Here is a 72,089-nt window from a genome sequence, read left to right as displayed (position 1 = left end):
TGAAATAAAAAAATAAAGTTAAACAAAAGAAAATAATATAACATAGAAGAAAGAGAAGAATATAAAAAGAGTATTGTTTTTTGATGTAAAAAATAATGTAATGAGTTGGAGTTAATTTGTATCATTTTAGTGTAAAAATGGTGCTCGCTGATACATTTCAGCCTTATTCTCCGCCGCTATAATGTTACTAAAGGTGTTTGTCGATTCCGAATTTGACTCGTATTCTAGGCGGGGAAGACCGCCTGATTCTGTCGCGGAATTGCCACTTTTATTTTCCGCAGATGAAACATAACAGATCACAGAAATTGTAGGAAAGACAAAAGAGAGTCCCATGATGAATAAGGGAAGAAGGGAAACAAAAAGAAAAAGAAAAAGGAGAACGGTTGGAGATGCCGTTGGACCACAGAATTGGGTGCTAAAAGAAACAAAGTACGCTAATATTCGGAAACGTCGTCTTTAAGCTACATAAACACATTCTCCATTAGAGGGTTAACTTTGCACACTTGGTTTTCTGCGACGGTAAGCAAAAAGAAATTTTCGATGGAGAGAAAGAGAGAAGAAGCTAACTGCACTGCGTTGCGGCTTTTCTTATGGAACGAGAAATTGACGAAGAATCAGATATCACAATCAGAAGGTTTATGCGTTTGTCTAATTCGTAGTACATACATTAGGCTTTCTTGGTCTGATGATTCTACTTACGGCAACATAATTGGGGATAGGAGCTCTTGTGCGGTCATCCCCTTTGATCTGTCAAAGCTACTTAACAAAGATGCATCATTAAGTTCCATACTTGTATCTGCTACTCTTCAATTTTTGCCCGACACTATCAAACACTTGGCGGACAATATCTCTAATTACCTTTTCACAAAGTTTCAGTATACTCAAGCTTTTCTACAACCACCTCCACGACCTACATACGTAATTGCGCTTGAAGTCTCTCACGTTCGGTTTGTCAATTCGCCAAATCCCACAGAGTTGCCTTCCCCTGTCCCGTCTTTTTGTCGGTTTAAAAAAGATTGGGACGAGAAAAAGGAGATTTTTGTGAATGTTACTGATTACGTAAAGGATCCTTATCATCGCTATCCTAATGACGTCCTTGAGTATCTTCAAGCGTTAAGGAAATATACGGGTGAAGGTGGGACTTGTCCTACGAAACCACCCATTGCGGCGGATGTGGCAAGAGGTTTTTTTGAAGTGAATCCAACTCTAAGATCTTGGTGTCCAAGTCCAGGTATTACCCTTAAAGATCTAATAGATGACACTTGCCCTGTTTGTTATGAAGAGTTTAAAGACGAGAATGAAGTGATTGCAACATATTGTTCGCACGCCTTTCATATTAGGTGTCTCTTGCCTTGGCTATCTGAAAAAAACACATGCCCAACTTGTCGAGCAGTCTATCCCTTGTATTATTCGCCAGTTTTGGACCGTCAACGACATTAGCACAATCATAACCAACATATTGAAATGGAGGCTAGCGTTTAAAATGTGTACTCTTATCTTATTTTAGTTTTGTTGTATGATTGCTGCAGTTTCTTCATTCTTTTTGGGTAGTATCATATTGTAACGAAGGAATTTTTCATGTGCAATATATTATAAGATGTTGGAGAAGGTGTTGGGAAAATAGCGTCTTTTTTTCAAATTTCTTATATATTTATTGCAGGTTCTTTATTTTTTTGGAGTAAGATTGGCACAGAAAAATGATATATAAGTATTCTTGCTACTCTTTGTTGCCTTTCTCAACGTCGTGAAGTTGAAAACAACAAATTTATGTGAAGACTAGTCTTCGTTATGAGATGCAAGAGACTGTGAAGTGAAAATTTTCATATGTTAAAACAAGTTCTATCCTACGCAGTGCGAGTGCTACTGATTATAGGAATGATTCGTATCGTAAACACATGCCCAACTTGTCGAGCAGTCTATACCTTGCAGTATTCGCCAGTTTTGGTCCATCAACGACATTAGCACAATCATAACTAGCATATTTGAGGCTAACGTTTAAACTGTGTACTCTTTATCTTATTTCAGTTTTGTTGTATGATTGTTGCAGATTCTTTATTTTTTTTGGGTAGTATGGTATCATAATATAACGAACGGATTTTTCATGTTTTAAATAATATGTCGGAGAATGTGTTGGCTAACGTTTAAAAATTGCATATTTTTCAGTTCTCTTGTATATTTATGGCAGATTGTGTTGGCTAACACTCAAAAATCGCATCTTTTGCAATTTTCTTGTATAATTATTGCAGATTATTTTTTGTATCAATGGCAATTTTAATTTGAAAGAAAAGTAATTTTTTCATGTTCTAGAAAGCATTTCAGTTGCTGCAGGCTGTTTTGTTTCTCTCAACTTCTTACCTCGACAGTGGGGACAAGGTTTGCACAACATAATGATATAAACATTCTTATTATTCTTCTTTGCCTTTTCGGAAGGTCTAATAAAGTTGGAAACAACCAATTTATATTATGAAGACTACTCCCACATATGAGATGAAAGAGAATGTGAAATGCAAAACTTCATCTGTCAAAACAAGTTCCTAACTTCATATGCAAGAGAAAGTTCCTCAGCATAAGGTTTGCATTTGCTTTCGGTTATTTTAACTCTGTGCATAGTGTATTTCGCTGATCATATTTTCCAAATTACCTACATTCATTGTTGGAACCTGTAATGGTTGAAGATCAGTAGTATTAGTTTAGTGTTGCGAACAATAAACTGACAATCTCAACCCCCAAGAGTTGGAAGATTAGCTAGGATAAAACATTATCCAAATCCTATACAGCTCATGATCATGTAAAGCTTTTTACTCATTATAAAACAGAAAAAGTGCAGAGTCTTATCCTTTTTCTTGTCAATACAAGTTTTTCCTTGTCTATATCTACAGTAAAGACTAAAGAAGTTACTAATAGTGAGTCGGGTAGTGCGGAATATAGCCAAACAACGGTATAATGGCAATAACAAAGACAATGAAAATTGATAACAACGACAATTAAAGTAGATAAAAAAGACACAAATTTAACGTGGTTCGGTCAAAGTGACCTATGCCCACAAACGGAGAGGAGAAATTTACTATAACAATAAGAGTACAAAAGAGAGTACAAAATTAGAGTAAACACTCTAATTAATCCCAAATACCCTAAGAGAATAACCTCACAAGATCACTACAAAGAAAGGGTTCACACAAGTGATTCACAACACTAACTCTCATACAAAACACTCTTAATAAAGTTAGAAAGGAAGAAACAAGAATTGAAGACAAGTCTTGTTGGTGTGTCTAAAATGAACTAATGGCCTTCACTTTTATAGGCAAATAAGTCTTGGCCTCTTAGGTGTAAAAGAAGAGATACAACTTGTGCAAATGATGTCCAACACACAATGCAATATTTTTGGGTCCCAAAGAATATTGTCAACAAAGTTTACACTTTGCAAAGATGCTTATGCTTATGTGAGATGGACTCCATTAGCCAAAATATTGGCCATAATTATAAATCTCCACCTTGGCCTAATTTTGGCTGATATAGTAAATTTTCTCCACCTTCTCCGCAAAAGCCCCAATGGGCATATGTCAAAATTTAATGCCATCAAAATCAGACAAGTTGTCTGATACCGAAACTGTAGTAAGACCTATAACAATTGATCCCAATAAAGTATACAATGAACCAGATCTGTGTGCTTTCATGATCACAAGAGCACCATGAAAAACTTTCAGAACTCCACCTTCACCTGTGTACTTGCACCCAAGAGATTCTAGAGTGCCCAAAGAGATGAGATTTTTCTTCAAGTCAGGAACATATCTAACATTAGTGAGAATTCTCACCACACCATCGTGCATTTTGATTCAGACTGTACCTTTTCCAAAATCTTTGCAGGCAGCATTGTTGCCCATCAAGACAAATCCACCTCCAATAGATTCATATGTGGTAAATAAATACCGATTATGACACATATGATAAGAACAACCCGAATCTAAAATCCACTCATTGTTAGATTTGAAACTATTATTAGTTGCTAAAAAAATAGTTCCCTCAGTCTCATCACCAACTACACTTGCTTCGGCAGTGTTAGTATTTTTGTGCTCATTTTTCCTTTCCTTATGCTTTTCTTTATTTTTCAGCTTATAGCATTCAGAGATATTGTGACCTTTCTTATGACAATAGTGACACTCTAAATTATTGTATCTGGATATGGAGTCGGATTTGCCCCTAACAAACAAGCCAACTTCCGCTTGAGTTCCACTAGCTTCCCCGGTAATATCACTATCTATCTGTTCTTTTGATTTTAAGATAGATTTAATATCCTTATAAGAGATATTATCCTTTGCATAAAGCATAGTATCTCTTATATGCTTAAAATATGGGGGTAGAGAACAAAGCAGTAACACGGCTTGATCCTTATCTTTAATTTCAGCATCTATATTAATCAAATCCATAAGAATGGAATCGAAAGTGTCAAGATAAGAGAGAATAGAGGTACCTTCACCCATACGAATTGTATAAAGCTTCTGCTTCAGGTAAAGTCTATTTTCCACCGTCCTCTTCATATATAAGGTTTTCAATTTTTTTCACATGCCTTTAGCTGTGTTTTCTACAGAAACTTCACGTAAAACCTCATTTGAGAGATTTACAATGATACCTGCTTTTGCCTTTTTGTCTATGATGGCAAACTCCTCGTCCGTCATCTTATCCGGCTTCTTCTCCTTTCCTTGAAATGGCAAGTCTAAGCCATCCTAAATTAGGATAGCTTTCATCTTTAATTGTCACATTCCGAAGTTTGCACTTCGGTCAAATTTCTCAACATAAGTCTTTGTTAGAGTCATTTTGGCTATTGAAACTAACCCGGTTAGATCTGAGATACCAATTTGTTAGGATCGGGAACCCGGGTAGTGCGGAATATAGCCAAACAACGGTATAATGGAAATAACAAAGACAATGGAAGTTGATAACAACGACAATTAAAGTAGATAAAGAAGACACAAATTTAACGCGGTTCGGTCAAAGTGACCTACGTCCACAAGCGGAGAGGAACAATTTACTATAACAATAAGAGTACAAAAGAGAGTACAAAATTAGAGTAAACACTCTAATTAATCCCAAATACCCTAAGAGAATAACCTTACAAGATCACTCCAAAGAAAGGGTTCACACAAGTGCTTCCCAACACTAACTCTCATACAAAATACTCTTAATAAAGTTAGAAAGGAAGAAACAAGAATTGAAGACAAGTCTTGTTGGTGTGTCTAAAATAAACTAATGGCATTCCCTTTTATAGGCAAAAAAGTCTTGGCCTCTTAGGTGTAAAAGAAGAGATACAACTTGTGCAAATGATGTCCAACACATAATGCAATATTTTTAGGTCCCAAAAAATATTGCCAACAAAGTTTACACTTTGCAAAGATGCTTATGCTTATGTGAGATGGACTCTATTAGCGAAAATATTGGCCATAATTACAGAAGTTACTAATAGTGAGTGAGAATTGATGATTCTACCTTGCAAGGGTGAAAAAGATTTTTGTAGATGAGCCTTTTGAGGTTTGGACAGATGAGTGGGAAAAGAATGATAGTCTTATAAATTCTTAGTACACTGTTGATTTTGCATTAATTCCAAAAGGAAGAACAACCTGCCTAGAATAGTTAAGCTAATAGACTTCTGAATATCGGAGTAACTTATGCTAAAGAGAAAAGATAGAGCCAATCATTAGAAGGTTAACTTATTCAACATTTCATCTAGACTTAAAGATCTAATAGATGACACTTGCCCTGTTTGTTATGAAGAGTTTAAAGACGAGCATGCAGCATATTGTTCCCACGCCTTTCATATTAGGTGTCTCTTGCCTTGGCTATCCAAGAAAAACACATGCCCGACTTGTCGAGCAGTCTATCCCTTGCATTATTAGCCAGTTTTGGACCGTCAACAGCACAATCATAACTAACTTATTGGAGGCTAACGTGTAAAATGTGTACTCTTATCTTATTTCAGTTTTTGTTGTAAGATTGCTGTAGATTCTTTATTCTTTTTGGGTGGTATAATATTGTGACGAATGGATTTTTCATGTTCTAGATAACCTGTCGGAGAATGTATTGGCTAACGTTAAAAATTGCATCTTTTGTCAGTTTTCTTGTACAGTTATGGCAGATTTGTGTTGGCTAAGGCTACAAATTGCATCTTTTGTAATTTTCCTGTATAATTATATATAGCAGATTCTTTATTCTTTTGGTATCAAATGGCAATTTTAATTTGAAAACGAACGAATTTAATTTTTTCAAGTGGTAGAATTCAAATGCTGGCTGATTTTTTACTTCTCAAATTCTTAAGTAGACAGTAGGGACAAGGTTTGGATAACATAGTATTAAGTTACGCGTCTTTGTGTATTTTGATGATTTAACAAACTTCTCAATAAGAACCAGATTGGGAACTTGTTACATATCCTCAAAGTGCTCAAGAACAACAAGTTTTTAAGTCTGGCACAAGTCCCAACAACTTGAGTCAAAGAAACGGGAGACGGAATAAATGTCCATCAGTTCCTCTTATCACAGTACAAGTCAACTCTCTACAGCTGTAAAGTCGCTGCACTAATTTCTGCACACACAACAATGCAACAGTCACTTCATGAGCATGCCTTGTACCAGATAATTACATACATCATCCCAATGACCTTACTTGTAATTACTAACATGAGGGAAGGGAAATGCAAACACTTGCAAAACCCTAAATCATCAATTCTTTCTCAAGTGTGTTGCCGACTTTCAAGTCAATGAAGAACAAAGCAACAACAGAACCAAGGACCAGATCCCAGTACTAAGTCTATCATATGTCCTTAGTATTGTTGTATCTTTGTTAGTGTTATCTATTTGTAACTCCTACCCAACTTACTTAGAAGCATTTCTGTAAGAGATTTTTTGTAAAATCATAAACCATGTGTTTGTGTTTTGACTAGAGTTAGTCAAAGTGTGTACTTTGTAATAGAGTTATTAAAAGTAGGTAAGTGATTAAGAGGTTAATTCCTAGATTACAATAGGTTGTAATCTAAAGTTTGCTCAGTTAGTGAAGTTGAAATCCTACGAGGGTAGGTCGTAATTTTTAATCCCGTGAGCTGGGAATTTTCTACGTAAAACTTTGTTGTGTCTTTTACTTACCGTTGCGTGTGTGTTATGTAAAAACTGATAGACAACCAAGTTCTCTATACAATTTGGTGTACCCTTAGTTTACACCAAATAATTAAAGATAGTATAAGCAATCTTTTTCTTCTTCTTTTGCCTGTAATCGTGGAAGATAATTACTAGTGTTGTCGTGATATATTTGGTACCAAAGTATAAACCATCGGATTACAACTGCTAAGCTGTCTTGTTTCATAGTTACATAGTTTATTTATCTGGTAATTGTATGGGTCAAAAAATATAGGCAAGCCACATCAACACCATTATGACCCCCATCGACCATCACGTGCTATCAGTAAGGCCTCCATGATGAACGACCCCAAGGCGAAGCAACCTTGAAGCGATGAAGGGTGTGGTCGAAGAGTCGGGAAAGATCAAAGTCGTGAAGTTATCGTAATTCAAGGTTAAGGTTGAAGCGTCTTGAACAAAGTTGTAACAGTTTAAAAGGGAATATTCTATGCATATGTACTATTAGGGTTTCTAGGAGTATGTTCCCTATATATAGAAAAAGACACAATGATATGGGACATACGATATTCATTTGTAAAAACACACTTTGACTTTATATAGAAAATCTGGTCCTATTGAAAGCATACAAAAATAATATTTTTACTAAGATTCTTGTCTACCATTTCCATCGGATCCAAGAACAACCTAAGTGTTCAAAGGTATCATTCATCACTTTCAGAAAGAATATCCACTAATCTCACCCCTGGTCGGGTGACTCACAAATTTTATTTACTTAAATGTCATTTATTGTTATCTATTACTATTTAGTGTCATATTCCATTATTTTTTATCATTGAATACTGTTATCGTTACTTATATTCATTTCGATCTAGAGAAAATATACTAGTTAATTTGTCTTGACACGGGTAGCTTTATCGTTTGGATATTATTTTTAACTAAGATTAACTCTTCTTCCTAAAATTAATTTGTCTTGACACCGGTATCTATATTTTTGGTCTAACAGTTTGGCACAGTGTTCAAAGACTTATCAATCATTTATCATTGTCAGAAAAAATATCCACTGATTTCACCCCTGGTCGGGTGACTCACATATTTTATTTACTTAAATGTCATTTATTATTATTTATTACTATTTAATGCTATATTCTATCTTTTTGGATCATTGAATATTGTTATCGTTACTTATATTCATTACCATCTAGAGAAAATATACTAGTTGTTTTGTCTTGACACCGATAGTTTTATCTTTTGGATATTATTTTTAACTAAGATTAACTCGTTTTCATATAAATATAATTGGTTAAACCAAGATCTATATTTTTGGTCAAACAGTTTGGCGTCGTCTGTGGGGATTTCTTAGTTAATTTTTTAGTTTCCTTTAGATCTACTACTAACGTGAGCCACTAACCTCACAAACCCCAAGATCTATTTCTTTCTTTGCACGTACAAAAGCCTACATGGAAGGTAACCAAGGAGAGAGGACTAGATTAACAGCTTATGTCCCTAGCAACCTCATGAACGCTATAAACGAGAGTTGTGAGACACTAAGCGAGGACGTAACGCCCACTGCCTCCCCCAGGCGCGAGAGATTGCTCCCCTCATTGTAGCATAACAAAACCAAATGGAAAAGGGGGCCTCCACGACCACAGGGGAAGGGACACCACCAACCAAGAAAAAGCTCATCGAAGCATGGCTGACCGACACGTTAGTAAGCGTGCTCAACAGGCCCACTCCGTGCACGACTACGGAGGCCGCAAGAACCTACACAGCACAACGGGCAGAAGAATAGGACAACAAACCAGGCCCTCCAACACCTGGTATATCTCACGTTGTTACTAACAATGTAGGTGATAGCGCCCGCGCCGCCATCCTAAAGAGGATGGAAGAAACGGAGAAGGAAAACAAAGCACTCAGTGGTCAAATGAAAGAACACAAGAATGAGTCGATAAGATACAGGGCACACCTAAGCTATTACCAAAGAGGGACGCCGGCGGGTTCGTAGAACAGTCGTACAACGAGGAAGAAGCCCCGCATGCTATACCATAGACCTTTAAAATGCCTCTGTATCTCAAGATATACGACGGAACAACTGAGCCCGAAGATCATGTGACTCATTATGTCACCGCCGTAAGAGGCAACAACCTCACCAAGGAACAAGTGTCGTCTATTCTGCTGAAGAAATTTGGCGAAACTCTGGTAGGAGAGGCATTAACATGGTACTCACAGCTACTGACCCACTCCACAGAGATCTTCGATGAAATGACCGATAAGTTTGTAACAGCACATGCCGGAGCCAGGAAAGCAGAGGCAAGAGTGAACGATATATTCTCCATCAAGCAGTCCTTAGGAGAAGTACTGATGGACATCCTCGCCCGATTCAACAGGGTAAGGATGACCCTACCAAACATGTCCGAGGGAATGGCAGTCGCGACCTTTCAAAATGGGTTGAGCAGAGATAGTTCGAGAGTAACTAGAAAACTACTAAGCTGATTGATGAAATACCCTCCAACCACTTGGGACGAGATCCATAATGCTTACTGTGCCGAAGTTTGAGCAGATGAGGACGACCTCAACGGACCAACTCATCGGCTCATCTCGGTACAAGCTGAGTCCAGGAAGGAATGAAGAGACAACATCAGGAGAGATCACCCAGTTTCACGACCCAACAGGGAACGACACCATCCATACATCAAGGCCCACGCCCCACCTTCTCTCCGCTATGAGGAAGGCCAATCCAGGCCGAGGACGGGGACTCACTGGAACGAGAGATGTATTCCCCTATTATTATCTACTCACAATTTTTGTGTTTCACCTACAGAAATAGTCTATGTCCTGGAGAAACTCGGAACGAAGGTGAAGTGGATGGAAAAGATGAGGTCTGATTCGAGCACTAGAAAATCTGATGCCGTGTGTGAGTTCCACCAAGAGCGCGGACACAAAACAGAAGATTGCATCGTCCTCAGGCAAGAAGTTGTAAACATGTTGCGACAGGGACACCTTAAAGAGCTGCTGAGCGACAAAGGGAGGAACAACTTCGCTAGAGGGCGTGGATACCAAGGCCCACCGAAACTGCCATCACCAGCTCGTACTATCGACATGATCATTAGTGGAAATGATGACACCTCCATCAACAACATTAAATTCACCACCACCCACAAACTCAAATGATCTATCACTCGCGAATGATATGACGAACTTGAAGAAAGTATCATCTTCGACGAGTCGGACGCCGACAATTTGACTTTCCCTCATAATGATGCTCTCGTCATTACTTTGCACATTTTAGATACTAATGTCAAACGTATCATGGTAGACGATGGAAGTGGAGCGTGCATTATCCATCCCCGAGTCCTCGCCCATATGAGACTCAAGGACAGTGCCACGCTGCATCACACTGACCGGTTTTAATAATGCAGTTGAACGGACATCGAGAGAAATTACACTCCCCATCTTGGCCGGCGGCGTAATGATAGAGATGACATTTCACATCATAGACCAAGCCACCGCGTGCAATGCCATAATAAGACGACCATGGATACATCCCAAGAGAGCTATCCCCTCCATCTTATATCAAGTAATCAAATTCCCAATACCTTGGGGGATATTCAGCATACGGGGAGAATAACGCACGTCCCGAGAATGCTACCGCATCACCTTAGATAGCACAACAACCCAATAGAAAAAAATAAGGAAAAAAGGCATAGTAATCAACAGGGTCGAGGTCGACACAAGGAGATACTAGGGACGTCATCATGGATCCGAAAATGGTGGAAGCCGCGGACTCGACTATGGAGGACCTCGACCTCATACAATTAGACCCCAACGAGTACAACTAAAAGGCCCACATCGGCTGTAAACTCCGAGAACCAGGTAAATTCAGTCATTTCTTAATAACTAATGCATATATGTTTGCCTTCAGCCATGTAGATATGTCGGGCATCCCCAAATATATCGCCACACACAAGTCAAATGTCGACCCATTCTCCCCCCCCCCCCAATTAGGTAGGTCAGACGCAAGTTCAATCCAGCCAGCAACGATGCCATCCACGAGAAGGTGGAGAAACTATTAGAAAACGAATCCATCAGGGAGTCAAAGTACCCTAAATGGATCTCCAACATAGTGATGGTAAAAAATAAAAATGGGAAATGGCGGATGTGCATAGATATAATTGACTTGAACAAAGCATGCCCAAAGGATTGGTTCCCATTGCCATATATCGATCAACTCATTGATGCAACGGCCGTACACGAGTTATTGAGTTTTTTGGACGCGTACTCGGGCTACAACCAGTTACTCATGGAAGAAGAAGACCAAGAGAAAACCACATTCATCACCCACGGAGGAACATATTATTATAGGGCCATGCCATTTAGGTTGAAGAGCGCAGGGGCTATGTATCAATGACTGGTCACGAAAATGTTCAAAGATCAGCTTGGAAAGACCATGGAGGTGTATATTAATGACATGCTAGTCAAATCCGTAAAAGTAGAGGACCATATCGACCATTTGAATGAGGCTTTCGACATACTAAGACAATACATAATAAAACTAAACCCAGAGAAATGCGCGTTCGACGTAGCCTCTGGGAAGTTCTTGGGCTTCTTAGTATCACAACGAGGTATCGAGGTCAACCCGAACCAAATCAAAGCTATCGAAGGGATACCATAACTCCAGACTACTAAGAAGCAAGTCCATAGATTGACTGGTCAAATCGCCTCCTTATCGAGATTAATCTCATGGTCGTCTGACAAATGTCACCGATTTTTCGGCATACTCAAAAAGGACAACGGCCTCGAGTGGAAACCTAAGTGCGTACAAGCTCTGCGAGAACTGAAGGCATATCTTTCGTCACCGCCTTTACTCTCAAAGCCCGAGCCCGTGGAGCATCTCCTCATCTACATAGACATCTCCGAACTAGCAGTAAGTGTCGAGAAGCTAAAGGTACGCAATCTCCCATTTATTACATTATCAAAACACTCGTTGACACCTAGATGAGGTACCCGCACCTAGAGAAACTGACCCTGGCACTAGTCATAGCTTCGCGAAAGCTTAGACCCTATTTCCAATGCCACTCATCTCGGTCGTTACCATCTTTCCCTTAAGAGACATCTTACATAAACCCGAGCTATTGGGAAGGCTTCCAAGTGGGCCATTGAGCTAAGCGAGCACAATATCATGTATCAGCCGCGAACGACAATAAAGTCGCAAGTGCTCGCCAACTTCGTCACAGACTTCAATGCAAAAATAATGCATGAAGTCGAGAAGGAAGCTTTCCAGGCTTCTCTCTATACACAAGACCTCTGGTCTTGTACACCGAAGGTGCATCCAACACCTATAGATCCGGACTGGGACTCGTGCTAGAGGTCCTTACCGGCGAAGTAATACGCTAGTCCATAAGATGCCCATATATGACTAATAGCGAGGCCAAGTATGAAGTTGTAATTGCAGGATTGAGGTTAGATCTTAACTATGGATCAAAGCGGTTGAGACTCCGCTATGATTTCCAACTCGTAGTCAACCAAGTCACAAGACATTCCAAATCAAAGAACAAAGGTTGAAAACATATCATACCGAGATAGATAAGCTACTTCCCGAGTTCGATGAATGCCAGCTTGACCAGATCCCACGTGCGCAGAATACTGAAGCAGACAGCTCGCCAAATTGGTCGCGGCCACCAAAAGCATCACGACCGGGATAAAAATGTAGTCCATCTCCTCAACTCATCGCTATACCAAATCAAGGTATGATCTGTAAGCTTAACTTGGGATTGGCGCAATTGTATAATTGCCTATTTGCAGGACGATGCACTCCCAAACGAAAAAAAGGAATCCAAAAAGCTAATAACGCAAGCAACCAAATACAATTTCCTCCACAACGACCTGTACAAGAGGACATACAACGGGCCTCTGGCGAAATGATTAGGCCCAAACCAAACCCGACGCGTCCTTGAAGAAGTCTATGAAGGCCATTGTGGTGCTCACTCCGGCAATCGAGCACTCGTTATGTACCTCATACGGGGAGGGTACTATTGGCCCACAATGAAAAACGATACCTCCGAATTTGTGAAGGAATACGAAGAATGCCAGAAGTACACCCCAATAATTCACCAAGCAGGCGAACACCTCCGCTCAGCCACCTCTCCATAGTCGTTCATCAAATGGGGAATGGACATCGCGGGTCCCCTTCCAGTAGGGCGAGGTAATGTACGATTCCTTTTATTTTAACTGACTATTTCTCTAAATGGGTGGAAGTAGGAGCGTTCTCCCAAATATGCGAGTAGGAGGTAATCACCTTTATATAGAGGACATCACCTTGAGAGAGAGGCCAAGGATACTACTAGACAAGGCACCGTTATTCAGTTCCTTAAGGTCTTACCCTCAACTTCGCAGCAAAGAGGATTGAGGGCAAGGACAACCTCCTCGGTGTCCACCAACAAGACGCAATCCATCGGGAACGAGATAGTTTTTGAACCCCCCTCTAACCTTACCTCGAGCTGAGTACGGCCCTCTTTCATCATTCTCAGGCCGTCCTCATCAACGCCGTAACCTGACTCATCGCCATCCTCAGAAATACTCTTGTCCCTATTGTCGGCAGGAAAATAAGCATCCGCGATTGTTTGAGAGGTCGATGCCTCATGTCGTCGCGAAAGGTCAAGGACATCAGTAGCCACCTCTTTGGCCTACATCCCCTCGGAATGGAGAGACACGCCTACATCGGCTTCTACGGGCCTCAGAACCTTGAGGCTCGGATCAACATCACCACTCACAAAAATCGTTGTTGTCTCACGCAGCAAAAATTCCCCTTCCGCTGCATCAACAACTGAAGTATCTCCGCCTCCTGCGTCCATAGACCTCCTCTGTCGAGGTTGAAGATATCCTTCACCGGGTAAGTGCTCATTGTCTTCATCAATAAGAGCATATAAAGGAGGAGCAGAAGTCTCAATGGCAGGAACAAAAGCGGAGGCAGAAGTGACAACAAACGAAATTGGAACACAGTAGGGAGCAACCGTAGCCGAGGCAGGGGCGGGGACTGAAGGAGTTGTGGACCTCCTCTTTCAAAACGAGGGCGTGGGAACTCTCGACCTTCTCGTAGACTCCCTGACCAAAGCTAAAGAAAAACGAGAAAGGGAGAAGTCAGCAAAGGTAACATATGTAGGAGAAGATATCAGGGTGTTGACGATAGGGAATAGGTTACATGTCGAGGGAAGAGATGGTCTGAACCTCTGAGAGAAACTCGACCAATCATATATCTCTGTTGTATGAGGAAGAATCTGTCTAACCCAATTGGTAATATGGACCACTATCTGTAGAGGTCGAGCAGTAGCTGCGAAAAGTGAAGAGACGATTGACTGACCCTCGGTGAGGAAATAAATGACAAAGATATATAAACAGATACGAGCACTTACGAGTAGGGTTCCAAGCCTCAAGGAAGCCTGCGGCAGCAGACACAACGACCTTTATCTTGACGAAGAAATAATCAAGCCAGAAATGCTGGCTAGCTTTGTCATCCATCCTCACCACTAAACATCCCCCCTCCCCCTGGTGGCGAAGATTCAGAAACGTCCCTCGATAGAAATAAGGGGAGAAGAGATGGATCAGGTAGCGTACCGTTATGTCAATATCAGTCAGTTCAGCGAATTTCATCAACATCATTACCACCTTAAAGCTATAAGGGGAAAGATGCGCCGGGCATACATTGTAATAGAGACACAACTCTTCTATCAATGATAGCAAATGGAAAGAATATCCAATTAAGAACGGATATGCGTAAAGAGCGCAAAATCTGTGACGATGAACTCGTACCTCATCATCACCCGCAAGGACCAGGTCTACTTGACCGGGTAGGCCGAGTCTAGCCTTGGATTTGGTTAACCGATCGACCGTCATTATAGATTTAAACCTCTCCATCACAACTTCCGACGCCTTTAGGAAGTCGAGTTTGGCATCGGGATATCAATGTACGATCTCCTCCACAGTAGGCAAGTTTTCCTCCTCAACGATAGCTCCGCAGTCTTCCCCCTGGTCAGGATAAACAACATCTAGAGGGGTGGGGTAATCCTCCATGTATATCTGATGGGAAATCTGACATTGATGTGGAAAAGGATAGAGAAGCAAAGTAAAATGACAGACGGGTAAAAGGGTTCTACGAAGAAAGAGAAGAAACTGTGCTTATGTAGAAGAATGAGTGTGGAAACGTTTCGAAATGGACGAACCACCGCCTATTTATAAGACTTGGGGGCACTGAAATCGAAACGGTAGGGCATGATTAGCACGAAAATCGAAATAGCAGAATCAATCAAGGGTCACACGTGAATTGACGCAACGCATCAGGAAACAATATCATTATGACGTCATGACATCACTCTTTCTCTTGGACTAGATCTCTGATCCACAGGAATAACAGCATAAGAGGGATCTGTCACAGCTGTGACATCAAAGGCCTTAATAGGCCGCATCACCGGAATCGTCCAATCATAATGGAATTCTTCCTCCACATGGTGCGTCCGCAGAAGTCGAGTGATCATGCTCGGGAAATACAAGCGGCGGGCCCCAGATCAAACTTCATCTGAGTCAAGATGGCATAGATGAGATATACCTTCAACCTAGAGACATTAGTGTTGTTCTAGGAAGGCATGATCCTTACAGTTATCAACCGGAGAATGACCCTGGCGGGACGCTGGAAATTGTTCTTCTTTATGTCTTTGTGGAACTCATTAGCATCCCGCATCCACGTGGCAGAAGAATCAGTGCCACACAGCTGGCGCCTAATATTAGGATATGGGGGCCAACGCAGTAACCTCTGGAACAACTTATGAGAGTGCTCTATGAACCCCATAATATGATTTATCACATGCGATGAAAAGGGGATCATATTGCCTCTCACCTGCACCTCATACACCGCATCCAAACTGGCCTCAGGATACCAGTTGGCATAGAACTCATTTACCATGTTCACGTTCACCGAGTCACCGGGACGGAACAAGCTTTCAAAACCCAGGTATCTGTTGTTGTTGTTGTAAATCCCCGAGTACTTCCTGGCTAGCTTGCGATTATAAATACTAACTTTCGAGTCGGGGCTCACTGCCGGAACAAAGGTCTGGTACCACATCCTAGCAAGAACTGGCACAACCCGAATGCCATACTTGTAGTCCGCTACTACATCTACATCTGGATCAATGCGCTCCTCTTCCTCCTCCACTAGGGAGTGGGGAGGTCCCCGCCTACCTCCTCTATGGCTACTAGAGGCAACCTTGGAGGAACCTATGTTAGCATGTTTGCTAGGACGGCGAGACATTGTACCTGCACAAGACGAACACAATTAGCCACAACACTTAAAATAAAAAAGCAAGACTAAACGGGGTAACCACCCCACACTTTTGTATTTGGCATGTTCACAAGTATAATATATATCGGGGACTCAGACTACCCCATTGAAAGCACGCCACAAGTAATCAACAACCCTCCTAACCACCAACATAATATTACAGCATAACCACGGACTATACTAGTGTAAAATATAAAGTCAAAAATCTACACTAGTAGCTAAGAGAAGAAAAATAAGAAGTTATACTAATTTACTACTAACAAAATTAAGAAGTTACAATACAACACTACACAAGTACTTAACATGAATCAGACACCCCAATTAGCACCTAGAAACACATTAGCATGGGGTGGACAATCGATTAGCACTCGAGGCTAACACGTTAAAGTTTCACAATATATGAACATGACATCCCACCCCACACTTATAATCAAGCATCATATTATCTCATAACAAATATCCTCTAATTAAGCACAACTTCACCTTTTATGTCATGAGGCATTTTATCAAACACATTGTATTCATCAAGTTCAACTCATAATTTCAACTTCAATTGGTCTAGGACCACTACACAACAACACCAATCAAACACCCAACTACAACCAAAACACCACCATATAGTAGCAATAGCACAAGGTGCTCTAATTTCAACACAAAACCCATGAATTTTCTGCCCTAGCACACACCCACCATAGTTCACCATACGGCTTTTCTAATACCATCAAAATACTCTAGATCATCCACAAGCATTATGAAAACAAAAATCCCCACAAAAGCACATACAATTTCGACCAAATTAGAAAGAAAAAATAGTTAAAAGATGAGCAAAAATAAACTACCTAGGGTTAGGTTGAACAAAATTAAAAGTAACTAAATACTACAATTAAATACTAAAAGAACGAGAAGAGATGAGAGGAGTAACTTACCTTGATGAGTGATAAATGTGAGTGGAAGAAATTTGAAGAAGAAAAAAATGGGGGATTTGGGGGTGAGTTAGAGAGGAGAGATTTGAGAGAGAGAATGAGAGATATGGGAGAAAGGGGGAAAATTGGGTGGGTGGGTAGGGTGGGGGTGGGGGGGCTAGAGATCGGAGAAAATATGTTTTTTTCTAGTTTTTTCAATTTTTTTTATAGATGGCCAAAGGTTTTACACTACCGCATCGCTGGGTGCGGAGCGATAGTGGGGATATTCATAGATTACACTTTCTTTTAGAAACAACACTTTGTCCTGGCGCGGCGCACCACGTGATGCCCCACGCGGTGTGCTATGCCATTTTTCTCAGAGTTCCAATTTCTTTCCACTTTTTAACCCACAGTGTGCACACCAACTCTATTATATACTTATTTCGTGTCCAAATCATGCTCCTGCCTAATCAAACAATTATCAAAACCTATAAACTCTAATAATCCTACATTACAATTATCTAACTATTCTACACAAGCAAGAAAAAGGGTCAGAAGTAGTTCTGAGTTATAGTCGTCAGCGTGACTCTATCACTTAGGCTCGTATGATCACGATGCTAGAGGATTGCTTGTCAAATCCTCCAACAAGGTACTATTTTAACATGTGCCCATTCATCTTAAAGATTTTATTCCCTTCCTCATCCTGTATTTCAGGATGACATACAGACCTGTCCATCTTGATTTGAATTTTCCGAGGAACAACCTAAGTCTATTATTGTATAATAAGACTTTTCCCCTTCATGAAACTCCTTTGGCTTAATTAGGCGATCATGCTACCTCTTTGTCTTCTCCTTAAAGATTCACGCATTTTCATATGTGTCCAGTCTAAACTCCTCCAATTCGCTCATTTGCACCAACCTGTGTTCACCTGCAAGACTAAGATCAAGATTAATCATCTTAATTGCCCAATAAGCTTTATGTTCTATCTCAACAGGTAGATGACATGATTTTCCATACACTAATTTGGACGGTGAAGTCCCTATGGTTGCTTTGAACACAGTTCTTTATGCCCATCGAGCTTCATCCAATATTATAGACCAATATTTACGAGAAACACTAACTGTCTTTTCAAGAATTCGTTTAAGTTCACAGTTAGCCACTTCAACTTGCCCACTAGTTTGGGCATGGTATGGGTTCTTGTTTTATATGTGACCCCATACTTAGACAACAATGCAGCAAACTGGTTGTTCACAAAGTGCGACCCATTATCACTAATAATCACTCGAGGTATCCCAAAGCGGGTAAAGATGTTCTTCCGTAAGAACTCACACACCACCTGAGCATCATTGGTCCTAGTAGGAATTTCTTCGACCCATTTAGAGACGTAGTCAACGGCTACTAGGATATACCCATAAGAATGTGACGATGGAAATGGACCCATGAAGTCAATGCCCTAAACGTCAAAAATTTCACATACTATAATGGATTTGTGAGGCATTTTATCCCTCTTGCTAATATTGCCTGCCCTTTGACACTTGTCACATACAACTACATACGCCCATGCATTTTTGTACAGAGTAGGCCAATAGAAACTGGCTTCCATGACCTTTGTTGTAGTGTGATTTCCACCATAGTGTCCTCCAGCTGCTCTATCATGGCAATGAGACAGAATGCTGGCCATCTCTTCTTCAGGCATATATCTTCAAATCACACCATCTGCACACAGTTTAAACAAGAAAGGGTCATTCCAAAAATACCTTTTTACCTCACCTTGAAGCTTCCTTCTTTGATCACCAGAGAGGTCATGAGGAAACCATCCACTAACCAAAAAGTTGGCTACATCAGCATACCAAGGCATCCTTTCGAAAACTACAACAATGGATAAAATCTGCTCATCAGGGAAATTTTCCCTTATTTCAATTGTTTTAACCGGGGGTCTCTCAAGTCGAGATAGATGATCTGCAACTTGATTTTATGTGCCCTTCCTACCTTTGATTTCCAAGTCAAACTCTTGGAGCAATAACACCCACTACATCAGACACAACTTGGACTCCTTCTTACTCAATATGTATTTCAAGGCTGAGTAATCAGTGTGTACAATCACTTTACTCCCCATATGATCTAAGCATGTCAAAAGAAAAACCACAGCAAAGAACTCTTTCTCAGTAGTGGCATAGTTGACTTGAGCATCATTCATCGTCCTACTTGTATAATAGATGGGCCTAAACATCTTATCTTTTCTTTGCCCCAGAACTGTCCCCACAACTACATTAGTAGCACTACATATTATCTCAAATGGTTGGCTCCAATCAGGTGTCACCATAATATGAGAACTCACATGCTTTTCTTTTATCAATTCGAATGCTCTTAAGCACTCCAGAGTGAAAACAAACTTGACATCCTTCGCTAGCAATGCAGTCAACGGCTTGGTAATGCTGGAAAAGTTTTTGATGAACCTCATATAGAACCTAGCATGTCCCAAGAAACTCCTTATTCTCTTCACAGAAGTCAGTGGAGGGAGCCTAGAAATTACATCAACCTAAGCTCTATCAACTTCAATGCCATGTTCAGTCACTTTGTGGCCTAGGACAATTCCCTCTTTCACCATTAAGTGGCACTTCTCCTAATTAAGAACTAAGTGAGTGGCTTCATAACGTTCAAGCACAAGCTCCGAATTCTTCAAGAAATCCTCAAAGTCATCACCAAATAGGGTTAAATCATCCATGAATTCCTCTAGACACTTCCCGTTTGGATCGGAGAATATATACATCATGCACATCTGAAACGTGGCAGGTGCATTACACAACCCAAATGGCATGTAAGCAAAATACCTTGAGGGTAAGTGAATGTGGTCTTCTCAACATCTTCTGGAGCAATGGGTATCTGATTGTAGCCTGAGTACCCATCCAAGAAACAGTAAGATCTATGTCCAGCCACTTTCTCGAGCATCTGAATAATGAAGGGAAGTGGGAAGTGGTCTTTCCTTGTTTTATCATTCAGCCTTCTATAATCAATGCATATTCTCCACCCAGTGACTGTACTTGTTGGGATCAATTCACTATCTTCATTTTTCACCACTGTCATGCCCCTTTTCTTAGGTACAACTTGCACTGAACTAATCCATTGGTTATCAAAGATGGGGAATATCACTCCCGCATCTAACAATTTAATGATCTCCTTGTGCACTACCTCCTCCAAATTTTTGTTTAACTTGCATTGGGGCTGCACCACTGGCTTGATAATTTCTTCCAGCAAAATTTTGTGCATGCAAATAGCTAGATTGATTCCTTGAATATCAGTTATACTCCAACCAATGGTCTTTTTGTACTTTTTTAGCAGCTCCACCGGCTTTTGCTCCTGCGTACCTGTCATGTAAGCACAAATAATCACAGAAAAATTGTTAGTTTCAAGAAAAGCATATTTCAGGTGAGTAGGAAGGACTTTCAATTCCACACTAGGCTTAGAAACCTCCTCTTTTAGTTCCTCCTCATCAACCACTTGATCCTCAGTTTCAAGAGCTTCACCCTCTTTCTTTATTTTAGGATCTTCATCCTTTACTGTGCTAGACTAAATAATATACCTCTCTAGAGTATCCCCCACAAGCTTGTCAAACATGTATTTTTCATCCAATTTCACAACAATATCTAGCTTGAAGCACGAGTAAGAAAATGTCTCATCACTGGGGTATTCCATCATCCTCTTTATCTAGAACACCACTTTCTCATTGCCCACTCTGAGCATAAGATTCCCCTCATAGATATCAAGGATAGTTCTGCATGTACATAAAAATGGTCTCCCTATAATTAGACGTACCTCCTTGTTCACCTCCATATCTACCACAATAAAGTCTACGGGAAACACAAACTTGTCCATCCGAACTAGAATATTCTCAATGATTCCCTCAGAAAAAATGGTGGTCTGGTCATCCAGTTGTAAGGAAATCGGTATTGATTTGATCACTCCAAGCTCCCCTTCTAGTTCTTGAACACGGACAAAGGCATTAGATTTATAGACGCACCAGAATCTCAGATGGCCTTGTCGAATTTCTCACTCCCCAATGAGCATGGTATAGTGAAGCTTCCTGGGTCCCCCACACTTTTGGTGAATTTTATTTTGAAATATGGCACTATAGTGGGCATTCAGCTTGACCACTATTGTCTCCTCCAATTTTCTCTTGCTAGACAAGATTTCCTTCAAGAACTTTGCATAAGCAGGCATTTGAGTAAGTACCTATGTGAAGAGAATGTTCACATAAAGTTGTTGAGAATCTCCAAGAACCGCCCAAAACATTTGTCAAGTCTTTCTCGCTTCATCTTTTGAGGAAATAGTAGAGCTGGCATATGTCTACTTTCTTCAATCTCCTTTTGTACCCCACTATTATGGCATTTCTACTTTTCACTCTTTTTCTGTTCCAGTGTTTCAGTTTCCTTGTTTACTGCCTCTGGTCTAGCTTTCACAACTAGGTCAGCCAATGTATTGCCGCTTCTCAGAGATATGACGAGCGCAAAATACACACTTAAATTGTGCTCGCTAGTTAAAGATAGTATAGTATAATTATCGTATCCACAGGGATTAAATTTAAACAGTATTCTCATAGTTCGTAGTTCGATTGCTATCCAGGAGGATCAACAATGGAGATTTATACAATTAAGAACTGAAACTAAATAAGAACCTAAACTATTGACTAATGACAATCTCAACAAAAGTAAGCAAGGAAGTTATCAATGGGAGAAAATATGGGTTGATAGGATAAGTGCAAGATAATTGTTCGGGATCTAACTCTAGATAATTCACTTCTAATGTTCAAGTGAGTATCTCGAATTCACTTAATTATCAGTACAAATGTTTAGTAGAAACTCTTCTCTCGATTAAGTTTCAATCTCACAATATGAAACAATTTAAGCTCGGTGAAGATATACAAGAATTCGTAATGGATTGGTCTTTAGGAGAACCTCTTTCGATTATCCTCCTAACTAGATTTAATAAAGGATTCAACTAGCCTCTTTCAATTACTTAGAAGAATCTATGAACTCAATCAACAACATAGTGCAAATATATCACAAGTTATGCCTCTTTCGATTACAAGAACAAGTGAACATAGATGCAATAATTAAATCTTCCAAAAATGATTCAAATACATAAACATATAATTATAATTCACAAACAACCATCAATACACCAAATTCATCAAAACCCAAAAGGTTTTACTCCAGAGACATGGAGGAGTTCTTCACAAATAAAACAAAAATTGAGGAAAACATAAATACAATCCAAACCCGGATCTTGAGTGAGGAAGGAAGGATGAAATCCTTGTGCTCTTTCTTCTCCTTCTTCTCCTTAGCTTCCCTAGGTCTAAGGTATGTCAAAAGTCTGTCAAAAATGTTATTTTGGGGTATTTAATCGGCCCCCAAAATAAATCTCGGATGAAACTACCTTTTTTGCAGCAAAATAGGACTTTTACCGGATAGGAAATGCGCGGTCGCGCACCTGGAGAGCTGCTCGCACACTTGGCCGCGCATTTTGCACATTGTTCTGCCCCAAGTGGATGTCCAGGTGCGCAATCGCGCACTTGGTCTCGCACGTGGGTGGTAAGTTGGGAATTGGGGAAAACCTAAAACATGAAAGTTGTATCCCTTTTAATTAAATTTCGAATAATTATTGTGGAACCCAAACGGATTTATGAGCGAAAAGTTATGGGCATTTTACTAGACAATGCACAGTATGCCTGCTCGAGTCTTCGTTTCGTTTTTAAAGTGCATTATTATCCGTTGTTCCCTGAACACGATCCCAACTTAACCCTTGGGCTTTTACTCAGACTTCAAAGCTCCAAAATAGCTGAAATTCATGCTACAACATCTACATAGCTCGGAATCACTCCTACAGGACATAAAACACACAATAAGTGCAAAACAAGCCTAATTAAAGCTCAACATAAGTAAACTGCAGTGAATTAGAGTGCAATAAGCGACTAAAATACGTGATTATAGTCTACCATCAACACCCCACACTTAAACCATTGTTCGTCCTAGCAATCAAACTACACTTCATATAGACATGACTTTTGTAATCAACTCTCCTAACTCATCACACCAAGAATATTAGAAATGATTAAGCACAAGACCATAACATCCTCGTCTCAAAAATTAACACATCAGCACCACGCAGTTTTCACAACCTGCTCAATTACTCTAACACAGAGGTCAATCACATTACCATTCCTTTATGAATCAAGTGTCCTCACACAAGAATAGAGAATAGGTCCACAAACAATAAAGTTTAAGAACAATTAGGAACTCAAGATAAGAAGAATTCGCTCACTCTCAGAATAACATTCATATGCAACAAAAAATGTACCATAAGCTTGCCCATAGTGTACTACTCTACTAATTGAGCTTATTCAGTCAAGGATCTAGTAGGACTTCAATTGGTTGTAATGTAGGTTGCGGGATGGGTATGATACATTTGGATATATTGACTACACCTCCCTAAGCACTTTAATACATATAATTGACCGTTCAAAACCCCACACTTATGTCAAACCATAACTTCACCTTCACATCAATATAAATTAACTCCCTACTTCTTTAAGCACAATTACATCAAGTAACCACTATCAAGAAATATTTTTCACAATCATACACTTATTGTTTTCTCTCTTTTTCAATTCAAGTGGCTCTTTCATTTTCAAAACAGTGCACCTTTCTCCTTAGTTCAATAGTTCCACTCAAAAGCCAAACCAACCACCCCGCACTTCAACTTTTACAAAATTCATACAAGTTCAAGTGTTCACGAGAGGTAAATAGTTCAAATAGTTGGTCAATTCAAATAAATCAATAAGGCTTGTAATGTAGTTGCCAAACAAGCAAGATTATAGGCTCAAAGAGGGTTAACTAAGATACATAATAATTTGGTGGGTAAACACATATATCTGGCTCAACAAAGAAACGCCTATATCACTTTCAAGACTGAACAAAACTACTATTTCACTTTGCAAACACATGGGGCAAATTCTAGACATCAAATTCAATGCACAAAATAACACAAAATCTCACCCACACATGGCACATACTCACTCAGGATCGGACTCTTCAAGACACACTAGTCAAAGCAGTTAAGTAAAGTTAAGATCATAAAATTTAAGGTGCTTATACAAGAGTTAAAAACTGAGCCTAAGCATCATAACTAAAGCACTTACTAATCTCAAGGAATAATACAGCTAAGAGATATTGCTTTCATTTCAAATCGCAGCACAAGAATTTATACTCCTAAAAGGAAAATAAGACTAACTACATCCAATTCAAATAAGACCCTTGGAAAAGAACCGCGACACAAAATAAAACCAAGGGGAAATTTATACACTACTTAACAAAAGAAAATCTTTTTGTCTTTTTCCTTCGACTTTAATCCCTCAAGAAACCTGTCGAATGATATCCATCGTCGGAAAAAATTGAAAATTTTAAATTTTTTATGGTTTTCCATTTATTTTTCTATCAAACTACTACAAACTAACATACAAAACTAAGACTAATATACACACAACATACATACAAATATATTCCCCCATCCCATACTTAAAGTTGTGGTATGTCCTCATGACACACAATTAAAATGTATAAGGTAGAGAAAACTTTCCTAAATCTCTAGTCGGGGTCTGAGTCGAAGTCGGGCTCCATTCTTTGCTCCCGAACTAGTGCACACATCCACGTGGACAGCTTCTTCTCAGCCTTCTTGGGATACACCCCACACTTATCTTTTTCGCTCGCCGTTGTCTTCTCTTTCCCGCCCTTCACTTTTCACACAACACTAGCAGTTAGCTTCCCCCTTTTTACCCCCGCTTCTACATCCATCTCAAAAATCACAGTCTCATCGCCCACTCTAAGCATGAGTTTTCTCTCATATATATCTAATATTGCTCTACCCATTGCTAGTAATGGTCTTCCTAGGATGAGGGGGGCCTCCTTGTTCTCTTCTATATTAATACTATGAAATCCACAGGAAATACAAACTTATCTACCCAAACTAAGACATCTTCAACTATTCCCTTGGGTATTAGAGTCGTTTGGCCTGCAAACTGCAAAGATATTGGTGCAGACCTTATCTCTCCAATCTCCTTCTCCAGTATCCTGTAAATAGATAGAGGCACCAGAATCACATAGAGACTTATCAAAATTAGTAGTGCCTAAAGAGGAAGGTATGGTAAAACTCCCTGGATCTCCACACTTTTGTGGGAGTTTGTTTTATAATATTGCTCTGCAATGCTCTGTGAGCTTGACCACTGAGGTCTCTTCTATTTTCCTCTTCTTTGTCAAAATCTCCTTCAAGAACTTGGCATAAGCTAACATTTGTGAGAGCACTTCTGTGAATGGTAGATTTACATGAACCTGTTTTAGCACATCTAGAAATCTCTCAAACTGCTTGTCCAACTTTTCTCGATTCAGTTTTTGGGGAAAAGGCAACACAGACATATGCTTGCTCTCATCATGTTCCTCCCTTCTTGATTTTTCTTTCTTCTTTTTCTTAGTTTTCATCAAGACTTTATTCTTTTTATCAACACCACCCTTCAACTGCTTCTCACTTTCTTTTTCAAAGTTTACCTCATTTTGGACCAGGGTGGGATCTTTCAATACTTGCCCACTTCTCAGAGTTATAGCCATCACTGTTTCTTTTAGATTTCTCTCAGTATCAGCGGGAAGTGTTCCTGGGGCTCTCTATGACATTAGAGTAGCTAAGTGCCCAACTTGTTTTTCCAGTCTTCGAAAAGATGTACTCAATTCTTTGATAGTTGTATCATGGGCATCAAGCCTCTCATTTGTCTTGATAATGAAGGTCTTCATAAGATCTTCCATGCTAGATTGATTCGACTGTGGAAAGTGATATTGTTGCCTTCGTAGATTTTGAAAACTTGTATCTCCTTGTTCTTGGAATCTAGGGTTGTTTTGTTTCCATGCATTTGCAGTACCCCCAGGTGAATTTCATGAAAAGCCGGGGTGCCTCTGACCCATTGCATTATAGTTTCCTACATCATTTACTTCCTCAGTTGAGGCTTGACACTCATGGGTGGGGTGTCCTCTTCCACATATATCACAAGATGCGTGGTGTACATTTTGCATCGAAGCTACAGTTAGCTTCCGTATTTATTTATCCATAGCATCAAGTTGTACTTGTGCAGATGTAGTAGCATCAAATTGGTGAACACCAGTTAATTTTCTTCTTTCCATACTCTCAGAGGGCCACTGATTAGCATCTTCGAATAATTCATCAAGAATTGTAACTATCTCCTCTGGAGTCTTCTTCATAAAAGGGCCTCTAACTGCATTGCTCAAAGTTCTACGCGAGGCCGGTGTCAATCCATCCCAAAAATCCCGAAGTTGCATCCAGAGTTCAATTCTGCTATGTTAACACCTTCTAACTATTTTCTTAAACCTCCCATATGCTTCAAAAATAGTTTAATTCTCTTTCTGGCATAATTTATGGATTTTTCTTCTAAACTTGCTCGTTTTGGCTGAGGAGAAATATTTATCAAAATATTTTCTGGTCATTTCTTTCCATGTTCTAATTGATCCATTTGGCAAGCTTCGAAGCCACTGCTTCACATCATCTTTAAGTGAAAATGGGAATGCCCTTAAATACACTGCATCTTGTGACACCCCATTATATTGAAAAGTGTTCATAATCTCCTCGAAGTCGATCAAATGCGTGTTTGGATCTTTGCTTATCTTCCCTCTGAAAATGCAGCTGCTTTGAATAGTTTGAAGCAAACATTGCTTCAACTCGAAATTATTGGTTGCAATTGGAGGTGGTATAACACTTGACAATCCTTGATTGTTGACTGGTCTGGCATAGTCACCCAATGCTCTACCAGGCCTTGGAAGCACATTCTCGAACTGGTCTTCAATCAAGGGTCGATTTAGATTGAATCGTCGACCCCTATTGTCTTTGACAGTTTCCTCAGGAACTCTATGGTCTGCAACTGCCTCTACCTCATTGTCATCATTATTAGCCATGTGTTCTTGGGTTGAAGGTTATCCCAAGAACCTTATGGTAAACTCTTTCTCCTTCCTCAGTTGTCGCATGTGTTTTTTCAATTCTGGTTTGCAGGGTATTACTTCCCTACAGGAAGATCGTGGCATACACCACAAACTTAACTTATTTCCTGCACACGGAGAAGAAACCCGTGAAGAACAAAAATAAAAGTAAAATTAAAAAAATAAATCTTAAATTAGCACTACAAACTATTTCCAACACTATTAATTGTCAATCCCCGGCAACGACGCCAAAATTTGACGAGCGCAAAACATATACTTAAATTGTGCTCGCTAGTCAAAGATAGTATAGTATAATTATTGTATCCACATGGATTGGATTTAAACAGTATTCTCATAGTTAGTAGCTCGATTGCTATCCACGAAGATCAATAATGGAGATGGATACAATTAAGAATTGAAACTAAATAAGAATCTAAACTATTGACTAATGACAATCTCAACAAAGCTAAGTAAGGAAGTTATCAACGGAGAAAATATGGGTTGATAGGATAAGTGCAAGATAATTGTTTGGGATCTAACTCTAGATAATTCACTTCTAATGTTCAAGTGAGTCTCTCAAATTCACTTAATTATCAGTACAAATATTTAGTAGAAACTCCTCTCTCGATTAAGTTTCAACCTCACAATATGAACCAATTTAAGCTCGGTGAAGATATGCAAGATTTCGTAATGGATTGGTCTTTAGGAGAACCTATTTCGATTATCCTCCTAGCTAGGTTTAATCAATAATTCAACTAGCCTCTTTCGATTACTTAGAAGAATCTATGAACTCAACCAATAACATAGTGCAAATATATCACAAATTATGCCTCTTTCGATTACAAGAACAAGTGAACATAGATGCAACAACTAAACCTTCCAAAAACGATTCAAATACATAAACATAGAGTTATAATTAATCCAAAAACAACCATCAATAGACCAAATCCATCAAAACCCAAAAGGTTCTACTCCACAGACATGGAGGAGTTCTTCACAAATGAAACAAAAATAGAGAAAAACATAAATACAATCCAAACCCGGATCTTGAGTAAGGAAGGAAGGATGAAATACTTGTGCTCTTGCTTCTCCTTATTCTCCTTAGCTTCCCTAGGTCTAAGGTATGTCAAAAGTCTGTCAAAAATGGCATTTTGGGGTATTTAATCTGCCCCTAAAATAAATCCCGGATGAAACTACCCTTTTCTTAGTGAAATAGGACTTTTCCCGAACAGGACATGCGCGGTCGCGCACCTGGAGACCTGCTCGCTCACTTGGTCGTGCATTTTGCACATTGTTCTGCCCCAAGTGCGCACCCAGGTGCGCGATCGCACACTTGATCGCGCATTTTGCACATTGTTCTGCCCCAAGGGCGCGATCGCGCACTTGGTCGTGCACCTGGGTGGTAAGTTAGAAAATTGGGAAAATGTAAAACATGAAAGTTGTAGACCTTTTAAATAGATTTCCAACGATATATTTTGGATCCCAAACGGATTTATGAGCAAAACGTTATGGGCATTTTGCTGGACACTGCGTAGTATGCCTGCTCGATTCTTCGTTTCTTTCTTAAAATGAATTATCATCTGTTGATCCCCGAACACGATCCTAACTTAAACCTTGGGCTTTTACTCAGACTTCAAAGCTCCAAAATAGTAGGAATTCTTGCCACAACATATTCATAGCTCGGAATCACTCCTACAGGGCATAAAACACACAATAAGTGCAAAACACGCCTAATTAAAGCTCAACATAAATAAAGTACAGTGAATTAGAGTGCAATAAGCGACTAAAATACATAATTATAGCCTACCATCAATATACAACTTTGATTGTTTCCTTTGGGTTCTTTTTAGTGTCAAAGGGTAGAGTCCCAAGAGCCCTCGCAGATAACATATTTGCAATATGTCTCATTTGTCTTTCTAAATTCCAAATGGTTGTGCCCCGAGTCTAAAAAATTTCATCTATTTTGTTGATGAACGCCTTTATGAGATCTTCCATACTAGAGTGATTTGACAGTTGTGGCTGGTCTTGCTGCCCCTGCTCGTTCTGAAAACATGGTGGTCCTTAACCCTGGGGTCTAGGATTATTTTGCGGCCGTGAGTTCAAACTCCCACTAGGTGAACTCCACGAAAAACCTGGATGTCTTTGCCCCAGAGCATTAAAGTTTCCCACTAGGTGATGCTTGACACTCATGTATAGGGTGTCCCATTCCACAAATGTCACATGTTGCTTGCAACTCACTCTGTACCCTGGCTAATGTCAGCTTTCTTACCTCCTTATCCATGATGTCCTGTTGGGGTTGCATGAATGTGTTAGAGTCCACCTAGCGAACCCCAACTGATTTTCTTCTATTATTACTCTTAGTCAACCACTGGTTAGCATCATCAGATAATTCATCAAGGATTAAGACAACCTCTTCCAGAGTTTTCTTCATTCGTGGACCTCCATATGCAGTATTCAGAGTTCGTCGCGAGGAAGGTGTCAGTCCATCCCAAAAATCCTGGAGTCTTATCTATAAATCAATTTCATTGTGCTGAAATTTTCTGACTATCTCCTTGAATCTTTCCCAAGCTTAAAAAATTGTTTATGTCTCCTTCTAGCAGAAATTGTGATTTCCCTTCTGAATCTCCCTATTTTTTCAGCTGAGAAGTACTTGTCAAGAAATGTTTTGGTCATGTCTTCCCATGTCCTAATCGAACCTTTGGTCAGCCACGAAGCCAGTGCTTCGCGTCATCTTTCAATGAAAAGAGGAATGCCCTTAAGTAGACTGCATCCTTTGATACTCCATTGTATTGGAAGGTATTCAGGATTTCTTCAAAGTCCATCAAGTAAGTGTTAGGATCTTCATTCACCTTCCATATAAATATACAGTTGTTTTGTATGGTTTAAAGCAAGCCTTGCTTCAACTCAAAGTCGTTTGCTTCTATGGGTGGAGGTCTGACACTTGACAGGCCTTGATTGTAGACTGGTCTGGCATAGTCACTCAATGATCTTCCATGACTGGGTGATGCATTCTCGAACTGGTCTTCAACCAAGGGTCGGTTCAGATTAAATCTTCGACCCCCACCATATTCGATAGTGTCCTCAGTAGCTCTGAGGGCCAATTCAGTTGCTATCCGTGCAACTTCTTGTTGTGCTGCCTTACTTGTAGCTAAATCTACTCCATCAATCTCTTTGTTTGCCATGTTATCTTGAGTCGAAGTATGACCCAAATTTTTTTGTTAATTCTCTTTCTTTTTTTTAGTTGTCGCAGGTGTTTCTCCAACTCTGGTTCGTAGGATATCACTTCCTTTAAAGAAGATCGAGTCATACATCAGAGAAATCAAACATGTATGCTACACACAAGTGAGAAAACGTGAATACACTAGAGTAAAATATGGTTCTTGAATTAGTACTAAAAACTACTTTAAACTTTATTGATTGCCAATCCCCGGCAACAGCGCCTTTAGGAAGTCGGGTTTGGAATCGGGATATATCGATGTACGATCTACTCCACAGTAGGCAAGTTTTCCTCCTCAACGGCGGCTCCGTAGTCTTCCCCCTGGTCAGAATAAACAACATCTAGAGGGGTGGGGTAATCCTCCATGTGGATATCTGATAGAAAATCTGACATTGTTGTGGAAAAGGATAGAAAAGCAAAGTAAAATGACAGACATGTAAAAGGGTTCTACGAAGAAGGAGAAGAAACTATGCTTATGTAAAAGAATGAGTGTGGAAACGTTTCGAAATGGACGAACCACCGCCTATTTATAAGACTTGGGGCACTGAAATCGAAACGGTAGGGCATGATTAACATGAAAATCAAAACGGCAGAATCAATCAAGGGTGACACATGAATCGACGTAACGTGTCACGAAACAACATCATCATGACGTCACTCTTTCTCTTGGACCAGATGTTTCCAACAGACTTCCTGGGAAAGTGCAAAGAATTAAAAATGTGCGATCCTCAGAAAGCCACGTCGCCTGATTGTTACGATGACCACAACCTGTATTGCCAACTTGGTAAGCTCGACGACAAACGACACTATTATCTCATCGGCCTCGCCCGCGAGGACGACCTCGATATGTTGAGGGACTAACTGTATGTTCGAAAAATATAGGCAAGCCATGTCAGCACCATTTTGACCCTCATCGACCATCACCTGCTATCAGTAAGGCCTCAACGAAGAATGACCCCAAGGCGAAGCAGCCTTGAACTGATGAAGGGTGCGATCGAAGAGTCGGCAAAGATAAAAGTCATGAAGTCATCGTAATTCAAGGTCGAGGTCGAAGCGTCTTGAAAAGAGTTGTAACAGTTAGTTCTAAGATAGGACATAAAAGAGAATATTCTAGTAAATTTTCTCTACATATGTACTATTAGAGTTTCTAGACCCAATGATAGGGGACATGAGATATTCATTTGTAAAAACACACTTTGACTTTGTAGAGAGAATCTGGTCCTATTGTAAGCATACAAAAATAACCTTTTTACTAAGATTCTTGTCTAGCATTTCCACCGGATCTAAGAACAACCTAAGTGTTCAAAGGCTTGTCAATCATTCATCACTATCAGAAAGAATATCCACTGATCTCACCCATGGTCGGGTGACTCACACATTTTATTTACTTAAATGTCATTTATTGCTATTTATTACTATTTAATTCCATATTTCATCTTTTTGGATCATTGAATATTGTTATCGTTACTTATATTCATTGCCATCTAGAGAACATTTACTAGTTATTTTGTCTTGACACCGGTAACTTTATCTTTTGGATATTATTTTTAACTAAGATTAACTCTTCTTCATATAAATCTAATTGGTTGAACCAAGATCTATATTTTTGGTCAAACAATAATTATGTAATGTCTCAACAAGAGATCCATCCATTGATAATTTCACATAGAAAGGGGCATCTAATAAGTTTGCTTATATCAGGGCACAATTGCCTCATGCTTACACTATACTTTCCGTGCTTTTTGCAATTAATATTTCATCTTAGAAAAAAGAATGGCAACTATTCATCAACAATTGGTACTCAGCTATATTTGTATGTTTTCGGTGTACTTTTGGACCAATTCTTGATATAAAATACAATGTATATTATTTGAAAAGAATCATTCTTACTAGTCTTTAACTCTCTTTTTCATTCTTGAATGTATTTTTGCCTCATAGTTAGTATTTCACATGTAAAATTTATGGAAGAAAGGATCTGAAAAGAGTTCCTAGCTAGATCACTTTGGCCAATTCGTTAAATCATTGATTTGTATTGTATGGTTGCTAGGAAAAATAAATGTCAAAATTTTGAATTTTTCATCTCGTTTTTAATCTTTTATATGTGGAACTACGAAAACTATTAAAATGATTACTTCCTGTTGCGATAGATCGCAATGGCGCCCAACAATGTGGTTAGGCAAGCCAACAGTGAACCTCCTTTTTAATTATCGAATTTAGCCTTTCAAGCTTATAATTTTTTCATTAATTAAATAGGAACTAAACATGAAACTCATGGAAACATATGCATGACGAGCGCAAAACATAACACAAAATTATTGCTCGCTAGTCAAAGATAATATAGTTTAATTATCGTGTCCACATGGATTGAATTTAAACAGTGTTCGAATAATGTTCAGTTGATTACTATACAGGAAAATGAGCACTTGATATGATGACTATTACTACGATTAACTACTAAAAATTAAGCAATTAATAATGATCACAAAGGACAATAGATGAGCAGCGAAGAAATATCAATGAGAGAAATAAGGGTAATTGACCAGACAGATGCAAGATAATTGACTTGGGATCCAATTCTGGAATTAGCTCACTCTATAATACTGTTGATTCTCACGAATTCAACAGATAATCATATTACACTTGAAGTTAATGTTCCTCTTTTAATTAACGTTAATTTCAGTAATTAATCCAATTGAAACACGGTAAACAATTGCAATAATAAAATGATGGCTATGATCTAAAGGGTAACTTCTCACGAACATTTTCCTATTTTCTAGTTCGATTAATAATTCAAGAGGCTCTTTTGATTACCTATTTGAATCACGAATTTAAACTAAAGCATAAGATGTAAAGAAATTCCATATCAAACTCCTCTTTCTATTAAGTAAAATAATAAATAACTCCACAATACGAATTAAAACTCTATCAATTAGTTCCAACAATTATCAAGAATCGAATCCCTAATCAAGTTATCAAAATACCGTATTTGTCAACACCCCTAATGAAAATCATTCCATAGCAATGGAAAAAGTCATCTCAAACAGGTTTATAAACAAAGAAAACATCAATGTTAATGATTCGATACAAACTCCCATATTGCATCGATTGTTAGTTGAAATCTTGATGAATTCTTGTGTCTTCTTGCCTTAGTTGCTTCTTAAATCTTTCGTAGGTCAAAAATCCTCTCAAAATTATATTTTGGTGTATTTATACCCTCTAGGAATGGGCCCGGATGAAACTACCCTTTCCTATCCGAAACAAGAAATAACTTTGATAAAATTATACACCCGTGCCTCGTGCCCCGCGCCATGCAGCGCGCTTGTGAGGATAATCAGAGAGCATGCAAAAAGCCTATCAAACCAATTTTACACTGTCGCGTTGCGCTGCGCCCCATGCAGCGCGGCAGTGTCTTTTTCTCATAGTAAATTGTTTCATTAACTTTTTGACATCAAGACTTGGTCCTCGACCCCCAAATGTGATCCCGGCTTAATTTCTTGGGCTTCTACTCAGACTTCAACTCTAACTTGTTCAATTTAGCTTCAAATTACCTTAATAGCTCGGGACCATTTATTGCAAGGCATAAAATATATAATAAGTGTAATTCTCTATCATTTAAGCTCAAACACACGTAAAATACAGTAATTAAAGTGCAATATTGCGACTAAAATACGGGTTTCTAGCCTACCACCAATGCACTGCTTTACCAAAAATACGAGTACGAATAGTAATGTAATAGTAACAACAAGTACAACTGCAAAAGTCCACTAGAAGCCCCCAAAATTAGGTGTCACTAGTGCATGAAAAATCTTGAAAATATACAAAACTACTACAGCTACTCTCTGGGATAAAATAGACATAAATAAAAAATAAATTAGAGGGAGACTCCGGGTGTTGCATATTGAAGCAAGTCAAGCAGCTCACCACTAAGTCTTCGTGAAAGTGCGTCGCCCGTATGACCATTGAAAGTACCTGTCTCAGTACCTGCACCATCAGTGCAGAAGTGTAGCGTGAGTACGTAAATCAACGCTTACCTAGTCTAACCTTGAAAAAGTAGTGACGAGGGGTCGACTTGACACTTACTAGTGTCAAATAATAAAATACATAAAGTAGCCATGTATGAAGTACAACAAGTAGCAACGAAACAAATAAACTTAATAGTAAATTTCCAAGCATGGATCAATATGAAATCGCTAAAATGTCATAACTGGCCTCAAAGGCACGAACTCAACTGATCTCAAAATCAAATCAAATCTCAGGTATTAAGCACAAGTCTGCAGAGGCAAACGGCTCAATCCCATATGAATAGTGACACAGTACTGCCGAAGCAAACGACCCGATCCTATAAGAATAGTACCATATTGCCGAGGCAAACAGCTCGATCCCATAAGAGTAATTTACAATACTGCAGAAGCGAACATCCCGATCCCATTAGAATAGAGAAACTACCTCACTCGCGAAAGTACATACGAGTTGAGAAGACACGAATCTATTGTTCATCAAATATTCCACAATTTTTTCAAAGAGACTTTGTTAGTATTTTATTCTAGCCTCAAACCCAATAATAAATTAAGGAAAATAAATATACAAGGTGAAATACAAATAGAACATTTATGGCATGATGTGAATTTAAATCTACCCGGACATAACATGAATATAGCTACATACAGACTCTCGTCACCTCATGCGTACGTAACTCCCACAATAAGTAGCACACAATAATTGATACACCTAAGGGGATAATTTCCTCTTACAAGATTAGGCAAGAGACTTACCTCGCCTCCAAATTTAGTATTCGGCTCTTAACTTCACTAGAAATCCCCAAATAACCCCACTGGACTAAGTGCTCTCAAATTCGTCCAACACCAAGTGAAAATATGAGAGAAATAGGCTAAGTCCTGTAATAAAAGTGTTCTAACCAAGGATTTTCTTCTTCGCGATCGCGGAAAGTTCCTCGCAATCATGAAGGACAACTACCCTAAAATGCCCTTCTCGTTCGCGATGCACCCTCCCCTTGGCTTACGTGTTCGCGACTGCACTGACGCGTTCGCGAAGGCCAATGTCCTTCCTGCCCAGCTCCACACTTGCTTTCTTCGCGTTTGCGAAGAAGGACTAGATTCTCCCTCTCGTTTGCAAAGAGTAAAGTCCCAGGCCTCCCTCTAAGCTTCTTCATGATCGCAAAGCACACCAGCATACTAACTATTTTCAGACAACTTTAGCTTGCTCCGGGTGGTCCAAAACACACCCCGAGCCACCCGAACCTTGTCCAAATGAACCAAGAGGTCCATTAACATACTAAGGACTTACTCAAAGCCTCGGAACACGTAAAATAACATCGGAACTAGGAATCGCACCTCAAAACCAAAGTAATCAACTTCTAAGCTTCAAACTCATTTCAACCAACTCTGAACGCGACGAAGTATACTTAGACAACTCGGAATAGCGCCAATTTTTATGCACAAGTCATATATCACAATAATACTTCTAATGAAACTTAAAAAATTCTAAAACCTTCAAAATGCCAGCCTTCAACAATAAGCGTTGAAACGCTCATGGACTACCCCGAAACTCGATCCGAGCATGCGCTCAAGTCCACAATCATCATACGAACTTATTGAAATCTTCAAATTCCGGTTCTGAGGTTGTTTACCCAAAGTGTTGACTCAAGCCAAATTTGGCCACCTTAGGCCATTATTATGGAACTAAATGTTCTGAATTCAACCTGAACCCTTTCAAAACTAAACTAACCATCTCTACAAATCATAAAACAGTAAAAGCACATACGGGAAGTCTTAAATAGGAAAACTAAGATCTATAAAGCAAAACGACCGGTCGGATAGTGACACTTCCTGTACAAAATTTGAAGATTTTTAAAAAGAAATTCTTCCTAAACGAACTTTCCTCTTCCTTCAAAATATGATTGTACTTTTCTTCCATTATTATATGTAATTTCTTCGTGTTAAAAAATTGCTATTGGGTCAGGCCCGCCCATAACGGGTGCTAAGTAGTCCGTTAACCCATTAGCTAGCCTTCCTCTTAAAATCCGATATAAATGCACCATTATGAGTGTGAAAAAAGAGTGGCTTTTCCATTAAGCGACGGCTACAGATCATGTGAAATTCTTTACATCTCCTAGAGGGATTTTTAAGTTGTGTAAACAAGGAAATTCATTCGTCTCTTGAGGATTCTCGGTGACCGATAAAACAAGTCGTGGTTGCTGCAAATCCGCTTCCGCAAAAGAAGAAATCCATAAGTCTCTTAATTTAGTAGTTAGAGTTAGATACTTCACTTCGAAACAGATATTTTCTAAATACTTTCTTAACATCCAAGCAAGACTAAATGCTAGAAAGAAAGAGAAGGAACTCTGTGAGCCAGCCAGCTCTGGTGAGGTTTTTTATGTGCTTGCTGTATTAACGACAATTCACTCTTTGGATACGTTGAATCGAATGGTATCTGTATTTAACCAGTGGCTTTTATTCTTATTGTAATTGCATCATATTACTAAGAATATATGAACAATCTCAACAAGACACTCCAGCTATCTCCTATTATTCGCACTTACCATCCACATGATCATACAAGGCACACTTTTTTTTCTTTTTTCGTCTTCAGACTACTTATGCACACCTTACGTATTAATTCCATTGAATAATTGTTACCGGACATCAATACAAGTATCGAATAACTCCTTCGTCCAAAATGTAGAGATGTCAAAAAATTCAGTCCACAAACTCATTTAGTAGTGTATTAATTCTTAAACAAGTAGTTTTATATGTTTGTCAATAATTCTTTGTCCCTATATTCTCCACTTGAAAAATGCTGGCTCTACAAGTAGACAAAATCGGTGATTAATAGGTATGAGGAAAATATTCGAGCAGCCACGTATTCTTATATGCAGCAAAAGCATAAATCTTACGATTGGAACAATATCTATAAAAAAGAATAAATGACAAAGCAAAGTAAGATCATGAAAGGTTATGTGGTATTAATTTACAGTCCCAAGCAAGGAGGGAAGTCAATTAGGTGGAAGTTCCTACATTTAATTCTAGGGGCCAGTGGTACAGACAAAGATAGTGCTAGAATTTGGAATTTGTTTCTGTTGTGTTAAGAATTAAGAATATTCAAAATTACCTACTTAAACAGTATAACTTTTTGAAGAAGGTGATGCAATTGAATCCCTTCCTTGTATGTGTCTCTGCTGCTACCAGGTAAGGGGTTCCCAGATTTGGTAATTGGTGAAATCTATATCTGTGTTCGACCAAAAACTTATTTGAACTTAATATTTGTATCGAATCAAATAATTTAACGTTTAAGAGTCACAAGTTAGGGTCAGATTACATGTTAATTAGACATGATACACGACATTTTTAAATTTAGTACAAATATTTCTCTTCCCCTTTTCCTTATCCGATCAATATCTCCCGTTCCTTTAAAGAAAGTGCAAATAGAATAGGTACTAACTGCTAAGCCAGCTTAAGAGATAACAAGCCAAAGAATGAAGACAAAACAAAACAAAACACTGGATTTGCTTTTGAAACAATACCAACTCAGACCGATATATGAATCAAACTAATAAATATATGACATGTATCTTTTATATAAGGTTTATTATTTAATCATAGATAATTGATTTAAGTTTTAATTTAATTTAACATTTAATTTGGTAAATTAGTATGATTTGGACGTGCATGCACTAGGTCTGAATTTCTTTGTTTTATTAATTATTTTTTTGCATGTCAGTGTCTCCCTAACCAAATTAAACTAGAATAGTTTGCGTTTTTCCCCCTTATGGACATTAGAAAGTCCATTTAATTAACAATGACACTAAAGTAAGAGGAATTAACGGTGGTTTTCATCATGCATGGCGCTATCACACCATTTTCTTAGTCATCAATTTGAGGTGAGGAGCCAAAATTTTAAAATTTATGGGTTCTGAACTTACCATCATAACTCATTTTAATTAAAGGATTGATAATTAAATATTTAAATACATTTAATGATGTATAAATATTGTAGCCCCCCCCCCCCTCCCCCTCCAAACGTCAACTGTGCTTCGACAATAATGTCACAAATTGAATGTATCGACATCATCGCCTACTCTATAATCATGTGCCTTGCAGAAAAGGGAATTTCCTTTTAAAAAATTTGACATGATTGAGAACGCTAACATTTTGAGTCAAATATTAACTTTTTTGTCTGGATTAGAGTACTTACATTTTTTTTTTTAAATCTGATAATTTCGAGACCTTTAGAACTCAATTAGCAATGACGAGGTATGTAAGATATATAGGAATTAGAAAGTAGTAGCAGATTGGTCGGCCTGCTTCATTTTAATTTTTGTAGAATTTAATTGGTAAATCTTAATTAGTTGTACTAATGTTGATTAATTGTCGTATCACAATTTATTAGGCTAAATGTCATAAATTTCAAGTGATAATTTTATAAATGTCGCAAATCTCTTACCGACATTAACATAAATGTCGGAAAATTTCCGACACCGTACGACATTTAGTACAAATATAAACTAAATATCGGTAATTGAATTAACAACATTTAAGTGACCTGATACGACATTTATATAATGCCGACGTATCCTTACTTTCTTGTAGTGACCAGTGCCCCATTAGACTTTTGATCAAGACAAAATATATGACCGTTTTTAACATTATATGCATGTATATATCTAAAAAATTTGCTGAGGTTAACGAGGTCCGATGACCCCTCTTCTCTATGCAAAGGTCCACTTGAGGAAGAGTACAAGTTAGACTCGCGGGACAAATAATTTCTTTTAATAAGCATTCATCAATAAACTATAATAAATGGCAAATAAGAGTTAAATTAATAGCATAAGAAGTCATTACACTATCACCACATATAACTTAATTCCATAACTAAAAAAGTAATTATAATAGGTCATAAAATCGGTCTTCCAGAAATAATCTCGAGCAAGATTGAAACCTTATAGCTAAGAAGTGCATAGTTATCGGGCTATGTGTCATGTTATATTTTGATGATATAACAAACTTAATGATAAGAACCAGATGGGGAACCTGTTACACATTATCAAAGTGCTCCAGAACAATAAGTCTCAAGTCGGGCACAAGTTCCAATAATCAGAGTCAAAGAGACGACAGAGGGAACAAATGGACATCAGTTCCCTTGCTGACTGTACCAGTCAACAGCTCACAGCTATAAAGTCGTTGCAATTGTTCCTCTGCACATGTGCAACAGTGTGAAAAGTGCAGCAACCACTTTATGGGGAATGCCTTGTACCAGATATTACTTGCATCATCCAAGTGACATCACTTGGATATTATTAACATGAAGCAATGGAAAAAAATACACACTTGCACATTCCAGAATTAATTAAGTTTCCTCTCAAGTGTGTTGCCATCTTGCAAGTGACTTCCAGGCTTCAAGAACAAAGAACAACATAATAAAGGACCAGTTTTCAGCGTTGTATTATTATATGTCCCTAGTTGTGTTGCACCTTTGTTAGAGTGATTTACTTGTAATTCCTACTTAGATTATCTAGAATCATTGTGTAGGAAACTAATTGTAAAACCATAAACCTTGTGCTTGTGTCTTGGCTAGAGTTAGTCGAGTTGTGAACTTTGTAATAGAGTTATTACAAAGAGGCTTGTAATAGAGTTATTACAAAGAGGCTTGTAATAGAGTTATTACAAGTGAGTGAGGGATTAAGAGTTTAATTCCTAGGTTACAATAGGTTGTAATCTAAAAATTGTTCGGTTAGTGAAGTTGAAATTCTACGAGTGTAGGTCGTAGTTTTTAATCCCGTGAGCTCGGAGTTTTCCACGTAAAACTCTGCTGTGTCATTTACTTATCTCTTATTGTGTGTATTCTGTGGGAACTGATAGAGAACCAGGTTCTCTATACAGTTTGGTGGACCCTAAGTTTCTATCAATTGGTATCAGAGCAGGTTCTTTCTATCAGGCTAACACCTATAATTGATCCAAATGGCTGCTCTACCAAGATTCAATGGACAGTACTATGGATGCTGGGAGATAAGGATGCATAACTTTATCATGGCTAAAGATTCAGAGCTCTGGAATGTTATCTGCGATGAATCCTTCGTCCCTATGAAGATCACTGGCGAACCAGCAGCGACAGTTCCCAAGACAAGGAAGGAATACAATGATGATACAAAGCTATAGAGAAGAACTTTCGAGCAAAAACGATCCTCATTTGTGGTATTGAACCAGATGAATACAACAGGATCACTTCCTGTCAATCAGCCAAGGAGATCTGGGAAGCTCTCCAAACGGCCCACGAAGGAACAACTCAAGTCAAGCAGTCGAAGATTGACATGCTCACCACTAAGTATGAACTCTTCAGGATAAAGGATGATGAATCCATTCAAGACATGCATACTCGATTCACCTCCATCATCAATGAGCTTCACTCTCTGGGAGAAGTCATTCCAAGGAATAAACTTGTCAAGAAAATACTTAGTGTACTACCTGGTTCCTGGAAAATCACAGTCAATGTTATCATAGAGGCAAAGGATCTGCAAAAGCTAACCATTGATGAACTCATTGGAAATCTGAAGACATGTGAAATGAAGAAAAAGAAGGACCATAAAAGAAAAGAAAATAAGAAGGATAAAAACCTGGTCCTCAAGGTTGACAATAATGACTCAAGTGGTGAGGATGCTGATATGGCTTACCTGACAAAGCGATTTCAGAAAATGGTTTGCAAGAATGGAGGTATTCCAAAAAGGGGCAGCTCCAGCAAGCCAAGAGGGTATGACTTATGTCATAAATGTGGGAAGCCAGGACACTTCATCAAGGATTTTCCTCTCCTCAGGCAATACCAGTACAAGCACAACACAGACAAAGCATCCAAGAGGAACTCGGTTCCTGACAAAAGATTCAAGAGAAAAGAGGCCGCTGACAATATTGTGAAATAAGCTCTTGCTGCATGGGGAGATTCTTCCAGCGAATCTGGAGAAGATGATGCATAAGGTGATACCTCCATGATGGTAGTTGAAAGTGAAGTAGCCAAATATGACTCTATCTTTGCCCTTATGGCAAAATCTGACGATGATGAAGATGATGATGATGATGATGAGGTAAACTTTCTAGACCTTCAAAGAAATTTAAAGTCTTACTCTCATAAAAAGCTTATATATTTTGCAAATATTTTAATTAATGCTTATCACAGTCTTATAAATGATAAAAATGCATTAACTGTGGAATTATGAGAGGTAGAAAATAAGAGAGATGAACTGGTAATCGTAGTGGTTGACCTAAAAGAAACCATCGAGGTTCTAAACAAAGAAAAGGATGTGCTGACTAAAAAAAATTAAAAACGTAAAAAATGAGAGAGTTGACTTGTTGGTAGTTGTCATGGACCTAAAAGAAAGAATAGAGGAATTAAAAAAGGGAAACAGTTCTGGGATTATCTAAAAGGGATAGGAAGTTGCAAGTGAGGTACACATTAAGCTTGAAAATGAACTCAAATCTATGAAATCTAGTCTGTGTGACGAACTTGAAAGAAACAGACAACTTCAAGAAGATCTAGGCAGAGTTAAAAATGACCTAGAAAAATCTCTAAAGTGAACCTGGTCCTCTAATACAGTTACTGCCATGTATACAAGCAATGGTGGGAACAGGCAGGGAGTCGGGTTCCAAAAGAAAAAGACTCCCTGCAATCTACATAGCAAGCATGTTACTGGTCCCTAATAGCTGGCTTTGCATTCACTATGGTAATACTAGACACTTTAAAGAAAACTGTAAGGCTAGAATTCAGTCCCAATAGAAAAATAAGGTTTTTGTTGAAAAGGTAACTGCTGCTAAGGAACCTGGTCCCTCCGTTAAAAACGTGTATTTCCTGCCTGGACAAGAAGAAGTTTAATTCGACTTTTTCCTCACTACAAGGGACCCAAACTTGTTTGGATTCCAAGGTCTAATCCTTAATTATCTTGTGTAGGAAGCAGTGAAAGGAAGCAGCCAAAATTAGTATATGGATAGTGGCTGCTCCAAGCATATGACTGGAAGCATTGATGATTTTCTTTCACTCAAAGCCCTGCAAGGAGGGAGTGTGTCCTTTGACAATGGCAAAAAGGGATACATTATGGGAGTAGGAAGAATTGGGAAGACACTCACCCATTCAATTAAAAATGTGTTATGTGAACGACTTGAATTATAGCCTATTGAGCATTTCTCAAATCTGCGACAAAGAAAACAAAGTAGAATTTGTGTCAAAAATTTTCACAGTCACAAATCTAGTGACTGGTGAAGTGGTCTGAATGGCAAAAATATATAAAAATATTTATGTTGCTGACTTTGAGTCCTTGCACAATGGGGATCTCATATGTATGAGTGTTGTTGATGATGATGTTGAACTGTAGCACAGAAAATTGGTACACACAAGTTTTACGTTGTTGAATGAATTAGTCAAGAAGGACTTGGTTTGTGGGCTACTGATAAGTGAGGATTTTGACTACTTATTTGTGCCTTTTGACTTTTGTTTTAGTTCAAAAATATTTAAAGGTATTCCCAAAAACTAATAAAATATGCTTACTTGCAGGAGCATTGAAAAATGAGTCATTACGATGAAATCAAATTCAAGAGGAGTGTTTTTTATCAAGGACAAAAAAAATCAAGCACAAAAAGCTAAAGTGCGGACCGCAGAATTCTGTGTGTGGCCACATAACATGAAGAAGAATAAACAGAGCTGCAATGTAAGGTGCGGACCGCACAATAATTGGGCAGTCGCAAAAATCAAGGTTCAGAGAAATCCAACTCCAAGCCCAGCAAGAACTGCGGACCGCACTATAATTGTGCGGCCGCAGAAATCAAATGTGAGGTCGCACCCAAAATGATGCGGTCCACAGAACTCAAGAGACGCGGCCGAAGTACAGGTGGAGAAGATGAAGTACCTCCATGACAAGTACATTCGGAACAAGGAGTTCAAAGAAAATGATCCTGTGTTATTGTTCAATTCTCGGTTACGGATGTTTCCGGGAAAGTTGAAGTTTAAATGGAGTGGCATGTTTGAGGTTGTGAGTGCGACACCCTTTGGTGCATTAGACTTGAAGAATAAAAATGATGAAGTGTTTAGAGTCAATGGTCACCGGGTGAAGCATTATTTGGGAAAGGTTGATGATGGCCACGTCGTGGCATTGATTCATTTCAAGTGATTGATGGTAATTTGTGTTGCGCCGCGATGTTAAATAATGCGCTTCTTGGGAGGCAACCCATGTTTCTTTTTAATTTTATTTTTCTTTTTTTTTAGATAGGTCTTATTTTGTGCTAACTGGTTTTGAAGTATGTTGCATGAATGAGTGTGTTTTGCAGGAACTGTGCTCTGGAAAAGTGGCTAAGTATGAAAAAAGTGCGGACCGCACAATTTTGATGGCCACAGCAAAAAAGGATCTGTGGCCGCACAATTCTTGTTGCAGTTGCACAACTGGAGATCAGAAATTGCAATCTCTCTGAAGTTTGCATGTCAGATAAATGGCCGATCTGCTGTCGCACAAAGAAATGTGTGGTCTGCACAAAAATCTGCGGCCGCACTCAGAAATATGCGGACCGCAGATCATCAAAAAGGGTAATTGGTAACAGGTAAGGAGTAAGGACCGCACATAAAATTATGCGGCCGCACTCAGCTTAGCATTTTTTCCCTAGTCGGTCAAACTATAAATAGCAGCCACCTCACACTAGTAAAACTTTACACACTCTAAACACTTAACACAAAGGCCAGCACAGTGCACTTAAATTGATTCAAACATCTCACACTTATTTCATCTTCCTTGCATCACTACATCACTGGTAGGTTCAATTCATCTTCAAATTTTTCAATTTTCTTAATTTTGTTCATAGTTAGTGTAGTTATTTTTAGGCCTAATGTCAAATTCATCATCATGTGTGCTTACAATTATGTGGGTAACTTCCTAATTGCTAATTGGGGGATGGGTAAACTGTGTATCATGCCTAAATTGAAATTACCATGTATAAATTGTGCTAAATTGAAAAGTCCTAAGTTCACTGTCGTTGGTGTTTAAATTGTGCGGTCCGCAGATCTTTAGGCTAGGGCAAATGTGTGCATTAATTGTGCGGACCTCACTCAAAATTGTGCGGTCCGCAGAAATTCAACTGCGGCCGCAGAAACATGTGTGCGACCGCAGATCAAGCAATTCTCTAACTTCAGAGAGTTGACATTTTTGAAGTTTCAATGTGCGACCGCACCCAAAATTGTGCGGACCGCACTTCAGATGTACGACCATACTTACAATTGTGTGGATCGCAGAATCATCACTGCGACTGCACTTTTAAATTGTGCGGTCCGCACAATCCCATCTGTGGCCGCACTCAAAAATGTGCGGTCCGCACTTCCCCAACGTGCAACATGTTTTGTTCTGCAAATTTTATGCTTACCTGCACTTAACTATAACTGACTCATGTTGTTGTGTATTGCAAAAAATGGTTAGATCAAAAGGACGTGTGATACTTCCAAAGGTAGGGGTGAACCCTCCCAAGGCCGAGGCAGGGGTACCCTACCACTTTCCGTGCAAAGAGTGTTATCTAAAAAGGCAATTGCAGGGCGAGGTAGAGCTGCAGAGCCCTCTGAGTCAAGTTCATATGCCCCGTCTAGGGAAACATCGAAGGGCGACTTAGTGCAAAGGCATCCTGTTGTGCATTCGCAATCACAGCTGCCCCAGGACAGATACCGACTGAGAGATGAGCCTACCTCTTCTGAGAGTACTTCTGAGGGGTCGAAAGAGAACAGCCAGGCTTCGGAGCCCTCATCTACTCATGCTCCCACCGCACCAGTCACAGTTGATGATGATGATGATATTCCAGATGACGGTCGGGGGGGAGACACCAGAGTTGCATACCAGAGTTGCAGGCCTGGAGAGGTCAAAGAAGAAGGAAGTTTGGGAAGATAGGTTTGTGAGCCTGACTGCATTCAACAAGTTTCGAGAGTGGTGGCCGCAGAGATCGCTCACTCTTGAGCGGCAGTTCCTGTCGAAAGACTTGTATAGGCACAATCCAAATGTGTCAAGATAATTTCGGGAAAGAAAAGGGTGGAAGTGGTTCATAAAAGGCGTATTGGATTCCAAGGAGAACTTAGTCCGGGAGTTCTACGCTAATGTGGCGCACATCAAGAAGGGGACTAAGGTAACTAAGGTGCGGAACTTGAAAGTACGATTTGATCAGAGCACCCTGAACATTTATTTGGGGCTCGAGAATATGGAGCCGGTGCAGTATTTAGAGAAGTTCGCACTGGGTGATGCAGCTCGCCCTTGGCTAGCTGAGATACTAGCAGCTCCAGGACTACCACCACCATAGATCACAACAGGGGTTCCCATTCTGCGGAACACCTTCAACTTTGAAGAAAAAGGGTAGCAAACATTTGTATGCAGTCACATAGACCCAAGTCGGAATGAAAACAATCTCTCAATCCCTCGGGCAGTCCTAGTTGCTTCCATCAAGGATGGGTACCCAATCAATGTGGGTGCCATCATGTCGGCCAACATGTATCTAGTTGTCAGATAGGGTGAAAGCTCTTATCCGTATCCCAACACTATCACAGAGTATCTCACGGATGCGGGGGTGGAACCCAAAAGCTTGATACAAAGGTTAGGGCTAAGCAGCCCTTCTCCTGGTACTCTTTGAAGGACCCAAGGAATACGAAGAAAAAGGGTAAGTCGACTACTACCGTAGGCCAGTCTGATAAGCCGTCGGTGGTAGTTGCAGATTCTATTGTTATGCCTTCTACAGCTTCCATGCCTTCCACAGCAGTCGGGCCTTCCACCTAGACAGTTGCCATGCCACCAACTCCATCTCCAGGGCTATCGGTATCAGTGCATTCCTCCTTCACTTATCCACTCACTACGCTGCGAGTCTCCCAGACACTGGCGAGTCTCAACAACTGGATGCAGACAGCTACTGCAAAGCTGCCCGACCTATCTAGTATTGTTGCAGCACAGTCTTCTGCCCCAGCACCCCAGGTTCCTCTGTCAGTGGAAGAAACATTGAAGAAGATATTGGATAATCAGAAGATCATCATGGATACCTTGGTGGCACATGGGGGAGCAATTGAGAAGCTAGGTAAACAGGTGAAGAAGATGAGAAAATCCCAGGCCTCGAGAAAATTAGTGGACAAGTTGAGACGTGAAGTGACCAAGATAGCAGTAGCTGGTGATCTTCCCTTTGACTTACTAATGGAGACAGATCCATCAGTACCAGTAGACCCAACAGCACCATTAGTACCAGTAGCACCAGCTGTCCAGTCTGAGGAGCCAGACCTCGTTGTCCATACGGCTGAGGCGGTGCTACAGATGTTCACCAACCCAGCTACTCCCCGAGCAAAGGATGATGAGATCCAGTTGGAGGAGCATGAGGGAGGTGATGCTGCTATGGATACTGAGACCACATAGGGAGACCTCTCTACTCTTTCCCTTTTTTATTTTGATTTTTGTTAAGCATTGAGGACAATGCTTATTCTTATTCGGGGGGTGGTCTATTTTGATTTGATATGACATTTGACATTGGCATATAATAATTGATAACATTCTCTTTTTATTTTTACTTTCATTATGTACATATTCTTCTCTCTATTAATGTATATATTCTCTTTCCCTTTATCAATTTTTATATTCATTTATGCTTTCAGCAGTTTACTTCACAGCTTCACCTGTTGGAACCTTCAAATTCCGATTCCGAAGTTATTTACTCAAAAGTCAAACCTTAGTCGGTTCTCAGTAGTGAATATTTAGTCTAATAGCTTCTTATTTACTTTAATAGCTTTTTTTTAATTTAGTAGTTTCTTTTCATGTTTAAGTGATTAATAAGCCTTTTGTTTTCTTAATGCCACAGTTCTTTCCAAAGGTGATTTTTGTGTGAACCGGGTGACTCTTCCCAACGATGGATGGCGTGACAACTTTCTTAAGGGATTGAGTCCGTTTTTTATATTTAGGTAAGAACAATAGTAATAATGAATAAGAGAACCTAATTGAGTCGAACTAGAAGAGTCAAGCATGCTTCACTTGATACCAATACACTTAACTACATGTTTATGATTAAAAACAAGTTCTTGGAAAGAAATAGCTCTAGTTAGTGGCCTTGTGACTCTTGCGTTGACTTAGGCAATCGTCGAGTGGTTTAGTTGAACTATTAGTGATTTTCAATCTTGAATACAGTGATTGTGGGCCCTCGACTCTATCCTCTTTAACAATCCAGCTGTGTGAGAGGTGAGATATTTTGTTGCAAGTCCAAGTACCCGTGCGAATGGTCTAAAACTTGCCCTGAATGTATTTCTAGGCAAAATTTTAAGTTTTGCTTGGCTTGAGAAGTGATTGTAAGCTCTCTTTGACCCATTTTGAAATTTTTCATGGCCCACTAATGATGTTATCCCTAGTCAACCCTTTTTATCCTAAAGCCTTTCTCATTTGATAACCATGTTACAAGCCTTTACCCATTTTGTAGTGACCCTCTCTTGGCACCCAAGCTTTCCTTAACACTCATGAGAAGCAATTAGCGAAAACATAAGTTTGGGGGAGAGATAGGGAGTTTGAAAGTGGTATCAAGGTACAAAAAGAGAAAAGAAATGAAGAAAAGGCAAGGCAAAGAAAAAGAAAGAAAGAACAAAAGAAAAATACAAAAAGAAAGTGAATAAATTGAAGAGTTGAAGGGATTTAAAGAAAAGCAAAAGTGCAAAGCATGGAGGAAATAAAGAAGAAAAAAAATAAATATCATGACCAAAAAAGAGTGATGTCAAGTCTCTCAAGTTCCCCTAAGGAAAAATAAAATGACTCAAAAAGTCGGCAAAGCATGAGCCAAAAAGAGAAAATTGAGTGCTTAAGGAAAGATGAACCCGCTCTACTCTAACATTTTCTACCTTAGTCCAAAAGCCTTCATTACATGCAGAAAAAAGCCCTACGTGATTTCAAGCCGAGTGAGCTTATATTAGTGGTGATTTACATGAGGGGCAAGCATATGGTACTTAGAGCCGTACTTGTGACATTCTTTTGAGAGAGATGAGCAAACTTTTCACAAATCCTTGAATTGAGTGCTTCATTCTTAAGTGAGATAAGCTAACGGAGAGTGGAGGAGGAGGAGTTTGGTATCCACAGTGACCTACATGAAAGTGCGAACTTCCTTGATGAGTAAGTCAACTCTTGATGCTCAAGTGTCACATTATAACTATTTGTGCTTAAAACTTTAAATCATTGCCTTGTTGATAATTCATAAGTGTTGTGGGTAATTGTTGGTCCCAATTGATGTGTGTTTGCTTTACCTTAGATTAGCTGGAATAACTCTTTTCTTGTGGAGGTGGGAATTACCTTATTTGCCTGAGGACAAGCAAAAGCTTAAGTTTGGGGGAGTTGATAAGTGGCAATTTTGACTACTTATTTGTACCTTTTGACTTTTGTTTTAGTTCAAAAATATTTAAAGGTATTCCTGAAAACTGATGAAATATGCTTACTTGCAGGAGTATTAGAAAATGAGTCATTACGATGAAATCAAACTCAAGAGGAGTGCTTTTGAACAAGGACAAAAGAAATCAAGCACAAAAAACTAAAGTGCGGACCGCGGAATTCTGTGTACGGCTGCAGAACACGAAGAAGAATTAACAGAGTTGCAATGTAAGGTGTGGGCCGCACAATAATTGTGCGGCCGCAGAATTCAAGCTTCAGAGAATTTCAACTCCAAGCCCAGCAAGAACTGCGAACCGCACTATAATTCTGCGGTCGCACCCAGAATTATGCGGTCCGCAGAACTCAAGAGACGATGCTGTAGTGCAGAATTGTGCGGCTGCAGATCCAACCTTCGTCAAGAGCTGAAGCAAAGTGCGGACCGCACACAGAATTGCGCGGCAGCAGAACCTCCGAAAGGGAAATTTTGTCCGAAAATTTCAGTTGTGTATAAATAGACTTTTTTGACAAAATTAGGTTAAGTTTTGAATACCAGAAAGTCTGTAGCCGTTTTTCTTTACTCTTTTAGGCAACTTTAGTTTATATTGTTGATTTTACATTGGATTTTCATCTATTAATCATTCAATATGAATTTTATCATTTTTTCTTCTTTATTTTCTTCAATATCCACTATAAGTAGCTAAATTTCTAGCTAGAGTTGTGACCCAACCCTAGTGTGGAAAACTAATGGGTGTTTGATTTAGTACTTGTTTATGGTTGGGTGTGTATTATTTAGCTTAGTTCTTGCTATAATTGTAGAATTAATGGTTGCAAATAATGGTTCAAGCCTATTTGACTTGGTCTCTACTTGAGAAAGAGAGACTTAGTCTAGGAAAACTTGGCTAACAAGAGTTTGGGATGAAATCAAGAGATTGATAGTCCCAATTAAAGGGTTGAACCTAGAGATAGTAAAACTCGACTTGAGCAATTTGTCAACTGTTTAGCTCAATACCCATTTGGACTTGAAAAATCCACATTTGGCAAAACCACTCTCTTACCGAGAGGTATTGAGTGGGTATTTTGAGTGTTGATTGCTATAATACACCCCAACCAACGAAACTCGCTCTAAAGCCCACAACCCGTTAGGCAAACACCTAGGTGGAAGTCATAGCCTAAGACCTTTTACATATTTTAAAAGCAACAAAAAAACATTTTTTTCTAGTTTCATATTTTTCAATTGCAATCCTTAGTATAATTTTAGAAGTAAAATCAAATCAAAGTTTGTGGAAGTGTAACTTAGACAATTCACATGCTTAGACCAAATGCATACCACTAATCCCATCTACGCTCCCTGTGGATTCTATCTCGACTCCTAGTTGGGTATTATTATTGCAATCGACCGCTTCACAACCCCAATTTGAGGTGTGACTTGGGCGAGATCAGCTGCCTAAGTTAAGTTTCAAAGATCATAAGGTGTGTGATGCATATGTGAAAGGAAAGTAAGTCAGGTCCTCCTTCAAGCCGAAAAAGGATGTAAGCACCTCAAGGCCACTTGATCTCATTTATATAGATCTGTGTGGACCTATGAGGGTGCCAAGTAGAGGAGTAAAGAAGTACATTTTCGCCATAGTGGATGACTACTCCAGATTCACCTGGACTTTGTTCCTCAAAACCAAGGATGAAACTTTTCCAGTGTTTGCTTCTTTTGTGAAGAAGATTCAAGTGAAGATGTTCCATAATGTTGTGAGTATAAGATCTAATCATGGCACAGAGTTCGAAGATGCAAAATTTGACGAATTTTGTGCTGAAAATGGTATAAGTCATAATTTTTCAGCTCCAAGAACACCCCAACAAAATGGAGAGGAAAAATAGGACTCTCAAAGACATGGCAAGGACAATGCTGATCGATAGTGGTATTGCAAAACATTTCTGAGCAGAGGTACCCAACACTGCATGCTACTTGGTGAACAGGCGCATGATCAGGTCCCTCTTGAACAAAACCCTGTATGAACTGTTTAACGGGAGAAAACCCAAGCTAACACATTTGAGGGCGTTTGACTGCAAATGTTTCGTTCACAATAATGGGAAGGAAACACTGGGAAAATTTGATGCCAAAAGTAATGAAGAAATTTTTCTCGGCTATTCATCACAAAGAAAAGCTTACAAGTTCTACAACAAAAGAACTCAATGTGTTGAGGAAAGCATACATGTGATCTTTGATGAATCACACCACCTATATGGGAAAGATTCACATGATAAGATTGATCAAGATGGAGAACAGTCAAAGGTACCTAGTGAAGTCATTGATATGGCAAATGGAAAGGCTGACATGATGAGACATATCAATGAATAAAATGAAAATGGTGTAGTTGTATCTCCAACTAATATAGAGGAACCTGGTCCCTCCATCACAACAACTGAAGAATAGAACAGAGTTGTTGATGTCGTGCAAGGAACCCCTAATACTGAGCCGAGAAGTGGCACTCATGTCTACAATGGATCTCACTCAGAGGAACCTGGATCCACTCGCAATAAGATTCAGGTGTCTAACTGGAAACACAAAAGTTCACACCATCTTCAAAATGTGATCACTCATCTTGACCCAAGGATTCAAACTAAATCAAAGTCAAGAAACTCACTTGCCTTCTCAGCCTTTCTCTCTAAAATATAGCCCAAAAATATCAAGGAATCATTGAAAAATGTTGACTGGATTACTGCTATGCAAGATGAACTCCATCAATTTGGGAGGAACAACGTATGGCTCCTGATTCCCCAACCCTCAGACAGAACTGTTATATTAACTAGGTGGGTATTCAGAAAAAAACTAGATGAGTTTGGGAACACAATAAGGAACAAGGCAAGGTTAGTAGTTCAAGGCTACAATCAAGAATAAGGGATCGACTATGATGAAACTTTTACTCCAGTTGCTCAAATGGAAGCCATCAGAATCCTCATTGCCTTTGCATCTCATATGAAATTCAAATTGTTCCAAATGGATATTAAAAGTGCATTTCTGAATGGATATCTAAAGGAAGAAGTCTTCGTCAAATAACTACCCGGTTTTGAATGTCATGAACATCCTGAGCATATATTAAAACTTGACAAGGCATTATATGAACTGAAGCAGGCCCCTCGTGCATGGTATGAAAGGTTGTCCAAATTCTTCCTTGAAAATGGCTTTGCAAGAGGAAAAATTGACAACACCCTATTTCTGAAGAAATGAGGGAGGAACCTGCTTATTGTGTAAACCTATGTTGACGACATCATATTTGGTGCAACAAATGATTCCTTGTGTGAAGAGTTTGCAAAGCTTATGGGAAGTAAGTTTGAAATAAGCATGATGGGGGAATTGAATTTTTTCTTGGGACTGCAAGTTAAGCAAACTCCTAAGGACACGATGATAAGTCAACATAAGTACATTAAAGAGCTCCTAAAGAGATTTGAGATGGAAAGTTCAAAAATCATTGATACCCTTATTGTCTCTGCCACTCATCTGGACATGGATGAACCTGGTTCTCCTGTGAATGAAACCATGTACAGGGGTATCATTGGTTCACTCTTGTATCTCACAGCTAGTAGAACAGATATTATATTCAGTGTGGGATTATGTGATAAGTTTCAATCTAGTCAAAAAGAATCTCATCTGAAGGCTGCCAAGAGAATTCTAAGGTATCTCAAAGGAACGCAGGACCTGATTCTCTACTACCCTTTAGGAGACAATTTTGACTTGATTGGGTATGTTGACGTTGATTATGCTGGTTATCTAGTGTATAGAAAAAGCACTTCTGGCATGGCACATCTTCTAGGATCGTGTCTGATTTCATGGGGTACAAGGAAACAAAACTTTGTGGCTCTTTCAACTGTAGAAGCTTAATATGTGGCAGTTGCCTCTTGCTGTGCTCAATTGTTGTGGATCAAGAAGCAGCTGGAGGACTTTGGTGTATTCTCTAATTGTGTGTCATTACTGTATGATAACACTAGTGCTCTCAACATGGCAAAGAACCTAGTTCAGCATAAGATAACAAAGCACATTGATGTGCGACATCATTTTATCAGAGATAATGTTGAAAAGATCTTATTTGCATGAAGTTTTGTAAAACAGAAGACCAAGTAGCAGATATCTTCACTAAATCACTAAGCAGAGAGCACTTTGAAAAGAATTGATTGGAGATGGGGTTGATAAAATCAAACTAAGCACCTGATCCCTCAATGATTGGCTATGAAAGAATGAACAGATAAAACAGCTAAAAAGTATTTTCTGGCATGTTCTAACTCATTTCTATACCGTTACAGGTAGACACACATGGAAATTGCGGAACAAATAAAAAGCTAGTGTTATTGTATCTTGGTAAAAGGATGAGGCTCACATTTACAAAACTAAGTCAGGGGACCTGGTTCCTTTGTACTCTCATGCACATCTTTTTAACGGCTGTAAAAGTGCCACATCATTAAAATTTCAGTTTCTCTTTTTCGTCTCTTTAGAATCCAAACGTCGTACCCATTACTAAATGAATCGTCTACCCAGCAATCTATACCCCTTTGTAGTCGGTCCTCACCCTCTTTAAATAAACTCAAACGTTGTCTCTTTCATCACTGTTCACATCAAAGCCAAAAATTCCCTTTTTCTCTCAAAACCAAACACTCTTTATCTTTTGTTCTCACTGCAAATCCTCACTATGTCTGAAAATCTAGAAGCCTCAAATGTTTCTAGTATAGTCCATGTTGTGTCTTCGTCTCACGAAGCACAGGAACGAGAGTCTGAGTCCCTATGTCACCTAGTCAAAACCCTACAGTAGACCCCCAACCACCTACTACTTCCTTTCAAACCCCAATCGAGTTTTGATTCTCACAGGAGTTGCAAGACTCAGAACCCCAAAAGGTTTCCTACTGAGACCTCGCCTTCTACCTTGCCGGAAAAAAGGGCAGAGGGAGAAACAGTATATGGTGACGAAGGTCAAGAAGTTTTCAGTCTGAATGTTGAAGAGAGAGTTGAAGGCCAACTGACTGTGGTTTGTAGTAGTGACGGTTCAGCAGCGACCATTCCAAGCTTCGATTTGAACGTTGCTAACCCCACAGTAATATTCCTCATATGTCTTCTAAATCTACTTTCGGGTTAAATGAACAAGAAGCCATTGAGAATATGTTATTAATCGCTGCTAAGGGAGGTTTGGTTGGTGGTTATGAGGATGTTAATGAGACTATTGGGTCTCAGGGGGAAGGTAAAGGTCATCAGAAAGAGGGTAGGGAACTGGTGCCCCTTGAAAATCTAGCACCTGATAGTACTACTAGGGAAACAAATGAGGGACATGTTCCCTCAGCCCAAGAGGAGCCCTATGCTCCTACTTGGGATGACACTCCCTGCTCTTCAAAAGAGCCCCAGGTCAGTACTGATCTTGCTCCCTCTCCTCATTTCGATGCTGAGTCGTTAAACATTGTCATTCCTAAGATGAAATCTCTATCTGAAGAGGAAAATGAAAATAGTGGGGAAGACTATGATAATATGCTTGTAGCAAGCTTCATTGCTGCTAGAAGTGGAAGAAAAGTTCCCAATGCGCCTACTCTTAAAAGACCCTGCTAGAAGTGGAAAGGCTTCCTTAATTCATAAGTCCTCTAAGAAACCTGTGGTTCCAAAACCTAGGAGAGAGCCATCAGTGAAAGCTGTGAAAGTTGAGAATGTTGAGGTAGATAAGTCTGGTAAGAAGGTGTCTAAGAAGTCTGCAAAGAAAGAGAAAAGTGTGAGAAAGTCTGTGAAAAGGAAGGTTGGTGACAACGAGGAACCCGGTTCTTCCAAGAAGGCCAAAGTAAGTATGGTCAAGGATGCGTCAACTGGTTGATATCTGTGAGTTTCAAAAGTGGACACACTTGTTCATAAATGAGAGCCCAAAGGTGTATGAGGAAGAAGTGTGAAGCTTCTATGCCGACATGTTCACAATGGAAGATGATAATATCTGCTTGAATGTGAATTGAGTAGAATTTGTGATGGACCAGACTATATAGGAGAACATTCTGGGGTGCCTACTGAAGGGATTTCATCCATTGAGGGGACTTGTTCTCCTAATTTCAGAAGTGTCATTCTGAAGGATCATGCTATGCAGCAAGGGGAACGGGTGCACAAGAAGGCCCTCCTGCCAGTGTATCAATTGTTGTTCGAGATGGTGAATAAGGTCTTGCTTCCACGTGCATAACGGCGTTCTATTACATCTAGAGCAGACATGTTCCTCATGGAAGCATTGGATGCCTACACTACTATCAATCTACCTGGACTCATGATAGAGCACATAAAGAAAATGGCAGATTTTAAGGATGGTAATCATGGGTTGCCCTACAGGTTCTTACTCACCAAGGTGTTTAACCTCTTCAAAGTCCCTTTGGGGAAAGCAACAGTGGGAACTCACAAGCAAACCTTCTCTAAAACCACCTTAGAGGAGTGTGAGTGCATTGATAAGAAAGGAGGGGTTGGCAGCAATTCCACTATCTCGCAATTGATTGATGCTCAAAATGCTACAACTGAGGACATAAGGAGGCTGAAGGCACGGAATGCCATTCTTGAAGGGTAGATTAGTCAGGCTCAGGAGGCACCTAGTTCCAGCAGTGCACAAAGCATAGAGGTTTCCCGTTTGTCCAAGAAAAATGCAGATCTCAAGAAATAGGTCGAGGACCTGAAGGAGCGGCTGCTTAACGAGCAAGTGTCTGCAAATGCCCGAATGGATATTCTCCTCCGAACTCTTGCTTCATCATCCCTGCCTCCCCCTCTACTGCTTCTTAAAACAATTCCCTTTTCTAGTATCCAGTTCAAAGTTGTCTGTCTTATATCTTATTCCTTTTGATCTATTGTTTTTTGGTGGCTGGTACTTTTTAAGTTACTTTATGTTTTTAATGGTTATGTAACAAATGATACTGTTAATTCTGCTCCCTTTTATTTGCATTTAATGAGTTTTTCGTCCTTTTACTATACATGCTTTACTCTTATGCTCTGTTCTTAGCCATGTTTATGTGCACACATATGGCATGAGTTAACCAAGCTAGACTTCTTTTTTGCTTATTACTTGTGACTACACTTTTTAGGATGACAAAAGGGGAAAACTTGATTGAGGGGGAATAATTCAGGGGGAATATTATATGGAACTTTGGCTCTCAGGGGGAACCTCAATTACAAGTTTGTCACCATCAAAAAGGGGAAAATTGATAGGTTATGTGCCCTGTTATATTTTAATGATCTAACAAACTTAATGATAAGAACCAGATGGGGAACCTGTTACACATCCTCAAAGTGCTCAAGAACAACAAGTTTCAAGTCGGGCACAAGTTCCAACAATCAGAGTCAAAGAGACGACAGAGGGAACAGATGAACATCAGTTCCCTTACTGACTGTACCAGTCAACTGCTCACAGTTGTAAAGTTGCTGCAATTGCTTCTCTGCACACACACAACAGTGTGAACAGTTCAGCAACCACTTTATGGGGAATGCCTTATACCGGATATTGCTTGTATCATCCAAGTGAAATCACTTGGATATTATTAACATGAAGCAATGAAGAAAACACACACTTGCACATTCTAGAATTAATTAAGTTTTCTCTCAAGTGTGTTGCCATCTTGCAAGTGACTTCCAGGCTTCAAGAACAAAGAACAACATAACAAAGGACCAGTTTTCAGCGTTGTGTTATTATATGTCCCTAGTTGTGTTGCACCTTTGTTAGAGTGATTTACTTGTAATTCCTACTTAGCTTAGCTAGAATCTTTGTGTAGAAAACCAATTGTAAAACCATAAATCTTGTGCTTGTGTCTTGGCTAGAGTTAGTCGAGTTGTGAACTTTGTAATATAGTTATTACAAAGAGGCTTGTAATAGAGTTATTACAAGTGAGTGAGGGACTAAGAGTTTAATTTTTAGGTTATAATAGGTTGTAATCTCAAAGTTGCTCGGTTAGTGAAGTTGAAATCCTACGAGTGTAGGTCGTAGTTTTTAATCCCGTGAGCTGGGAGTTTTCCACGTAAAATTCGGTTGTATCATTTACTTATCTCTTATTGTGTGTATTCTGTGGGAACCGATAGAGAACCAGGTCCTCTATACAGTTTGGTGGATCCTAAATTTCTATCCATCGGGCATTTGGCCAAATTTGGGCAAGACATTTAAGCTTATTTATTTTATTAATCCTAAATATTTTAATAGAAATTTTACACGTTATATTTAATGGATTTTGAGCCTTTTGTTTATTACAAAGTAATATATCAAATAACTATTTCTAAATACGTGAATATCGTACGTAGCGTCCAACTATTAATTAGTCATACTACATGGTTACTTGGAGAATTGACGTGTAATCTATTAAGATATACCACATGTTTATATGAAATGATAAAGCAAATTGAATTTCGTAGAATTTGAATAGGAAACAAATTAGTCACAATTATCAATACAAGAAATTCTCACCATGTTTTCTTCTATGTTAAAGGAAAACAATACCATCAAACTATTATAAACCCAAAAAGAAAAATAACAATAAGTGCCGCTTCCTCTTTTCCCGATTTGTTCAATTTTCTATCATTAGGAAAATGACTTTTTATTTTCAAATTAAAATAGAATGTCATCTTCACACCATTTTTACTCTTATGAATATTTTAGAGTATTCAATTGTTAACAATGCTCCAAGATTTTTGGAGGACACAACAAAGCTCTAATTTATTTTAATCCTTGTTGTGTCAGAAAATGTACCATTGTGTTTGGCAATTCTTTTTGGATTTTTTATTAAAATCAGAAGTCAATACCAAAGATGGGAAGAGAACAAATTAAAGAAAAGGTAATGCCAAAAATTAAAGAAAGCTATCATCGTCATAGATGTAATCATGCATTGTACATTGAATTTTTTTATCCTCTTTACGGCAGCTTCATATATATATGGCTTTGTTTATTCTGAAATCTGAAGAGATATTTTCGGGTTGGAACTGCGTATCAAAATAAGACGATTAATTAATGACTTATAAAAGCTAAAAATCATCAGTTTAAGATAGATTTTGATGAAAACCCTATGAACTGATCATCGAAATGAAGATACAGTAGTAAAAGATATATAGCCAACAACTTATATATGCACCATATTTGTATAGCCAAAAATTGCATATATTAAGCTAAAGGATAGATAATAAAGGATAAAAGGTATAGGAAATAGTCAGGGGCAAAGCTGAACCCAGTAATTTTTGCTCAAACGGTGTATTTGATGTTTAAAATTTATCAAATATGTACAAATATTAAAAGTAGAACTCAGTCACTAACAATTGAAATCGTGTTTGAAAATTCAAAACTCATAAAGTTAAAATTTTGGCTCCGCCTCTAAAAATAGTAGGGTTGTTATTTGCATATTAAGCCTAAAGGATAAAAAATAAAGGATAAAAGGTATAGGAAATAGTCGTGTTGCTAATTACAAAGGATTGCCAATAATTTCAAGGATAATTGAGAGTTGGAACGTACTTAATATTTAGGTAATATCAAGGTTACATATAGTTAGAAGTTGACTAGATAATCATTTTAAGTTTAACTTTTATATATTTGCGAATTCTTTTATACTATCAAATTACTTAATTAAATTTAATTTCATGTGTCTTTCTATAGGATAGATTTCGTGATAACTTGGAAAAGATGTTATATACATTTTGTTTACCCTAATATTTGAGTAACAATTAAACTAATATTGTGGTTTTAAGGATATGTGATTTAATTCAATACCAATTGATGAACAAGGAATTAAATAAATAAATTAGGTGATAGGATAGATCAAACCAATATGTGAATGGAGTCTCGACCTCGATTCAAGACGGTCTCGAGATAGAGCAATAATAATAACAGCAAAGAAAGGAAACCGCAATGATGAACTGTAATGAACAGTAAGTACGACAAAGAGAGCAGCGGAGGTGTGTATTCTTCTTAGTGAAAATAACCCGACCTTACAAGTGAATGGGATCCCTCTTTATATAATAGAGGAATCCTAAATAAGGTACAACTCTAATATCAGAAGTAGATCCCATGATTGGCACTAATAACCGCTTCTATTTGATCTATTCCGGGATTTCCGCCGTGATCTTCGACCGGTTACTGATATCTTGCCATTCCGTTATTACGCCTTACTCGAAGTCAGTCATGCTTGATCTCGATTGTTGTTGGCCTCGATCTCAATGAACACTTCGATCTCCAGGTTTGATGTTCTATCTTCGAGCTCGAGCCTCATCTATTACGAGGCTACCCTCGAGGCAACTCCCCTACCAACGAAATTCGATATGCCCGATTTTGATAGTACACAGATAGTCCCCTCATGGTTTGGAGTGTAACGAGAAGAAACGAATTTGAGACTTCGATTTAATACTTAGAACAATTATGACATCAACATCGTGTCGTAAGCGACAGAAGCAATTGAAGCATCACGTCTGCACAGTTCCCAATGTCATTAATTAACGCCAGTGGATGGTCGGCCACTAGTGCTTTCAAACCGTCAAAGTGGCTATTATAAATAGACCATCTTCATAATCTTCCAAAACTTTACTTTCAAACTTCTTCTAATCTTAAAAAGCTCTTCTATCCTCTTCAAGTTCAGCAACTTTGCACGTTTCCGTTTGCCATTCTCTTACTAAAACACAAATTCCGCCTTCTTCTCCTTTAAACCTCACATAGCAATGGCAAAAACATCAAAGACTGTCCCTTAAGAGGAAAAGGCCTCCTCATAGCGATCGGCTGGTGACAAAACATCGGTGGAGCCATGTATCGAAGAGTACATCCCTGGGCCATGTGAACTTACTTCCGACTTTAAAGTCGAAAAACCCTCTCTGGTTCCTGGCCGATGCGAGCCCATGTCTAGGTACATCCGTTCGATATCTGAAGGCGATCTCGAGTCGGTGAAAAAAGACTGCCAGTGGGAGAATAAAGAGGTGGTGATTCCTACCCCCGGGGAGGATATCACTACTCATGTGAAATGCTTCTTAAGTGTTTATACTTACCCTTTCACACCGGGTTCCGTCGATCCCGTTATAATCGACTTCTGCCGCCAATACAAGGTAACCCTAGGCCAGATCTACCCTTCTTTTTGGTGCATTGTTATGTTGCTCAGGTTTTTTCCAAGTAAGGTCAAGGGGATTTCTTTCACCCTCGATCATCTCATTAGATTATACAGCCCCATCTTTATCAGGGCGAACTGATAAGGCTTCAGCGTCGGGCCTCGAAGGTATTGTTCTCGAGCATTGATGATGATAGGGACTGAGGATGGATGGGCCAGTTTGTTCGAGTCAGGACCTCCAACTTAATCCCCGCCGAGAATATGCTATTCCCCGAAGAATGGAACATGAAGCGTAAGTGGAACCTCACCGATAACGTTTGATTACTTGTTATGTTTCCTTTACCTCTTCTCATCTATACTCTTTTTTATGGTGCAGCTTCGCCCTAGTTTCCTGGTGCAGTCCCGGACCTTGTAGGTTGGGTTCGACAACTGGTTTCAACCTCTTCGTACGTTGAGCGCTCGTGGCGCGATTTGGCCAAAGGTCGATGGGAGTCCAAAAACCATGGTAAGTTCCCATGTTCGTGTTTGATGCTTTCCTGTGAAATACTTCTTTTTAACTTGATTTCTTCTCATTCAAGTCTCGGAGATAATGTCGTCATGAGGACACCTCCCCCTGGGGAAGAGGAGGTCCCGAAGACGACCAAAGACAAGAAAAGGAGAAGGGCCGCACCTTTAGATACACAAAAGCCCAGGAAACGTAGGGCTCGAAAGTCGAAGACCATTCCCGTCGTTCTGTCTGCCGATATAGTCCAAACACTACAAGATGAAGACGAGGAGAGAGAAGATGTGACTACCTGCTGGTGGCTTGGAAGAAGAGAGGCATCGAAGCTTCAAGAACTATTGAACCGGTGACGATCGAGGAGGTTCAGCCGCAGACCGAGGTGATCTCAGAGGAAGGTCCGAGCAGAGTCCCCAAGTCATTGGGAGTTGATGGTGCCTCCTGCCATGATGAGCATCCGGCGGGTGTGCCCGAAGGGTCTAGTTCTGAGGCCCTTCAAAAGAAGAGAATTCCCCGAGTGGCTCGCTCGAGGCATTTAACATTGATGATTCGCCTCCCGGCCCCACGTTCTTTGAGGGGCAATTTCGGGATGCACGGTCCATGGGGATCCCCGATGTGGGGACGGCCCCCGAAGCGGATTATATATTTCACGGCTGCTTCGCAGGGGTCGATGATGTTCCCGACCTGGACGCATCACTCATTTTTTATGAGGCTCAGCGGCTTCTAAACCAAGTGAGTTTTAGCCCATGTTATCATGTTTGTGTTTGTAATCAGTTTTGTAAATCTGATTTACTTCCTTTCTGTATAGGCTACGGCGCTCCATCGAGAAGCGTCCTCCAAATATCGAGTTGAACTGGCCCGATGTGAAGCTGATCTCAAAAAGCTTACGGAGAAGAGAGACGCCCTCAAATTCCTCTATGTGCAAAAAGAAGAGGAGACTGTGAGCGTTCGAGCTGAGTTGACAAGAGCTCATCAAGATCATACCGAGCTCAATGAATAGGTAATGCAAATGTTTGGGAGCTTGTTATGTATTAACTTGAAATTGGCTATTAACACTTTAATCCTGCAGGTTCAGCAGAAGGCTAAATTGGTTGAGCAGCTTCGTGAGGAGGCCAAGATGAAAGAGGCAGAGACATTGGGGTAGAAGCAGCACATGGACCGTCTCGCCTCGAAGAAAGATGCAGTCCGGCCCTAACTATCTTCGGTTGAGCTTCAACTCCAAAGTGTGAAGGAGGAGAATTTGGCCCGAACCTGGAAGGTTAAAGAGCTCGAGACTCGGTTGGTCGCTGAGCTTGCAAGGGCCACATCCGAAGCAGGGGCGCTTGTAGCTTCCTATTGAGCTGACGCTGAAGCTGCTAACATTCACGCAAAGGAAATTTCTAACGCTACTGAGGTTAGATTGACATGTGTTGCTGAGCATGCTAGGCGTCAGTCTCGGAGAGAGACTCTTGAGTAGGTACATGCTCGTGGCTTCGACCTCACGGCTGATATTGAGAGTGCGAAGGTTTTGGAGGACGAGGTCAAAGCTTTGCTTTTCGTTGATGAAGATTCTGCGAGTCGATCCGAGAGTGGAGGAGATGAAGATGAAGCTCCCGAAGATGCGGCTCCCAAGGCGAACTAGGCACTTGGGATTTTTTCTCCTTTTGTTTTGTATAAGACCCTATGTGGTCTTTGTAAATACTTTGCATATATAAAATATTCATTTTCTTTCCGTTTCGTCTCCGATTTTTGACTTATGATAAATTTTGTTTTGCCTTTGCCTTGTGAAAATTTTGTTGCAATCAGGTTGTTGTAGTCTCTATAATCGAATGAGCAATAACTCGAACTCATAGTAGAACAAAACCTTAGGTTCTTTAGCTAAGCGAGGGAAAGTCCCCGAGCTCAATAATATGTTCGGGGTTTTGATTTCGGATGGCTTGATCGAAGCCATAATTGTACTGTTTTTATAGCTGAGTTCGAGTAAGTTTTGAATTCATAGTAACAAACCCCTTAAGGTTTTATATCAAATAATGGTGAATCATCGAGCTATATTCAAGTCAGTTATATTTGAGCTCGGAATAATGAAACCCTTAGGTCCAAATTGAGTGAGAACAAAATCTTGAACTCTAAGTGTATTGGCCCCTAGGCTCTTTAGATTGGGCTGATATGGCATCTAAAAGATGGCTATTTTTCCCTTTCTCGGCTTAGAAGACTTAGTAAAAAATTTATTTATGCCTTAACATGTATTCTTTACCCATTGGAATTTCCGAGGGTTCGACGTCGATCGAAACCCCTTTGCTTTTTGTGCCTTACCACGTTTGTGTTAAGATAATTTGATACCTCTTAAGGTTTTTCGAGGGCTGATTTTATCGAAGCCCCTTTTGAGTACTTGCCGAGGGTAGCCTTTTTTAACCGGTTTTTCAAAGAATTCGAAGGCCTATTTTTATTGCGGGATTCGGACGTCTCCGAGCCTCCTTAATTTGGCTATAGCCTTTGGGTATGCCTCTTGGGCTTATTTCCCAATAACACTTCGAACTTAGTCCCTAAGAATGATGTCCTTGACCTATAGATCAAGGGGTGCCTCTTTGAGGTCTTATGAATTTCAGTTTAGATTACTCGAATATGTTAATCACCGACGGCAGCCCCCGAGTGTACGAGGATATTTGCACATTGCCCATGAGCCATTTCTCACAAAATCATAAGTATGGAGCTTGTATAATAGAAAATTTTCTTTGAGACACAAGATGTTTGATATAGAAAGAATGCTTCTTTCTATAATTTATACATGCGTACATGTTTTGCCATCGGGGATCGACTAATCTATACAGATAAGGTTCATTCGACCGTTTGGCCTATTACAAAGTTTCTCTGTCGAGACCCCTTGACACGAAGTTTTTTCCTTGAAAGTGTAACATCCGATAACATCCAAGGGTGATGCCCCCCAGTATTCGAGGTTGATTGCAAAGAAGCCTTGGATACTGTTGAATTGTCCTTAAGTAGCACATAATTGTTGCCTCGTTAAAAAACTCACTGGAAAACCCACTTAGGACAAAAGCCGATCTAAGGAAAAAAGAGTGCAACGCATGCTTTAAAACTTGAGGTCTCTATGTCTTCGATTGAACACTTGAAGTGAGTTAGTGTCAAATATATAAATGAAAAAAAAAGATAGAGTTGTACTTTAGCAATAATACCGTTTGAGAAGCGATATGTTCCAATGTTTTGGCAGTTGTTCGATGTCCATCGTACCGAGCTTATAGGATCCCTTTCCGACGATGTCGAGGACTTGTTAAAGTCCCTCCCAATTTAGGCCGAGCTTCCCTTCATTAGGATCTCGAGTGTTGATGGTGACTTTCCTCAGGACTAAGTCCCCAACTCTGAAGTGGCGAAGGTTGGTTCTCCTATTGTAGTATCTTTCGATTCATTTCGTTTGTGCAGCTATTCGAACGAGTGTTGCTTCTCGTTTTTCATCCAATAATTCGAGGCTAGTATTGATAGCCTCGTGATTTGACTCTTCTGTTGTATGTCGAAACCTGGCACTGGGTTCCCCGACTTCGAATGGAATCAAGGCTTCGGAGCCATATACTAAGGAGAGCGGGGTTGCCCCCGTACTGGACTTTGATGTTGTTTATTATACCCAAAGGACTTCGGGTAGAACTTCTCTCCATTTTACCTTAGTGTCGTTCAACCTTTTCTTTAGGTTTTGAATGATGGTATTGTTCGTCGATTCGGCTTGTCCGTTCCTACTAGGGTGATACAGCGTTGATAATATCCTTTTTATTTTGTGGTCTTCGAGAAATTTCGTCACTTTGCTGCCGATAAATTGTTTCCCATTATCACACACTATTTTGGCGGGTATCCCAAATTGACTTACGATGTGATCCTAGATGAAGTCTATAACCTCTTTTTCTCTCACTTTATCGAACGCCTATGCTTCAACCCATTTAAAGACATAGTCAGTCATAAATAAAATGAACTTAGCTTTACCTGGGGTCGATGGCAGAGGGCCGACAATATCTATCCCCCATTTCATGAATGGCCGTGAGGATAAGACTGAATGAAGTTGCTCTCCGGGCTGATGGATCATCGGTGCAAGCCTTTGGCATTTATCATATTTTCAAACAAACTCCTTAGTGTCTTTTTACGTGTTATCCCAGTAGTATCCTGCTCTAATGATTTTGTGAATCAGTGATTCGGCGCCGGAGTGGTTCCCACAAGTGCCTTCATGGACCTCTCGTAAAGCATAATAGGTGTCTCCTGGTCCTAAGCACACTGCCAATGGTCCATCGAATGTCCTTCTGTATAATGTTCCATCTTCAGCCAATGTGAATCGAGCAGCTTTAGTTCGTAGGGCCCTCGACTCTTTAGGGTCCGATGGGAGCTTTCCATTCTTCAAGTATTCAATATATTTATTCCTCCAATCCCAGGTTAAGCTTGTAGAGTTTATCACGGCATGACCTTCCTCGATCATGGATCAAGAGTTGAACGACAGTCCCCGAGCTGATCTCATCTTCCTTGACCGAAGACCCCAAGTTTGCAAGTGCATCGGCCTCACTGTTTTGTTCTCGAGGTACATGCTGTAAAGTTCATTCCTTGAAATGGTACAAAGTTACCTGCAGCTTGTCCAAATACCTTTGCATTCTATCCTCTCGAACTTCGAAGGTTTTGTTTACTTGGTTCACCACCAGTAAAGAATCACACTTGGCTTCAATGACTTCTGCCCCCAAGCTTTTAACTAGCTCGAGACCTGCAATTGTGGCCTCGTACTCTGCCTCATTGTTAGTCAACCTAGAAGTTTTGATAGATTTCCTAATAGTGCTACCCGTGGGCGACTTCAAAACGATGCCTAGCCCGAACACCTTCACATTCGAAGCACCGTCTGTGAAAAGGGTCCATACCGCCGATGATGTACCCGATTTTAACAAGAGTTCCTTTTCAACTTCGGGTACGAGGGTTGGCATGAAATCGGCCACGAAGTCCGATAAAATTTGAGACTTGATGGCCGTACGGGGTTGATATTTGATGTCGTACCCACTGAGTTCGACGGCCCATTTGGCCAATCGGCTCGACAATTCGGGCTTGTGCAAAATATTACGAAGTGGGTAAGTGGTTAATACGCATACGGGGTGACATTGAAAGTATGGTCTTAACTTTCTAGAGGCGTTTATCAGTGCAAGTGCCAATTTTTCTAAGTGTGGATATTTAGTTTCTATTTCTCCTAAGGTTCGACTTACATAATAAACGAAAAATTGCGTACCTTTCTCTTTTCAAACTAGGACACCACTTACTGCGATTTAAAATATTGGCAAGTACAAGTAAAGTTTCTCATCTGCCTTTGGAGTGTAAAGCAGTGGTGGGCTCGATAAGTATCACTTCAACTCTTCAAATGTCCATTGACATTCCGGGGTCCAGGCGAAATCGTTCTTCTTTTTTAGTAGAGAGAAAAATCTGTGGCTTCGATCCGACGACCTTGATATGAATCGGCCTAAGGTAGCTATCCGTCCAGTTAGCCTTTGCATGGCTTTTACACTGTCCATGACGGTGATGTCTTCGATGGCCTTGATTTTATCGGGGTTAATCTCGATCCCCCGATTCGATACCATGAAGCCAAGGAACATGCCCGAACCGACCCCGAAAGCATATTTCTTGGGGTTGAGCTTCATGTTGTATTTCCTTAAAATCTCGAACGTTTCCTGCAAATGAGCCAAATGGTCCTCTGCGCGTAGGGACTTAAATAGCATGTCATCAATATCAACTTCCATTGATTTACCTATTTGTTCTTCGAACATTTTATTTACTAGGCGTTGGTAAGTAGCTACTGCATTTTTTAGCCCGAAGGGCATTACATTATAACAATATGTTCCATACTTGGTGATAAATGAAGTTTTTTCTTGGTCTTCCGGGTTCATTTGGATTTGATTGTACCAGGAATAGATATCGATCATGCGATCTGTGGCTTCTAAACCAAGTGAGTTTTAGCCCATATTATCATGTTTGTGTTTGTAATCATTTTTGTAAATCTGATTTACTTCCTTTCTGTATAGGCTACGGCGCTCCATCGAGAAGCGTCCTCCAAATATCGAGTTGAACTGGCCCGATGTGAAGCTGATCTCAAAAAGCTTACGGAGAAGAGAGACGCCCTCAAATTCCTCTATGTGCAAAAAGAAGAGGAGACTGTGAGCGTTCGAGCTGAGTTGACAAGAGCTCATCAAGATCATACCGAGCTCAATGAATAGGTAATGCAAATGTTTGGGAGCTTGTTATGTATTAACTTGAAATTGGCTATTAACACTTTAATCCTGCAGGTTCAGCAGAAGGCTAAATTGGTTGAGCAGCTTCGTGAGGAGGCCAAGATGAAAGAGGCAGAGACATTGGGGTAGAAGCAGCACATGGACCGTCTTGCCTCGAAGAAAGATGCGGTCCGGGCCTAACTATCTTCGGTTGAGCTTCAACTCCAAAGTGTGAAGGAGGAGAATTTGGCCCGAACCTGGAAGGTTGAAGAGCTCGAGACTCGGTTGGTCGCTGAGCTTGCAAGGGCCACATCCGAAGCAGGGGCGCTCGTAGCTTCCTATTGAGCTGACGCTGAAGCTGCTAACATTCACGCAAAGGAAATTTCTAACGCTATTGAGGTTAGATTGACATGTGTTGCTGAGCATGCTAGGCGTCAGTCTCGGAGAGAGACTCTTGAGTAGGTACATGCTCGTGGCTTCGACCTCACGGCTGATATTGAGAGTGCGAAGGTTTTGGAGGACGAGGTCAGAGCTTTGCTTTTCGTTGATGAAAATTCTGCGAGTCGATCCGAGAGTGGAGGAGATGAAGACGAAGCTCCCGAAGATGCGGCTCCCAAGGCGAACTAGGCACTTAGGATTTTTTTCTCCTTTTGTTTTGTATAAGACCCTGTGTGGTCTTTGTAAATACTTTGCATATATAGAAGATTCATTTTCTTTCCGTTTCGTCTCCGATTTTTGATTTATGATAAATTTTATTTTGCCTTTGCCTTGTGAAAATTTTGTTGCAATCAGGTTATTGTAGTCTCTATAATCGAATGAGCAATAACTCGAACTCATAGTAGAACAAAACCTTAGGTTCTTTAGCTAAGCGAGGGAAAGTCCCCGAGCTCAATAATATGTTCGGGGTTTTGATTTCGGATGGCTTGATCGAAGCCATAATTGTACTGTTTTTACAGCTGAGTTCGAGTAAGTTTTGAATTCATAGTAACAAACCTCTTAAGGTTTTATATCAAATAATGGTGAATCATCGAGCTATATTCAAGTCAATTATATTTGAGCTCGGAATAATGAAACCCTTAGGTCCAAATTGAGTGAGAACAAAATCTTGAACTCTAAGTGTATTGGCCCCTAGGCTCTTTAGATTGGGCTGATATGGCATCTAAAAGATGGCTATTTTTCCCTTTCTCGGCTTAGAAGACTTAGTAAAAAATTTATTTATGCCTTAACATGTATTCTTTACCCATTGGAATTTCCGAGGGTTCGACGTCGATCGAAACCCCTTTGCTTTTTGTGCCTTACCACGTTTGTGTTAAGATAATTTGATACCTCTTAAGGTTTTTTGAGGGCTGATTTTATCGAAGCCCCTTTTGAGTACTTGCCGAGGGTAGCCTTTTTTAACCGGTTTTTCAAAGAATTCTAAGGCCTATTTTTATTGCGGGATCCGGACGTCTCCGAGCCTCCTTAATTTGGCTATAGCCTTTGGGTATGCCTCTTGGGCTTATTTCCCAATAACACTTCGAACTTAGTCCCTAAGAATGATGTCCTTGACCTATAGATCAAGGGGTGCCTCTTTGAGGTCTTATGAATTTCAGTTTAGATTACTCGAATATGTTAATCACCGACGGCAGCCCCCGAGTGTACGAGGATATTTGCACATTGCCCATGAGCCATTTCTCACAAAATCATAAGTATGGAGCTTGTATAATAGAAAATTTTCTTTGAGACACAAGATGTTTGATATAGAAAGAATGCTTCTTTCTATAATTTATACATGCGTACATGTTTTGCCATCGGGGATCGATTAATCTATACAGATAAGGTTCATTCGACCGTTTGGCCTATTACAAAGTTTCTCTGTCGAGACCCCTTGACACGAAGTTTTTTCCTTGAAAGTGTAACATCCGATAACATCCAAGGGTGATGCCCCCCAGTATTCGAGGTTGATTGCAAAGAAGCCTTGGATACTGTTGAATTGTCCTTAAGTAGCACATAATTGTTGCCTCGTTAAAAAACTCACTGGAAAACCCACTTAGGACAAAAGCCGATCTAAGGAAAAAAGAGTGCAACGCATGCTTTAAAACTTGAGGTCTCTATGTCTTCGATTGAACACTTGAAGTGAGTTAGTGTCAAATATATAAATGAAAAAAAAAGATAGAGTTGTACTTTAGCAATAATACCGTTTGAGAAGCGATATGTTCCAATGTTTTGGCAGTTGTTCGATGTCCATCGTACCGAGCTTATAGGATCCCTTTCCGACGATGTCGAGGACTTGTTAAAGTCCCTCCCAATTTAGGCCGAGCTTCCCTTCATTAGGATCTCGAGTGTTGATGGTGACTTTCCTCAGGACTAAGTCCCCAACTCTGAAGTGGCGAAGGTTGGTTCTCCTATTGTAGTATCTTTCGATTCATTTCGTTTGTGCAGCTATTCGAACGAGTGTTGCTTCTCGTTTTTCATCCAATAATTCGAGGCTAGTATTGATAGCCTCGTGATTTGACTCTTCTGTTGTATGTCGAAACCTGGCACTGGGTTCCCCGACTTCGAATGGAATCAAGGCTTCGGAGCCATATACTAAGGAGAGCGGGGTTGCCCCCATACTGGACTTTGATGTTGTTCGTTATACCCAAAGGACTTCGGGTAGAACTTCTCTCCATTTTACCTTAGCGTCGTTCAACCTTTTCTTTAGGTTTTGAATGATGGTATTGTTCGTCGATTCGGCTTGTCCGTTCCTACTCGGGTGATACAGCGTTGATAATATCCTTTTTATTTTGTGGTCTTCGAGAAATTTCGTCACTTTGCTGCCGATAAATTGTTTCCCATTATCACACACTATTTTGGCGGGTATCCCAAATCGACTTACGATGTGATCCTAGATGAAGTCTATAACCTCTTTTTCTCTCACTTTATCGAACGCCTATGCTTCAACCCATTTAAAGACATAGTCAGTCATAAATAAAATGAACTTAGCTTTACCTGGGGTCGATGGCAGAGGGCCGACGATATCTATCCCCCATTTCATGAATGGCCGTGGGGATAAGACTGAATGAAGTTGCTCTCCGGGCTGATGGATCATCGGTGCAAGCCTTTGGCATTTATCATATTTTCAAACAAACTCCTTAGTGTCTTTTTACGTGTTATCCCAGTAGTATCCTGCTCTAATGATTTTGTGAATCAGTGATTCGGCGCCGGAGTGGTTCCCACAAGTGCCTTCATGGACCTCTCGTAAAGCATAATAGGTATCTCCTGGTCCTAAGCACACTGCCAATGGTCCATCGAATGTCCTTCTGTATAATGTTCCATCTTCAGCCAATGTGAATCGAGCAGCTTTAGTTCGTAGGGCCCTCGACTCTTTAGGGTCCGATGGGAGCTTTCCATTCTTCAAGTATTCAATATATTTATTCCTCCAATCCCAGGTTAAGCTTGTAGAGTTTATCACGGCATGACCTTCCTCGATCACGGATCAAGAGTTGAACGACAGTCCCCGAGCTGATCTCATCTTCCTTGACCGAAGACCCCAAGTTTGCAAGTGCATCGGCCTCACTGTTTTGTTCTCGAGGTACATGCTGTAAAGTTCATTCCTTGAAATGGTACAAAGTTACCTGCAGCTTGTCCAAATACCTTTGCATTCTATCCTCTCGAACTTCGAAGGTTTTGTTTACTTGGTTCACCACCAGTAAAGAATCACACTTGGCTTCAATGACTTCTGCCCCCAAGCTTTTAACTAGCTCGAGACCTGCAATTGTGGCCTCGTACTCTGCCTCATTGTTAGTCAACCTAGAAGTTTTGATAGATTTCCTAATAGTGCTACCCGTGGGCGACTTCAAAACGATGCCTAGCCCGGACACCTTCACATTCGAAGCACCGTCTGTGAAAAGGGTCCATACCGCCGATGATGTACCCGATTTTAACAAGAGTTCCTTTTCAACTTCGGGTACGAGGGTTGGCATGAAATCGGCCATGAAGTCCGATAAAATTTGAGACTTGATGGCCGTACGGGGTTGATATTTGATGTCGTACCCACTGAGTTCGACGGCCCATTTGGCCAATCGGCTCGACAGTTCGGGCTTGTGCAAAATATTACGAAGTGGGTAAGTGGTTAATACGTATACGGGGTGACATTGAAAGTATGGTCTTAACTTTCTAGAGGCGTTTATCACTGCAAGTGCCAATTTTTCTAAGTGTGGATATTTAGTTTCTGTTTCTCCTAAGGTTCGACTTACATAATAAACGAAAAATTGCGTACCTTTCTCTTTTCGAACTAGGACACCACTTACTGCGATTTCCAATATTGGCAAGTACAAGTAAAGTTTCTCATCTGCCTTTGGAGTGTAAAGCAGTGGTGGGCTCGATAAGTATCACTTCAACTCTTCAAATGCCCGTTGACATTCCGGGGTCCGGGTGAAATCGTTCTTCTTTTTTAGTAGAGAGAAAAATCTGTGGCTTCGATCCGACGACCTTGATATGAATCGGCCTAAGGTAGCTATCCGTCCAGTTAGCCTTTGCATGGCTTTTACACTGTCCATGACGGTGATGTCTTCGATGGCCTTGATTTTATCGGGGTTAATCTCGATCCCCCGATTCGATACCATGAAGCCAAGGAACATGCCCGAACCGACCCCGAAAGCATATTTCTCGGGGTTGAGCTTCATGTTGTATTTCCTTAAAATCTCGAACGTTTCCTGCAAATGAGCCAAATGGTCCTCTGCGCGTAGGGACTTAAATAGCATGTCATCAATATCAACTTCCATTGATTTACCTATTTGTTCTTCGAACATTTTATTTACTAGGCGTTGGTAAGTAGCTACTGCATTTTTTAGCCCGAAGGGCATTACATTATAACAATATGTTCCATACTTGGTGATAAATGAAGTTTTTTCTTGGTCTTCCGGGTTCATTTGGATTTGATTGTACCAGGAATAGATATCGATCATGCGATCGATGTTAGGCAGTGCAAAAGAATCTTTGGGGCTCGTCTTGTTTAAATCCTTATAATCTACACACATTCTAAGTTTGTTCCCTTTTTTAGGGGCTACAACTACATTGGCTAACCATTCCGGATATTTCACCTCCCGAATGGACCCTATTTTGAGAAGTTTAGTTATCTCATCCTTTATGAATGCGTGATTTACTTCGGACTGGGGTCTTCTCTTTTGCTTCACCGGTTTGAATCTAGGATCCAGACTTAGTCGATGCGTCATTATCTCTGATGGGATCCCTGTCATGTCTAAATCGGACCAAGCAAAACAATCTATGTTATCAACAAGAAACTGAATAAGCTTTTTCCTGAGTTCGGGGGTTAATCCCGTTCCCAGGTATACCTTTCGCTCGGGCAGGTACTCGATCAATATAACCAGTTCCAGCTCTTCGACTATTGATC

At 39.8% G+C, this 72,089-nt stretch overlaps 1 protein-coding gene across 1 annotated transcript; it reads left to right on the top strand.

The window, feature by feature from the left end:
* Positions 1-52,310: 52,310 nt before the first annotated feature.
* Positions 52,311-52,844, top strand: LOC142166248 (secreted RxLR effector protein 161-like). The gene has a single exon (XM_075224951.1). It carries the CDS (start codon positions 52,311-52,313, stop codon positions 52,842-52,844), a length of 534 nt encoding a protein of 177 aa, XP_075081052.1.
* Positions 52,845-72,089: the final 19,245 nt, after the last annotated feature.

Source organism: Nicotiana tabacum, chromosome 2, assembly GCF_000715075.1.
Source record: "Nicotiana tabacum cultivar K326 chromosome 2, ASM71507v2, whole genome shotgun sequence".
In the NCBI taxonomy this organism is placed as follows: domain Eukaryota; kingdom Viridiplantae; phylum Streptophyta; class Magnoliopsida; order Solanales; family Solanaceae; genus Nicotiana; species Nicotiana tabacum.
The sequence above is the reverse complement of the archived record's forward strand: the minus strand, read 5'-3'. Positions and strand labels throughout refer to the sequence as shown.

Bases quoted from the DNA above. Each gene is read 5' to 3' on its own strand.
- LOC142166248 (XM_075224951.1), top strand. From the start codon at position 52,311: ATGGGGGAATTGAATTTTTTCTTGGGACTGCAAGTTAAGCAAACTCCT.